General features: G+C 33.4%; 5 protein-coding genes, 1 long non-coding RNA gene, 1 other non-coding gene and 1 pseudogene across 10 annotated transcripts in view; 4 read left to right on the top strand and 4 right to left on the bottom strand.

The window, feature by feature from the left end:
- Positions 1-7,604: 7,604 nt before the first annotated feature.
- LOC129889651 (uncharacterized) lies at positions 7,605-10,187 on the top strand. The gene is made up of 2 exons (XR_008766937.1): positions 7,605-9,496; positions 9,543-10,187. It is a non-coding gene; the product is annotated as an uncharacterized LOC129889651 (long non-coding RNA).
- A 19,664-nt stretch (positions 10,188-29,851) lies between these two features.
- Positions 29,852-37,941, top strand: LOC129889650 (secretory carrier-associated membrane protein 4). Of its 2 annotated transcripts, XM_055965047.1 has the most exons (13): positions 29,852-29,921; positions 30,014-30,113; positions 31,601-31,714; positions 31,797-31,859; positions 32,214-32,247; positions 32,342-32,464; positions 34,398-34,460; positions 34,582-34,675; positions 34,808-34,853; positions 34,942-35,009; positions 35,810-35,858; positions 36,517-36,582; positions 37,614-37,941. In XM_055965047.1, exons 2-13 carry the CDS (start codon positions 30,054-30,056, stop codon positions 37,644-37,646), a joined length of 813 nt encoding a protein of 270 aa, XP_055821022.1. In that variant the 5' UTR covers positions 29,852-29,921; positions 30,014-30,053; the 3' UTR covers positions 37,647-37,941. The 2 variants fall into 2 exon arrangements, with proteins under 2 accessions (XP_055821022.1, XP_055821021.1); XM_055965046.1 differs by having other exon boundaries at positions 29,912-30,113.
- A 1,107-nt stretch (positions 37,942-39,048) lies between these two features.
- On the bottom strand, positions 39,049-40,548 carry LOC129889648 (mitogen-activated protein kinase kinase kinase 20-like). The gene is made up of 2 exons (XM_055965044.1): positions 40,478-40,548; positions 39,049-40,048 (listed from the first exon to the last, which is right to left on the bottom strand). Exons 1-2 carry the CDS (start codon positions 40,482-40,484, stop codon positions 39,165-39,167), a joined length of 891 nt encoding a protein of 296 aa, XP_055821019.1. The 5' UTR covers positions 40,485-40,548; the 3' UTR covers positions 39,049-39,164.
- Positions 40,549-40,560: 12 nt separating this feature from the next.
- On the bottom strand, positions 40,561-47,467 carry LOC129889649 (protein SAMBA). Its single transcript, XM_055965045.1, has 3 exons — positions 47,200-47,467; positions 40,887-40,997; positions 40,561-40,766 (listed from the first exon to the last, which is right to left on the bottom strand). Exons 1-3 carry the CDS (start codon positions 47,363-47,365, stop codon positions 40,702-40,704), a joined length of 342 nt encoding a protein of 113 aa, XP_055821020.1. The 5' UTR covers positions 47,366-47,467; the 3' UTR covers positions 40,561-40,701.
- Positions 47,468-50,486: 3,019 nt separating this feature from the next.
- Positions 50,487-53,378, top strand: LOC129889646 (uncharacterized). 2 transcript variants are annotated; one of them, XM_055965043.1, is made up of 5 exons: positions 50,487-50,711; positions 51,885-51,993; positions 52,194-52,536; positions 52,623-52,789; positions 52,994-53,378. In XM_055965043.1, exons 2-5 carry the CDS (start codon positions 51,892-51,894, stop codon positions 53,282-53,284), a joined length of 903 nt encoding a protein of 300 aa, XP_055821018.1. In that variant the 5' UTR covers positions 50,487-50,711; positions 51,885-51,891; the 3' UTR covers positions 53,285-53,378. The 2 variants fall into 2 exon arrangements, with proteins under 2 accessions (XP_055821018.1, XP_055821017.1); XM_055965042.1 differs by having other exon boundaries at positions 50,489-50,711; positions 51,858-51,993.
- Positions 53,379-54,362: 984 nt separating this feature from the next.
- LOC129890864 (U2 spliceosomal RNA) lies at positions 54,363-54,558 on the bottom strand. Its single transcript, XR_008767059.1, has one exon. It is a non-coding gene; the product is annotated as a U2 spliceosomal RNA (small nuclear RNA).
- A 1,155-nt stretch (positions 54,559-55,713) lies between these two features.
- On the bottom strand, positions 55,714-60,309 carry LOC129889645 (syntaxin-22-like; annotated as a pseudogene). The gene is made up of 7 exons (XR_008766936.1): positions 59,889-60,309; positions 58,513-58,606; positions 58,142-58,281; positions 57,613-57,687; positions 57,006-57,163; positions 56,829-56,929; positions 55,714-56,137 (listed from the first exon to the last, which is right to left on the bottom strand). The product of XR_008766936.1 is annotated as a syntaxin-22-like (transcript).
- A 9,867-nt stretch (positions 60,310-70,176) lies between these two features.
- LOC129889644 (binding partner of ACD11 1-like) overlaps positions 70,177-72,089 on the top strand; it is a 5,411-nt gene continuing 3,498 nt past the window's right edge. The window contains exon 1 of the mRNA XM_055965041.1: positions 70,177-70,476. Coding sequence (XP_055821016.1) covers positions 70,471-70,476 — 6 coding nt within the window. The 5' untranslated portion in view covers positions 70,177-70,470. The remainder of the gene's footprint in view (positions 70,477-72,089) is intronic.

Raw genomic sequence — 72,089 nt, 5'->3', positions numbered from 1 at the left:
AGGGGTAAATTTAAATAACTAATTTAATTAGTGGGCTAAGTTAATAATTTATCTAACACTATATACCAATTATTAAAGGAAAAGGATAGGTTTTATTAATTCTAGTACATAATTATTTTAAAAAGAAAAGAGAGAAAGCAGCTTACGTGCGCCGAAGGAGAGAAAACCAAGAAATTGATGAGTACCAGGTAAATCTCATTCTAAATATGTGTAAATTGAGGGCTAGATTAGATAACCCATATATGAATATTATATGATTGGGTGGAACCTTTCAAGTCTTTCTATACGTAATTAACAATTAGTATAACTTTTAGAATTGTAAAATAAAGCACTGCAAATTGATGCTTGGTTGGAAATTGAGGCCCAGGATTGAGAGCAAATCATTGGCAATAGTGAGAAAGTTATTAACAAATGATAAAATAGTTATTAGGATGGATAGTTAATGGCTTTTGTCTAGTTCAAGTTACTGTCTTGTAACTTGAGGATAATTTGACGTTCTTCTTTTCTTGTTTTGTTATGGGTACTCTATAAAATTAAGTTTTTAGTATATTAAAATAGGTAATTAAATATTAGGTATATTTTATTTTATGAATACCATTAGATTTTTTTAATACTTGAGAAACTGAAACTCTAGGCTTGAGTTTTAGGGAAATTGATTATAGAATTGAGTGAGTTGTTGGGTCTAGGTTAAACATATGAATAATATTGGTGTGTACGGACTAGTTTACTTATAATTATTATATATTTGATAGATTAAAAACAGTCTGAGGCATCGAAGAGAGGGAAATCACCGGTGAATTAGCTTACTTGACTTTGGTTCTTCGGTGGAGGTAGGTTATGGTTTTTATTCTATATCATAGATAGACTCTTAATATTGATTGATATTCATTGAGTAATGTGTGAAGTTTACTACGCATTTAATTGTTGTGGTTTGGATGGTTGATATGTTGTTGTGATTGGTCTGAAATCCCGAGGCCATGAAATCCATAATCTTGAACTTGCCCTATCAAAAATGGTGCCTTGAATAAAGAAGGCTTGATAAAATATTGTTAATGAAGGGGAATGTAATCATGAAGAATGATAAATTAATTTGGATCGGGTGTCACATTCCGACACGGTATATTTGGATCGGATGTCACGTTCCAGCACAGTAAATTTGGATCGGGTGTTACGTTCCGATACGATATATTTGGATCGGGTGTCACGTTCCGACACGATATTATTGGATCGGGTGTCACGTTCCAGCACGGTAATATAAAAAGAGAACAATTTAAAATGACTTAATGCCACCCAATCTCCAATAACTCATTTTCCAAAAGAGTGTGATGTGGAGGCATGAGTCCTCCTGTGTGATCTTGATATTGTTTATTGGTTATGAAATTATTCATTGTGTTGTCACTTGATCTTGATCTTGTTGGTTGCCACATATTAAGTGTTACGGTTGATTTTCCGCTATTACTTATTGCATATTGATTCCTATTTTGAGTCAGCCGATGATACCTACTCAGTACATGTTGTCCTGTACTGACCCCTACTTGTATCTTTCTTTGTTTTATTTGTGGAGTGCAGCGAGTCTTCCATCGGCTTCGACTTGACTTCAGCTCTAGTCAATCTTCAGTTCATAAGATTTCAAGGTGAGCTATCCTTCTAGCTGACGATGAATTCTCTTAGTCACGACATGATGTCCTTAGCTTTCGGGCACAGACTATGTCACTTATTTTATTTTACTGTTTGACATTCTAGACTTAGTATTTTAGAATTATATGTCCTTGATGTGATGACTTTCAGGTTTTGGGGAAAATATATTTATTTGAGCTTCCGCGTTATTGTTTTATTTATTAGTTGGAGTTTGTATCGTTGGTTCTCCCACCTAGGAGGTTAAATGTGGGTGCCACTCATGGCCCATTTTGGGTCGTGACAACAATAAATAAAATAATTATAAAGAAAAATCTGAAAATTTAATGGAATATATTGATGTCATGGATGATGTTAAATGGAGGACAATTTATGTCATGCATTATGTCAAATGTATCTAGATCTTTCCATGGTAGGTAAGATGAGTTCTTTTTAACAGAATACTCTTTTTCAAAGCTGCATTTGAATAAGATAAATTCCTTATTAGGATTTGGTGTCTTCATAAGAATTGTAGATATGGAAGTATAGTTTCATATCGTTCAAGAATCAACCAATTTGGAGCAACCTACAGTGAGATATGAATTTTCTTCTATAAATACTCAATTCCGTTACAGTACTATATCTTGCAAAGATTAATTTATTTGACCTACTTATACTCTGAATCTTAAGATATGTTATTCATGAAAGTTGTAGGTTAGGATGTTGTGGTTACCCAGAAATTTGAATCACCTAATTTGGACCAACCTATGAAAAGTTATGCCCAAAATAAAGAGGCTGTATTATTTTCATCGAGAATTGAAATACCGACATACAACATTTTAGGGGTTGTTACACAATCACTTTCAGGTATCTTATAAATCTAACATATCATGAAAAACTTGGCATGAATCTAATGGATGTCGTTACAACCTATTTATATGGCTCTCTAGACAATGATATTTTTATGAAAATTACCAAAGAATTTAAAGTGCCTGAAATATATAAAAATTCTTGAAAACTTATTCAATAAAACTTCAAAAATCCTTATACGGGTTGAAACAATCAGGAAAAATGTGGTACAATCGTATTAGCGAATATTTCTAAAAGAAAGATTTAAAAATGATTCAATTTGTTCTTGTGTTTTTATGAAGAGGTCTGGATCTAAATTTGTCATAATAGCTGTATATGTTGATGATTTGAATATTATAGGAACTACTGAAGAACTTTCAAATGCAATAAAATGTCTGAAAAAGGAATTTGAATGAAAGACCTCGAAAAGACAAAATTTTATCTTGGTCTACAAATTGAACATTTTGCAAATGTGATATTTGTCTATCAATCAACATATACTGAAAATATTTTTAAAAGAGTTTACATGGATAAAACACATCCGCTTAATACCTCAATGGTTTTGAGATCTCTTGATATTCATTCAGATCCATTTTGACCTCATGAAAATGATGAAGAGCTTGTTGGTGCTGAATTTCCAGTCCTGATGCCATATTACGTCTGTGTACATTCGTTTCAACTTTCATCTCTTTACTTATTTATTTTTTACATTTAATTTTCGTATTATATTTAATTTGTTTACTTTTAATATTTTAATATGGATCCGATTATAAAAATGTTGGCAATAAAGGTAAAAAGTCATTTCTTGATAGCGTTGCTAATGAACTAATTGGAAAAAATAAAGTCGATAGATATTTTAAATCTAAATCTAAAACTAGACAAGTGACTCGATTAAGAATTAATATGGAAGATTTTATGCATGTCAATAAACTTCTTTTGATATTGATAGTAGTATTCAATTAGATGATGAATCTATTGAAATAAAGTTTGGTAATGTTGATGAAGAACAAGAATATGATAATAATAATAATAATAATAATAATAATAATAATAATAATAATAATAATAATAATAATAATAATAATAATAATAATAATAATGATACTTATGATGATAATGAGATAGAGCCACTTACGACTACTAGTTTTGCTACTGAACTCCCCACTTCCGCTTTCAATACATCCTATTAGGGCTAAGCCCAAGCCTGAAATTAAGTTACAATTTAAAATTTAAAAAGTTTGATATGGTTTAAAAAGTTTCAAAATTAAGTAAGTTAGTTATAATTTGAAAATTTTAATTTTAAAGCTTTAAGTTTTAAGAGTTTGAAATTTAAACTTTACGAGTTTAAAATTAAAATTTTTAAAAAGTCGTGACTTGTTAAGTTATATTTTTTAAAAAATATTAAATAAGTTATATGTTTTGAAAAAATTTCAATTATAAACAATCAAGTTTTAATTTAATTTATTTGTCTTGATTTCTTTTTAATATGTTATATATTTAAAGATTACGTTAAAAGTATTATAAATCACAATAATTATCAACTTAAAATATTTTTAAAATATATTAAAAAATGATTGAATATTAAAATTCTATCAGTGTCACATAAACTGGTACAAAAGAACAATTATTATTTGAAATTTGTGTGAAAGTACTATATTTTATAGTAAATCATCCAAACTGTTCAGATGTACTTAAAATAGCTATTAATTCTCTTCAATGGCAATGTCACCAACAATTATACACCCAGTAGTAATCTACGAATGCATGTTATTACAATTTTAAAAACTTAAAATCATATAAAAATTTGGTTGGCTCTCCAAGATTCATATATGTCACATAAATTGAGACAGTGGGAGTGACACATATTATTTAAAAATAATGTAAAAATTATTATAAATCACAATAATTAATAACTTTAAATCTTTCAAAAAAAAATTGATTGACTCGCCAAAATTCATATATGTCGCATTAATTGGTACAAAGGGATGATTATATATCGAGTGTGTGCTAGTATGAGCTCTTATATCTAGTAATATACATAATTTATTTATGAAAATTTAACAATACAAATATTTAAGCTCTGATACCACAAATAAACATAAATTTTATGCACAAATGTTCAATTACATCTCAAGATATTGAATAATGATAATCTCACATCAAAATCACCACAAGAAGTGTATTTAAATGAAAGACATTGTCATAAAACAAAAGCGTTAATCGAAATTAATTTTTATCAGTTTGCTTTTACTTGACTTCACACATCCGTTAGTGATGAAATTGTGTAGAGAATATGTGATAACCCTAATGGATAAAGGGAGCATCAATTTATAAAAGTTGAGATTTAATCATGTACATTCACCAAATAACTAATCTAACAAACGAAATTTGTTCTTCATTAAATATTAATTATCATTTTAACGCTAATGGAACCACACATTTCTACATATAAAATGACGATCAAGGACATTTTTAATATTTTAGATCTATAACTTATTTTTAATTTATATATATATTTATTATTAAATTTGTCAAAATATATGTCTATAAGACTATTTTTCTTTTACAAGTTGTATATTTTTTCTACAATTAGGTCTTTGACACCAATAAAGAGACATAGACCACTTCTCATTCCTCATTCCTCAACTCTCTCATCTCTCATCCTTATATCGATAAATTCTTTTATTTTTTCCTCTCTCGTCTTATGTTATCTTAATTTCGTTTTTCTCATCACATGGATAATCATTTATTTATTCAAAAAAATGAAATTTTTATATGTTTTGTTGACATATATTTTTATTAGAATCCGTGATTCTTTTTCACACTCTCTTTGATTTGCATTTTGGAGCTTTCTGTTGAAAAAAGATAACTCTATTGAAAAAAGTAGATAAAGTGGATTGTTAAAATTATGTGGAGATACTATCACTGATGCTGACTTACTTAAGAAAACTCTTTCCACTTTTCACGCTTCAAATGTGTTGCTACAATAACAATAATGTGAAAATGAATTTAAGAAATATTCTGAATTAATTACATTACTACTTGTGGCCAAGCAAAATAATACTTTGCTAACGAAAAATCATGAAGCTCGTCCCTCTAGGTCTGCTATATTCCTTGAAGTGAATGTTGTAGCAGCACATAATAAGTCTAAATCAAGATAAAATAATTATCGCGGTCACGGCTGTGGATGTGGTCATTGATGTGGGTGAGGATGTGGTAGAGGACGAAACAATTATCATCATCATGATAGAAATAAACATGAGAACAATAAAGTTCTTCAAAATAATCCTTTCAGAGGTAAATTCAATATTTTCCACCGATATGGTATGAAGGGTCATTGGCACTTGAATGTCGTACGTTCAATCATTTTGTGAAACTTTATCTAGCCACTTTCAAAAGAAGAGATAATATTGTAGAGGCACAATTGAATTTTCAGAATGATAACAATGAAGCAACTCCCTCAAATAAATATGAAGATATTGAAGCAAATCTTACTTATAAAGATGATGATTTTTTAAAGGTCTATCAAATATTACTTATTTGGAAGCTGAAGATTTTATGATTATTGACTGAAGAATTGATCATCTAACTGCATAAATATTATAAAAATAGTTATTATTTTTTTATTATGTTTGATATTATGTTGTCCTTTGTAAAAATATTTCTTAAGGCAGTGCAATTTCTTAAAATTTCTTATTATGTTATTTTTTCACATTCTTATAATATATTTTTTTATTTATAAAGAATATGGAAATTCCTTAGTCATCAGTTGGATCCAAAATCAATTATTATGATATGTGTCTTATTGATAATATCACAACACACACTATTTTAAGAGATAAGAAAATATTTGTTTTGTTTATTATGAAAGAAGCTAATGTTAATACAATATCTGATAGCACAAAATTAAATGCACTCTCTAACCTATCAAGAGTTACTAAATCTCATATTACAACGGTTAATGCTCCAATTCGAGTTGATGTCCCAGTAGGATAATTAATTAATGCAAATGAGTCTAAACCACATTTAAAATGTGGTAGACCGATCGATTCCAAAGATAAAAATTCTCGAAAAAGAAAAGGAGCAAACGATCAAGATGGTCATGATATGAAAGAATCTGCTCAATAAGTGCGAGGAGACAAAACAATTGATAAAACCTCGGAACTCTTAAAGAACTTTCAAAGGCCGTAAAATGTCTGAAAAGGAAATTTGAAATGAAAGACTTTGGAAAGACAAAAATTTATCTTGGTCTACAAATTGAATATTTTGCAAATAGAATATTTGTCCATCAATCAACATAAACAGAAAATATTTTAAGGAGATTTTATATGGATAAAGCACACCCACTGAGTACTCCAATGATTGTGAAATCTCTTGATATTAATAAAGGTTCATTTTGACCTCATTAAAATGATGAAAGAGCTTGTTGGTGCTGAAATATCATACCATAGTGCAATTAATAAATAAACATTTTTCAAAATTATTTCTTTATCAAATAAATAAATTTATATTTAGTTTTGTCCAATAAATTATATGTTCTGACATTCATAACTTATAATATATTTTTTTGATATTTATTAATATTATTACTTTTATCTTTATCAGTTTTATTCTTAATTTAAAAAAATGAGTTTCGTACGTTCGAATATTTTTACATATATTTTATATGTGTGCATTTTCTTTATATTAAAAAAAGTTATATATTACTTAACTAAGTTTATTTTACAATTTACTTATTCATATTAATGTGTACATATTTCATATCTATTTTAATATATCTTATATACATGTGTTTATAAAGTTATTACTTAATTAAATTTATTATATATTTTAGTTAACTATATTAATTATACGTCTATTTAGTACGTATTATATACATACGTACGTCATATATGAATATGCATATATTTACATAGTATATACATAAGTAGCTATTTTAATATTAATTAATTTAGATAATATTTTACTTGACAATTAATTGTAATTATTGCTTAATTAAATTTAATGTAGTCTATTTTTAATCTCAATTTCTTCAATCTCAACCGTAGATTGCATTTGATCGAACGACTCCCATTCGTTCTTATCTATTCCACACCCCAAAATCCCTAAACTATCTTATCATTTTTCTTTCTAAAAAAAAAGGGACCTGACTATCTCTCTAACTTTTTTTTTTTTTTCATCTAACTCTCTCTATTCATTTTCTTCTCCAAAGAGAAGAAGACACACACAAGCCACCGCACCTCCACCGCGTCTTCTCTCTTCCTCACTGCGCCACCACCTCTCCTCCTTCTTGCTGAGCAGCACAACGCCACCAGCTGCACGAGCTGCCACCAACAGAAGCAACCACGAGCAGCTCCGATCGGCAGCAACGCCTCCGACGACGAGCAACCAGTTCCACCAAAAATCCCTCCGTCGTCCTCGTCTCCAACACAGCGAGCAACGAGGCTAACAACAGTCAAACGATTCTTCAAGGTTTGATATTTGGGCATATATATTTTGGATCTAATCGTTTCAAAAAAAACCCGGATCTACAAGATCCGTCCCAGGTACGTTCTTGTGATACTCACTTGCTCTATAAGAGTTTATTCAATGTGTTGTTTTCTATTGAAACGAGCTTTTAGATTTGAAATGGGTACTAGTATGATTCAACTATAATTTAGCTTAACTTGTTATTGTTTTCCTGTAAGTTGAGTTGATGCCATGTATGACTTTAACTTCTATATTTTGTCCTCTATCATCATATTAAGATATTTGATGGGTTAACTATGAAGAATTTTATTATGACTTTGTATCTTTGATTATTATTCCGTCACTTCTATTTTTTTATATATTTTATTTCTCTTCCAAATGAGTTTTTCCGATTTGAGATCCACATGCTTCTTTAGTATATGATGGTTTAAAGTTTCATTTTTTTTGTTTATAAATTATTATGGATTGTGCATCGTTGAAAATTATTTGAGTTTAAGCATATGTGTTGATGAATATTTATTTATTTTTTACATGTGTGCAATGGTATGTAGTTTGCTGTTAGTGAATTTGTGTGTGTGTTTGGTGGTTTTACTTTTTGTAAAAATTATTTGGTTTATGTACGTATTGGTGTGCACATGGTTGTCAAGTTGTGTGTTGTATAAAATATTATATGATGTGATTGTGTACTTTTGTTAGAATATTGTTTTTTTTTGTTATTATTATATATTGTGGAAGATGAATAAAGTGGTTGATGTTTGTTGTATTATGGCAGTTAGTTTGTATTTTGTATTGATATGTCTATTTTGATAAGACATGCCATGTGTGTGATGTGTGGGCATTTTTTTTTTCATGATATTAATTGTTCATATTATTATTTGTATGTACTACATTTAATGGTAGTTTTATTTATCAGTATTTTTACATATGTTGTATGATGGTTATATGTTTGTTATATGGAGGATTGTATATTATGAGCGTGTGTATTAATTGCTAACATATAACAACTGTGTCGGCATTTATAAATTTAGTACGATTGATCTTGCTGCTTTATTTGGATTAAAATAGATTGGTACTCCACTATTTAAGGTTTGTTAATTAATTTACCGTATTTAATTTGGGCATAGTTTAATCTTTGACTTTTTGAAACATCTTTTTGAATGAATTTTGTATCAAATCTAAAAAGAAGATTTGGTTTTGATTTGGTGGAGAGAATTTTGAAAATCTTGTTTATCTTTTTGAAATGGAATACACCCGCTTGACTTATTGGTCAAAAGTTGAAATTTTAAATTGGCTAATGGGTTTTGTTGACTTCATGATCTTTTACCCATTGGTATCACTATAAGAGGACACAGACAGAGACAAAGGAAAAAAAAACAAGAGAAAAGGAAGAACACGACCTAATTTCACTTTCTCTTTTAATACCTCATATTCATTAAAATACAAGGAAGTTGTTAACAAAATACTTATTGTTTTGAGTTCTTTCTTTTTCCTTTTTGCTACTTCGACTTGTTTGGATCTCGGATATTGCTACCGCTTTTCGTTGACATAAAACTCATATTAACTGGTTAGTACTCTTTTTTCTATTTTTTATTGTGTTGTCTTTACTTTAGGTTCTTACATATTATATCTTGTCAAAATAAATACATGAAGTATCCAGGTTAGTTCCCACTTTCTTTGATATATTGGTTTATTATTTTAAAATGTGTTCTTGTTCTATTTGTTTGCTTTGTTGTAGCAAAATTATATAATCATGATATACCTCTATATATATATTTGTATATTGGTTATGTTTTCTTTATGATTTAGCAGGGTTTGAACTTCAAAGTTCAAGACACAAGGAGCTGCGAACGAAAGTTTAAGATGTCATTATTTCGTTTACATTTCGTATTATTTATTCATTTACCTTTTATTTTAGTTTGTAATAATCTTGTAAAAACTATCCTTTACATAATAATAAACATTTGGAGACTGTCTAAAGGGGTTTGGGTAGATAGGCCCTTCGGAAATGATGAAAATCGACCCGAGCAGAAAAATGACAAACTTTATATATTTTGTCTTTCGATTAATAAGCCGGCGCTGATCCGAAGATGATAAGAATGTAGATATTTTTATGTCCTTTCGACTTTTAAATATTTTTGTTTGTATATATTTGGGTAGTTTAATATTTTTAAAATTTAATGATTTTTTAGGCATCACTAATCTTATTAGAAGTTTTCACCCAAATTATATTTATGACACATTACTTATTCATACATCTACACTTATTTATTATCTTATTTATTTATTTATTTATTATCTTCTTATCGTGTCTACAAATAAAGTAACCAGTTCTAATACTCGACATTTGTATTAGTTATCACAAATTCAAGTAAGCTTATTCATCCATGTGATTTTAAACATACATCTATATTTCAATACATAAAATTTTCATACGTTCAAGTATATTATTTTTACCATATAAATAAATATATATTATTATTAAATTTTCTCCATTCATATTATAGACATATATATGACATACCTTCTATTTGCACAATTTTCTCAAAATTAAATAAAACTCTTTTGTTTAATATTTTCTAAAGTGAACAAATGAATAAATATCCCTAATCATTTTTCTAAAACTAAGTTTAAGGACTATCTTCAGATAGGCTCTGAGGGATGTCTAATATCTTTCCTTCGGAATAACTTGAACCCCCTTAATTAAGATTTATTGGTTTTGTAGATATTTTTAAATAATTAATTGTTTTCTAATAATTCTAAATTATGGTGATTCATTAAATTAAACTATTTTTGAATAATTGAATTGATTATTTTTACGAATCATCACGGCGTTTCTCCTTATTTGCAAACAATAGTGATTTAACACTTATTATAGTTACGTATCTGAGTCCATCATATAATAAAATTTTATTTTTTATAGTATATATCAAGACACATACTTTTAAATTATTTTAATAATTATTTATTCTTTACTAATATTTCACCAAGCGTTTGTATAAATATTCGGAGATATCTTTCGAAAATAATATTCAGAAGTGTTTTTCTTTTCATATGGTAAAAAAGTTTTGTTTTTTATTCAAAGAACATAATTTTATTATTGCATAAAAGCTACTATTTTTTCTATACATTTACATTATTTTACTCATATTTTATACATATAGTTGACAATAACATACATTTTCTTGATTCATATTTTTTTTATACATATATTTTATATAATTTTAATACATATTCTTTACATATATATGTGTTATACTTGTAAATAATAATTTAATCCCTCCCTCATTGATAAATTAAGTCTAGTCGGGTATCACATTTTGTGAATTTTGAAGGGTGCCTAACACCTTCCCTTTGGAATAATGTAAACCCTTTCCTAGAATCTAAACTGGTTTTTCGCAAATTGAAACGTGAGTCATACAGGTCATGCATCAAATAGGTTTTCCTTATTTTCCTTAATAAATTAGGTGGCGACTCTATACAATAATCAATCCTTTTAGAGTTCATATGTTGTGCTTTATCTAACATCGGTAAAAAATAGGGTATAACAATAGTCATTCATGAAGCAAGTCAAAAATGCATTTGGTTAAGATCAATAGCTTAACACATTCAAGAAACATGTGGTCTTTCTTTGACAAGAGACACTCCAACAATATTGTATGAAAACAATGATGCATGTATAGCTCAATTAAAAGGAGGATACATCAAAAGATACAGAACAAAACATATTTCACCAAAATTCTTTTTTACTCATGATCTTCAAAAGAAAGGTGAAATAGATGTTCGACAAGTTCGTTCAAGTGATGATTTAGCAGATATGTTCACCAAGGCATTGCCAACTTTAACCTTTGACAAATTGAGATACAAGATTGGAATATGTCATCCTCAAGATATTAAATAATGTCTTCATTAGGGGGAATATAATACACATTGCACTTTTTTTTTCTTATCTAGGTTTGTCCCACTGGTTTTTTTTAGTAAGATTTTAACGAGTAAACACTCAAGCCATATTATCAGATTTGTATACTCTTTTTTCTTCATTGGTCTTTTTTCCACTGGATTTTTCCTAATAAGATTTTAACGACGCATAACATCTATTGATGTTCGAGATATTTGTTCTTTCACTAGAATTTTTTTTTGTACATGAACATCCAAGGGGAGTGTTGAAAAAAGTAGATAAAGTGGATGTCCATGGAATCTATTTTTACTGTAGTTAATAATATTTTTACTGTAGTTGCACTGTAGCATACGTTTTTTTTCTTCAGCTTTGCCTATAAAAGGCACTCGTTTTCTACAATGAAAAATAAGCACTCAATTCTTTCAACTCTCTCTCTCTTTCTCTTACCATATCTCCTTCTTATTAATTTGTTAAGTTACTTTATTTTATAACAGACTCTAAATTTTCAAAAAAATTAAAATATTTATGTGTTTTTATTAAAACTAGATTAGTGTGCGTGCTTTGCAAATATATTTTGCGTTAATCAATAAATTATGTGTAAGAAAAAAAAATATAAATATTAGCATTATGGACACGCATTGTAGTACAAAATTGTATTGTAAATTATAACATATAGTATAAGTTATTCGGGTAAAGATATTGTGATTTATTATTGGCTTATTTTGATACTAATAGATTAATATTTATTGTGCAAGTGAATGTTCCACTATCTAATGGGATCCACTAAAATAGCAAATTGCAATTTACTTTTTCCTTTTTTCTCCACTTATCTGTGTCCCCTTATATTTTTTCCCTTTTCCACTACAATAAATAGACCGGTGTTGTGCAACTAAACACACACTGAATTCTGCAATTTCTCTCTCGATCTCTTACTATTTCTCCTTCTTATTAAATTGTTAAGTTAGTTTATTTTATAACACGTTATCAGCACGATCCTCCATCACTTTGAGCTATTTTAAGAAGGTAACAAGAGAGTAAGAATTTTATTTTCTTAAAATGTCTAATATCTCTAAACTTGAATTTGTTGCTCTTGATATATCTGGAAAATACTACTCATCATTTATGGTTCACTTGATAATGAAATTCACATGAAAATCCCATAAGGATTAAAATTGCCTGAAGTAAGTATTAAGTCTAGGGAGATGTACTTAATCAAATTGCAAAGATCATTATATGGTTTGAAATAATCAGGATGTATGTGGTATAATCGTCTTAGTGATTACTTGATAAATGAAGGTTATATAAATGGAGTCATTTGTCCATGTGTTTTTATTAAAAAATGGAATCAGAGTTTGTTATACTCGCCGTTTATGTTGATGACATAAATCTCATTAGAACCTCTGAAGAGGTCCAAAAGGCGATTGAATATCTAAAGAAAGAATTTGAGATGAAAGACCTTGAAAAGACAAAACTTTGTCTGGGTCTTCAAATTGAACATTTAGCAGACAGAGTTTTTGTCCACCAATCTGCCTACACTTAGAAAATCTTAAAACAATTCTACATGGACAAAGCACATCCATTAAGTACTTCAAAGGTTGATCGATCACTTGAAGTGGATAATGATCCATTTTGACCTCCAGAAGAGAATGAAGAACTTTTTGGTCCTGAAGTACCATATCCCACTGCTATTGGTGCACTTATGCATCTTGCTAACGCAACTAGGCCTGATATATCATATTCTGTTAATTTATTGGCAAGGTATAGTTCATCCCAAACGCGAAGACATTGGAACTGTATCAAGCATATTTTGAGATACCTAAAGGATATCATTGATATGGGTATATTTTATACAAACAAAGGTTATGCAGATCTTATTGTTTATGCAGAGGTAGGTTATTTATCAAACCCACAAAAGCTCAATCTCAGACATACTATTTATTTACACATAGAGGAACTATTATATCATGGTGATCTACAAAGCAATCTATTGTTGTTACTTCTTCAAATTATGCTGAAATAATAACAATTCATAAAGCAAGTAGAGACTGTATGTGGTTGAGATTGACGATACAGTTCATCAAAGAAAGATGCGTCCTGAAAAATGATGTCAAAGTACCCACAGTTATATTCGAAGACAATGTCGCGTGCATAGCTCAATTGAAAGGTGACTTCATAAAAGGAGATAGAACGAAACATATTTCACCAAAATTATTCTAGGATAGGATTGTGCGCGCCGGGTCCGAGAGCTGAATCGTCAACCGCAACACTGACCGCCCCAGCATTGTTGCTGCCGATCCTACCTGTGGGAAGGTCTTACTCTACTAGTGGCAATAAAGGCATTGAAGTCAGGAGGCCGACCCCCAAGTTTTTTCTAATTTCCTTATGATTTTCTTTTTCTAAAAACACAAGTACGATTTGGACTTCACACATGATTTTCAGAAGAATGGTGATATTGATGTACAACACGTTTGTTCGAGTTATAATATTACAGATTTATTCACAAAGGCATTACCAATATCAACTTTTGAGAAGCTAAGGTATAAGTTTGGAATGCGTCGTCTTCAAAATATCAAATGAAGTTTTCATCAGGGAGAGTAAAATATGCGTTGTACTATTTTTCCCTTAACCATGATTTTATCCCTCTGGTTTTCCTGTAAGGTTTTTAATGAGGCAGCAATTCAGGCGTATTACTAGATGTGTGTACTCTTTTTCCTTCATTAGACTTTTTTCCACTGGGTTTTTTCCTAGTAAGGTTTTAATGAGGCACAACATCTATGGGTGTTCTGGATAACTATGTATATTATCATGTATGATTTTTTTTATGATGCACATTACACGTGGACATCCAAGGGAGAGTATTGTGCAAGTGGATGTTTCACTTTCTAGTGGGACCCACTAAAATAGCAAATTGCAATTTGCTTTTCCCTTCCCCTTTTTCCTCCACTTATCTGTGTCCCCCTACGTTTTCTTCTTTTTCCACTGCTATAAACAGATCAGTATTGTGCAACTAAACACACATTGAATTATGCAATCTCTCTCTCGATCTCTTACTATTTCTTACTATTTCTCCTTCTTATTAAATTACTAAGTTCGTTTATTTTATAACAATATTAAATATTGTTTATTACAGTCTTATAAAGAAAACTAAGGAATCATAAACCTAAACAAAGAAAAGGCTTAGCCAACAAAAAAATAATTGCATTGATGTTTACATATTTTTTTCAATCTTGATTTCTCCGTAACCCAAGGCCTTAATCAATATGATCTTTTATTCTAGTTATTTTCTTAATTGAATGGTCAATAAGAATAGAAAAACATTCACGTGAAAAATAAAAATATTCTTACAAAGCCATATAAAAGCATTAAAAACAGAAATAACAATTAATTAAATCAAGATAACTACCAAAGACTACAGAACAACAAAACAATAATGAAGATTACGGAACTCAACATAATGTTACGACAGGGAAAAAAGAGAAGAAAACGTGTGAGATTTACGAAAGCATACCTCGAGGATTCCTCTAACGTACGTATGTCTCTCTATATAATATATATACACACACAAAAGAGTTTTGAACCTCAAAGAAAACATGATATTTAGTTGATTTCAAAATCCTAAATATTAGTGAAATAATTAAATTATTTATATTTAAATATTAAAAAAATAGTAAAAAGACGATTTTATCTAAAGTGAGGTTTTTTAATGAAGCGCAAAAAGTTTAAACAATTTTTCTAAAGATTTTCATGCTTTATATAGCAGGTGATCAAAGCGTGTACCTTATTTGATAACAAATATTAAATTTTTTTTTATAAATTTCATCATTAGTTAATCGATAAATTGCTTGTCGATAAAAAAAAATTATATCAAAAACTAATAGTTGTAATTCTCGTACAATTGAATTTCTCACATAAGTTGAGATAAACAATTACTACAACATTAAATTAAATTGAGATACCTGAGTTTCTCAATTTTTGGTTGGGTTACATTGGGATTGGGGCGGGGTTGGGGGACTTATGATAAATAAATAGAAGTCGATGTTATTGCACTTTGCTAATTAGTGATGAGAAAATTCTAATTACCAATTTCATACTGACTCTTCTAAACACTTATTATGTAATTGTTTAATCTAGCTTTTTTTTTTTTTTTTTTTTTTTTTTTTTTGGGGAACAGACCCTACACGAGGCTCCCACCTCTCGTGCACAGTCAGGGGTTGAGCAACACCCCCAAGCCTTAACATAAATAACAAAAGTAAAAATACAAGGAGGGGGACATAAACCTTACCTCCGATCCTATGGTGGTTCATAAGTCAGCTAACCTATTAAGGTCGGCTAACTCATCCCCGAAACAAATAAAAAAAAGGGCTAACTATAACTAGAAAGCAGTAAACCTATGAGAGGACTTCTCCCGGTACAATTCGGCTAATAAAGCATAAATGAGGGAGACTCTCCCCTTCCATGAGAAAACAAGAAAGTAATCTACACTAGTCCTATTCAACTATGCTACGTACCATACATAGCTAAATTGAAAAAAGAACAAGTATATGAACCTTCTGTCTCGCATGGGGTGGGAAAATTCTTTTCATCTTTGCCTTTTTTAGTCTTGTCATAACAGGTAAGTCCCAATGGAAGGTTGCATCCACTTCAGGATTGAGCATATATCAGCTAAGGAGGATGAAGGTAGCGTAAGTATACTGAGTTGTAGCAACCAGCATCCTTGGAGTTGTTGAGGAAGGCCTTGAAAAAGCTTATTGCTTGCTGCAAATTGAAGCTGTAGTAGCTTTGCTTGTGGCTATTGTTATGGAGTAGAACTGCTGCTGCCTTGTACCTGCAAGGGGATCCAAATAATTTGGTATGGTTGCTGCATGTAGTGGAGGATGTTGGAGGGTGCTTGAGAGCTCCTGGTATGTGGATCTGCACATACAGATAGCCAAGGAAGCAAGCAGTGAAGCTTGCTGCAGTCCTGTAACCAGTTTGTTGTTGCCTCTGTAGCTGAATTGGTAATATGCTTGTTGTAGATCCCTCTTTTGGATTTGAGATACCTGCATAGACAACCAACAACAGAGAAATACACAAACAAGCAAATGTGCATCTCCTTGTTTCTTCCTTTGTGATTAGGTTGCTTGTTGGTTTCAGTTACACAAGAAGGGAGGTTGTTTGTTGTGATCAGGTTCAGCTTCTTGGAGTACCTGCACAGCCAAACAAAACCAACAAAACATACAACCAAAGAAGTGTGCAAGCTGCTGTAACCAGTACTATTAGCTTGTATTTGTTCCTTGTCTGCTGCAAGTTGGTGGAGCTGTTGCAGATGTTGATGGAATGCATCTGGTATGCATGGAGAGGTGATTGGAGTAGGTGAGGCCCTTGCATGTGTGGTTTTTGTCTCCCTTTTTCTGAGACTTTGTGTACCTGCACAAACAATTAACCAAAGAGCCACACAAGTATGGGAGCTGTGAGGGTTGTTGCAGTCCTGTAGGCAGCTTCTAGTTGCCTCCAAAGGGGAGTTGATCAGCTCCTTTGAAGGTACCTTATGTGTCAACCAGGATGGGCTTTGAGTACAAGGTTGTCTCCCTCTGTTTGACTCTTTGTGGAACTGTACACAGCTTCTTGTTGCCTCCAAAGAGAGAGTGATAAGCTCCTTTGAAGTGTTCAGCTCATTAAAGTACCTGCACATGTCCACAAAAACAAGACAACATGCTAACAAGAATTGTAGATGGTCCTTCTGAGTTGCAGGGTGAAGTTGTTGAAGTTGTCTAATGCTGCTTCTGGGGCTATTGTTGTGGAAGAAAAAGGACTGAATCATAATGCTGGTGATGCATCCCTGGCTTAAAAGTTTGACTGAAGGTGGCTTGCACTTTGGAAGGATCCAGTGTTGCTGTTTGATGTGCCTGTATACAGCTTCTTCTTTCCTTCTTAGCTGATGTGTTCGACTGCTTGTTGTTGCATGTTTCTGTTCCTGCACATAACAAGTGGACATAGCAAGGGGCTCCAGGAATCTTGAGGTGTAAGAGAGCTGTTGCAGGTGCTTCATCAAGGAATTTGGCATGAGAGTTGTGTTTGTGTGTTGGTGAATTCCTAAGCTGCCAGGTTGTTGTCTCCTCAGTTCAGAATATGAAATGGTGAATAAGTTGGTGGGATTATATGGCGATGAATCAATCCAGCAACCTGCAACAATACAACAAACAACCAAAAGCAAAAAAGAATTTGCACCAGCTATCAAAAAAGAAAGTTCTTCCAGGAGTGCTTTGGAGTCTATCAGAATTTTCAACGACGCTCGACTAACGTCTCCAATTATCCGATTGAGTTGAAACTTCTTGAGATATATCCAAACAGCCCTTTCTTTAGTTCTGCAAGGTTTGGAGATTTTTTTTTCAAGTTGGAAAAAAGGCCCTCCCTTTAGGCTTAAGGCAGCTGAAATTTTCGATGTCGCTCGCCTAACGCCTCCAATTGTCCGTTTGGGCTGAAACTTCTTGGGCCTTGTCAATATATTATTTTGTAAAACCTTACAAAGATTGGAGCCATTTGGACAGGTCCACATGCTGCATCTCACCCTACACATGCTGCCCTGCTGAAGCTTAGATGTTGCAGGGTGGTTGGAAGTTGTATTTGTGCTTTTCTCTATGTATTTGTTGTTAAAGAATGTTGATACATCACTCCAGGGACCTGAAATAATACAACAACCAAAAACAAACAAAACAAGGCTTGCACAAACTAGGAAAAAGGAAGGGACCTCAGTAAGAACTTTGGAGACTATTATCTTTTTCCAAGTCGCTCGACTAACGTCTTCAATTATCCTTTTGACCTGAAACTTCATGATGTTTGCATATATGGCCTTTTCTTTATCCCTGCAAATTTTGAAGGCTTTTTGCCCAAGTTGGAAGTTCCAAAAGGCAAAATGCATTCTCTTTAGACTTAAGGCAGCTGAATTTTTCAATGTTGCTCGCCTAACGCTTCCAGGCTTTGGACAGGTCCACATGGTGCAACTCACCCTGCACATGTTGCCCTGCTGAAGCTTAGATATAGATGTTGTAGTTGTAGTGTTATTGCTGTATCTTCTGAACTCCAAGATGCTGTGAGTGATTGCAACTCCTCTTGTGGATGATGTTTGTATCTGCTGAATTCCCTGCTTTACTTCTAGCATTGTGTTTTTATTTCTACTGAAGCAATAAACAAGGGAGACTATCCCCTTACAATAGGAAATAACTAGGTGGAATAAGAAGAAGTGAAACAAATTACAGGTAAGTAGTCTATTATACATTGGGAATGAGATCAGTCAAGAGGGTAGTTTGATTCTTTTCAGAGTTTTCCTTCTGAAACTTGCCATTCCTAGCTTGTCCATCCTGATGTAACCTTTTGTTTCCTGTGGTAGCTGCTGGATATTGTAGAAGTGTTGTGTATCCTTGAACCTGTGGCTGCATTTTGATAAGGTATCTGCAGGATGGTTTGCTTCTCTGAATATATGTTTACACTGAAAGAATTCCAATTGTTGGACCAGGGATTGTAACTTTGTAACATATCTGTGAATGCTCCAAGGTGGCTTAAGGTCTTGTTTCAGCCACTTAGTCAATAGTTGAGAATCAACTTCCAATATCACTCTATTATGTCCATGTTGAATACACCAAGTGAGGCCAATAGTTGCTGCCTGCACCTCTGCTTGGTTATTAGTACCCATTCCCAATGGAGTTGCAAAGGCATATATTAAGTTACCATTGTGGTCTCTTAGTATTCCCCCTGCTCCAATTTTCCCAGGGTTGTCTAATGCACTCCCATCAGTATTCAATTTCACAATGGAAGATGGAGGTCTGATCCACATAACTTTGGACACTCTCATGTCTTGTTGACACTGTTCTATCATAGGGACCAGTTCCTTCCAGCTCTATGGCCACTTAATGTAGGGGAAAGCATTGTGTATCAGCATGTAAAGGTCTTTGACTATAGAGAATTTAACTCTAATAGTACTAGATTTCTTTCCTCCATACTTACTTGCACATCTATTCTTCCATATATGCCAACATACAAAGATAGGAGTGGCCTGCAACATGAGCTTCTGAGCCTCATTACTGGACTTGGCAGTCCACCACTTCATTAGTATGCTTCTCAGTGAGCAGGACCCTTGCATTATCCCCCATGATCTAGAGAAGTGTTGCCAAATATGCTTGGCAAAATTTCCTGAAGCAAATATGTGATCTACATTGTCCAATCCTGGCCTGTAACAACAAGAACATGCTGCTGGTACTATTCCAAATTGGACAAGTTTATCATTAGTAGGGAGTTTCTGTCTCAGAGCTCTCCATAGTAGAAAAGACACTTTGAATGGAATGTTAGTGTGCCAAGTGCACCTATCAGTCAGGGTCTTGGCTCTTTTCTTTCTAACTAATTCCCATGCTGAATTAGAAGTAAAGTTGCCATGTGAAGTCAACTTCCAGCATGCTTGATCAGCTGTGTTAGGGTGATAGTCTATCTCAGTGTCTAGTATCTGCTGCACCAGCTGAGGTGGGGCATATTTTCTGATTTTCTGCACATTCCACTCCCCATTCTCAATATATTCAGATACTCTAGTATTGTTGAGTCTAGGTAGATGGTTGTTATGGTAAGCTAGGGGGCCAATACCCAACCAATCATCCCACCAGAAACTACTTATACCTGAGTTGATGTGCCAGTGTATATGTGGCTCAATATCAATTTTATTAGCCATCATGTGCTTCCACATAATAGACTGATCTGTGTGCCATTTTTTTATCACAGGATGAGCCCTCTGGCAGTACTTAGCCTTCAGAAATTCTCCCCATAAAGTCTTCTTAGACCTGAAGGTCCACCATTGTTTGTATTGCAAAGCTAAGCACACATCTTGTATTTTCTTCATACCAATACCCCCTTCTTCCACAGGATAGCTGAGGGTCTCCCATGATGCCCAATGATATTTCTTCTTCTCCTTGTCCCACCCCCAGAAAAAGTCAGCTATAAGGCCCCTGATCTGATTCATAGTGGTAGCAGTAGGTCTGATTGCAGACAGCAAGTGGATTGGTAGTGATTGCAGCACTGATTTCACCAATGTTGCTCTGCCTCCATAGCCCAACACTTTAGTCTGCCATCCTCTGATTTTGCTTAAAACTTTGGACACCATACTTGTATAGTAAATGATTCTCTGCCTTCCAATGTAGAGTGGACAGCCCAGGTAAGTAATGGGACCATGTGTCCACTTGAAGCCTGTGATCCTGCTTATCCTATCAATAACATCTGGATTGGTATTAAGAGGAAGCATGAACTGGCTCTTGTCCTTGTTGATTAGCTGGCCTGAAGTTGTTTCATAAACCTTCAAAGTCTTGGTAATAAGAGTCATGGAGAAGTTGTTGGTAGCAGTGAAGATGATTACATCATATGCAAAGCTCAAGTGGTTCACTTGGGGGCCCTTTCTTTCCATGTGAAATCCAGTATATAGGTAGTGTTGGTTAAGATTATTCAGCATCCTGGATAGTACTTCTGCTCCTATAATGAATAAGGCAGGTGACAAGGGGTCTCCTTGCTTGAGACCTCTTGTGGAATGAAAAAATCCATGCCTTACCCCATTGATGATGACTGAATACCAGTTGTTAGACATGATCCTCCACACCATATCAATAATGACTTCTCCAAATCCCATCCTTCTCATGACCATACAAGTGAAGGACTAGGAGACCCTGTCATATGCCTTAGCCATATCCAACTTAATCACTACATTGTCCCCTACATTGGGTTTCTTAATGTTGTGAAAAATTTCCTGTGCCAGCATTATATTTTCTGATATGCTCCTACCTTTAACAAATCCTGACTGATTATCTGAAATGAGCTGAGGTAGAATAGGAGCAAGTCTGAGACAGAGTAGTTTAGATATGATCTTGCTAGTGAAATTGCTGAGGGAGATGGGCCTGTACTCTGACAGTTTGTTGGGGTGCTCAGTTTTAGGAAGTAGAACCAAACATGCATGAGATATGTACCTAGGAATACAGTGTCCATTGAAGAAGTGTTGCACTAGCTTCAGCAGATCATCACTAATGATATCCCAACATGATTGAAAGAACTTGCCACTCATGCCATCTGGCCCTGCAGCTGAAGTAGGACTCATAGAAAATACTACCTCTTTTAGCTCCTCCTTTGTAGGTATGGATTGTAGTAGTTCATTCTGCTGATCAGTAACTATCTTTGGGATGCATTTAATCACATCTTCATTTATATGTTTCTCCTCAGCAGTAAAGAGTTTCTCAAAGTGTGCACAAGCTGCACTTGCAATATTGTCATCACCCTGGATAGAGTTTCCTTGTTCATCACTGATCTGATGGATGAACAGCCTTCTTCTTCTCCCTCTGATGATGGCATGGAAATAATTGGTATTGGCATCTCCATCTTTGAACCATTGCAATTGAGTTTTCTGCTTCAAAATGGACTGCTCTATCTTCAAATACCTGATGTACTGGGCATTTATCTGATTTAGCTTGGCTCTGTTATCCTCAGAATTGTCTTTGATGATATTCTCTTCAGCTTGTATCACCTGTTCCTCAAACTGTTTGACTGAAGCAAATATATCACCATATTGATTTCTAGACCAGTGGCTAAGGGTATTAGAGACTCTTTTCAGTTTTTGTTGGAAAGTCCTCATTGAATTTCCATCCACAGGTCTTTCCCAGCAAGATCTTACAGTATCAATGAAGTTTTCATTCTCAACCCAGCAGTGTAAAAACTTGAAATATTTGATAGTATGACTTTGTCTTTCAGTACATTCCATCAGGAGAGGGCAATGATCAGAACCTGTAGAGGCCAAGTGATTAAGAATGCTCACAGGCATGACCTCCAACCAAGCATCATTGACCATGGCCCTGTCAAGTCTCTTCCATATTCTGGCATCTGCATCTCTCTTGTTGCACCATGTGAATTGTTGTCCATGAAAACCAAGATCAATGAGTCCACAAGCTTCTATGACACTAATGAAATCAAGGCTCTTCTTCATGTTGTAAGGTTGGCCCCCCATCTTCTCTTCAACATGAGTAATTACATTGAAGTCTCCAATGGTGCACCAAGGTTCTTCCATATCAGAGAATTGTAGCATCTTGTCCCATAATTCTCTTCTCATGTATTCTTTGCATTTGGCATATACAAAGGTAATGAGATATTGTTTAGGCCAAGCTGCATGTCTGATCTTACAGGTAAGCTGTTGTTCATCCTGATCCACAAGATTGCACACATAGTCTTTGTTCCAAAATAGCCATATTTTGTTGTTGGGATTAGATATGGCATTATCCATACCTAACTGAATTCTGTAGAAGTGGAGTTGAGATTTGTTGGAGAAAGGTTCCAGCACTGCAATCATAGAGAGCTTGTGATAGTCTTTCAACCTTTGTAGTCTGTCTAAGGCTCCTTGAGTATCAATACTCCTTGCATTCCAACAGAGTGTGTTGATCATCATAACTTGTAGGATTTAGACCTTGTGTTGATGTTGCTTTTGACTACAACATTATCTGATCTGCTGATTAAGCTTTGTTTACTCCTCTTCCTTTCCTGCTTACTTTTGGAAGGTGACTCTTTCTTCTCCTTTTCTTGCTGAGTTTCCTTCTGCAATAAGGCTGCCATATTAGATCTGAATGTCTCTAATTGGTTTTCCTGTTGTTCATCCTCCCATTGGTCAGGGTCTTCCTCATCTTCAGAATGAGTGACCCTATATTCATCAGATAAGTTTTCTGTATTGTCTTCTTTACTAAGCTCCTGCCTCTCATTGGATACATCATAAATTTGTAGAGGTGTGTCATGGTCAGTAACTGTGTACTCCTCTTCAAAACCATCTGATATGGTTTTCTGACTAAGTTTACTCTGTTCTGCAGACTGCATCTGGATTACTGCTTGTTCTGGTATCAGGACATAGTTCTCACTTGTTTGCTCTGATTGTCTCTCCTGGATAAGTTTCTTGTTAATAGCATCCCTTTTCTTCTTGCTTAGAGATAATGTGGCCTTGTTGTTGAGTGTCTGAGAATGTATACTGTTGTTTGTTATACTGATATTAGGAGTTTGATCCTTTCCCATATTTGGTTCAGCAGCCTGTACCTCAGTTTGTTGCCTCTGACCCTTATTGGCCTGAATATTAGCCACCTTACCCTGTATTGTATCATTAGGCTTGTTCCTTCTGATCTCATCTTCTTGTTGGGTATCAATTTGCTGTTCTTGTACCCTGGACCTGCTAGTATTTGGATGAGTGGTTGCATTGGCTTTATAGTCTTTCCTAGGGTCAACCAACAGAGGTTCCCTCCCCCTGGTATCCCCTTCCTGCATGTTAGTAATTTTCTCCTGACTTGCCCCTTCCTCAACCCCACAGACTTCTTCAGCCAGCACAATAAAATTGTTTAACACATTTAAATTATTGGGGGAGCCATGGGGGTGTGGAATTGGTAAGTCAATACCTGTGCTTTTGACATTGTTGCCTTCAATAGTATTCAAGCCAGAACTTGGTTCTTCTCTGGCAGTAATATTTTGATCTTTTTCATTATCTGCAGATCTGCTAGTTCCAACCTGCTGAGTGGGATTATGGGAAGTGGAATGTACTATTTTTTGGAGAAGGGGGGGTTGAGTCTGGACTCTAGATTCAACATTACAAGTTTGGACATTACAACTATTAACTTTGGAGTTATTAGGCATACCTGACTGTTGCTGGTTTCTTTCATCATTGCTGTTGGTGCCATTGTGTTGATGAGGTACTGAACCTTCCCCTTTTGACCTGTATACTTGTGTTTTTTGCTGCTGTGTTTGATGTTGTTGGTGTTGCCCATCTTTCTTGCCTCTTCTCCTTTGGATTTGCCACCCTGTATGCTCTTGATTTCTTTTTTCAGTTTCAGCCTTGTTAGTGTTTTGTTGTTCCTTAATGTGTTGGTCTTCTTGGTGCTGAGTTTCCTTGTGCTGATCAGTAGCAGGTTGCAGAGCCTTTCTCTTATCAGTGATGATCCTGTCTGTGTTCCTGACCTCCTCTTCTTGATCATTCTTTTTCTTATTCTCCTCATCTCTTTTTTTAACAGTACAAACTTGTAAGGTGTGACCCTGATGCTTGCAGTAAGGACAGTAGTCTGGCATTCCCTCATATTGAATGGATTGCCACCTGCCATCTCCATTTTCATCTTCATCAAAGCCCATCCAGATGTGCTGGGGTCTTTGTTTAGTTAGATCAATTTGGATTTTGACTTTGGCCACACTACCCCTAGTTTTTTTGTATGTGGCCAAGTCCAAGAACAAAACCTTGCCAATAGGGGATAGTAAAGGGGTTACTACTTTAAGCCTATAACAATGCCATGGTAGCTCAGGTAATATAGCCCAAATAGGGACCAGAGGGGTTTCTTCTTCTGGCTTGAAGGTGGGAGTCCATAATTGAAGTCTCATCAGCTGCCCATTGATATGCATTTTCCCTTTGGACCATACAGTAGAATGGTCATATTCATTGTCCAAGTCTATGTAGATGTGTCTAGAGTTAAAGTGAGTAAGTTTCACTCCTCCTCTAAGTTCAGTTTGAATGATGAATTCCTTTCTGATGATTTCCATCTTAGGCATGGTGTTGGTGAATTTGCCAATTAGTGTATACCTACAGTCAGTGGCTAGATTCACCATGAAGTCTTCTTTTGTAAACACCACAGCAGGATATCCCTGTTTTGTTGTGATTTTTGGAGGAGTAATATCAATATCATCAGCTTTCATAGCCTCCTGTGCTCTCAACTTGGTAGCTAAAGTGTGGGGGATGACAGGGTTAGGAGGGGCCAGGTTAGGATTTGTGTGGCTAGGCGGCTTGTTTCTAATGTTAGCCCAGGCTTGAGGTATCACATGATTAATAGAATTAGGGTCAGTTAGGTTGGTTCTATTAACTTGGGTTCTAGTGGGATCAATTCTACCAGCCTTGGTTTTCACAGGTTCAAAGTTGTTGGAAACTACCAAAGGTTGGTTATTGGGAATGTATGGAGTATGTTTGGCTTGGTTATGAGACTGCTGTTGGACAGTATCCTGGTGTTCTTGAACTTGGCCCTTGCCTTTTAACTTAGTTATCTCAGCAGCAGCTGTTTGAGTACTAGGTGGTTGATCATTTATATCAACTTTAGCCATGTTCAGCTCACCACAATCTTGAATATTATCCAATTCTATATGCTGCAGCACAAAGTTGTTATGAATAATATCATGATTATTATGAGTAGTCAAGTTAAGAGACTTACCTGTTGCTCCTTGTGCAGACAGTCTGAAATTCTGGAAGCTGTGGTCACTTCCTGTAGCCTTGTCACCTGTAATCGAATTATTTCTCACATGTTCCTGATTATGTTCATCATTTGTAGTTTGAGAGACAAGTCCATGCAGTTGAGCCTTGTCCTGAGGCAGGTTCACTTCCTCATCTGCAGCACAGTGTTCTTCCCTCCTTTGGTCGTCTTGACGACTTTTCGAATTTGAGCTTTTTGGGGAAGTTTCACTATAACCTGGATATTTTGTTGGGATTGTAACACCAATATGAACATTTTGGTCTGTTTGTTGCTGCAATTGATTCAGTAGAACTCCGGCAAGCCCACTTTGACAGTCGTTTTGACGACTTTTCGAATTTGAGCTTTTTGGTTGTAATTCGAGGCATTCAGTATGGCTGGGAGTCCTCTTCACATTGTTGCCTACCTGTTGACATTGATTGTGCCTCCATTGGATCTCCGGAGCTCCGGCGACTCCATGATTGTCAGGGTTGGAAGGTAAATTCGAAGCTCCTGGTGTTGATTCGAAATGGCACTCCGGTCCTGGAAGATGTACCTCGACATACAGATCATTTTGGCATTCAATTTGATCAATTTGGGTTACCGTAGTTCTGGCGACACCATTGTTGTCAGCGGTTGACTGGAAATTCGAAGCTGCTGGTAATGATTCGAACTGAAGCTTGGTGCTTGAGTGGTGCTCCTCATCATGTTGAACAACTTGGCATTGTTTTTGTTCCATTTGGGACGCCGGAGCTCCGGCAAATACCACTCTCTCTTCGCCGGAGATGGTTTTTCCGGTGAACGTTGTTCCTATAGCTGCTTCAGGTGTTTGCGAACAAACCCCATATGGTACAATGGATCGAATCTCGCCGGAGTTGGTTCGAATTTGAGGGCGGACCGACGAAGGTGCTGCGGCTGTTCTTTCAGATTGCGCCTCTTCATTGTGCACACTGATATCAATTTTTTCTTCTGAAATTTGGACTGTATGTTGTCCTGATGAGGATTCATTTCCTCCAATTCCTTTTAGTTGAATCAATCCATGACTTTGAAGATAATTGATTTTTTGAAAAATTTTTATTTCCTCGGTAGTGAGACAAATCGAACCAGCTTCACTTGAAATTGCCGTAGTTTTTTGCAGATTCAGAGTGTCATTAGCTGGCGATGTTTGTTGATCTATATTCGGTGGCCACGGGAGCTTCACCGGCGGCGGTGAAGCCATTTAGAACTGACCGTAGATGAACAGTGTGAGATAGAGAAGTAGGAGATGACCGTTAGAGATGAGAGCTTAAAAAAAAATAAAAAAAAATAATAAAAAAAAATAAAAAAAAATTAATCTAGCTATAATTTACTACTTGTTGCATAGTTAACATATAATTTTTTTCGAATTTTATTGAATGAGAAGTCTCATATCGATGATTAATAAGATGAGTATATGTTTTTTTATTTAATTTTGGACAATTCTTTACTTATGAGTTATCTTTTAAAATGTAAGTTAGCCCATATTAAAACATAATTTACAGTTTAGGGTGAAACTTTCATCAACTTTACTTATGCTATGATCAAAAAATTCTATGACTATATTAATACTCAATGACATAAGTTCTTCATCAATACTCAATAGCCCTAGATCTCTAAAAAAAGATTATTTTTATTGGATCATTTCTTCTTCTTCTTCTTTTTGGCACCTTTCTATCTCAAACACACCAAGAAATAAATAAATTAATACACCAGCTGTTTGGCAAGAAAATTGTTTATATTCATATAATATTCTTTGTTACATAGTAAATTAAAATTTCTAGATCTATTGTTGATAATCTCAAAAATTCTATATCTATAAAAATAATTAATTATTATATCATCAAATTTAAAGATAGTTATTATAAAAAGATAAGTAATTCACTACAAAACTAATTTTGATAAATTGTTCAAGTAATTTAGGTCAAGTAGATAGTTATTTTTTATTAAATTGCATTAAAAAATTAAAGTCCTAAATATTAGAAAAGTAATTAAATGAATATTTCTATATATTAAAAAAATAGTTAAATTACTATTGTGTCTAATATAAACCCTATGCTAAGTATAAGAAATATCACTCATAAAAAAAATACATACATACTACATATTTATTTTATGGTATTTTTAAAGCTTATTAAAACTATAATAACTTTTTAGTCATTTCCCCCCCTACCAATACACATAGGGATCCAAAATATTTATATCCTCTCTTTTATTAATTAAATGGTGAGAGCATTGAGGAAAAGAGAATAAAATAAAATTATATTAATCTGATGAAATTAAATAATTGTTTAAGGAAATAATAATTAGATTTTTTTTTTCTAATTCTTCTTTTCATATATTTTAGGAGTCTATATTAATTCTCTTCTCTTACCATATACATCAGGACACTCAATATTTTAGGATTTTTATTCTAATTAATAGTTAATATCATTAAAATAAAAGAAAAATGGTAAAATGATGATTTTGTCTGCAGCGGACTTTTTTAGTGAAGGAAAACAAGTTCAATCAACATTTTAAGAGTCTTCGTACTTTTTAATATAGTATAGATTTATGAATTTTATGTACTTTTTCATTGATTTTCATTTTGAAGTTTTTTTCAATCTATTTCTAATTTCTAGAAAAAGAATATCTTTATGTATTTGAACATGAGATTCAGTTAGAAGTGGTAAATTTAGATTTACAAATGTAATCTACTAACTCATGCACAACTAAACGCTCACACCTTTTTATTGTGCATCGCCATATTCATCTTCATATGTATATATCATTTCAATCTTGTTTCTATCATATTATTTGACGTGGAGGCCACTTTCACTTTATCCTTTATAAATTCGTTCTTAATCATATTTTTCATAGTATGTCCACACATCCATTTGAGCAACTTCATTTTTGTTACCTTCATCTTTTGAACGTGAAAATTTTTATCCCTCCTACACTCTACCACATATAATAATGTTTGTCTAGACACCACTCTGCACAATACCATAAAGACGAGCCTTCATTTTACTCACCAACTCTAATACAATATACGACATCATCATCAATCACACCATCTCATTAAATTACTGATTCAAAATACTTATAGCTTTTTCTCTTGAGAATGACTAGAACATCAAATTTCAATTTTACCTCGGCCTCATACGTCACTAATCTTGCATTACATGTACTCTATTTTAATCCTTTTTAATTTGTAACCTTTAAACTCTAAGGCTCCTTGTTGACACCCAATTTTAACCATCCACAATGCAAATTAGCTAACTCCTCTCCAAACTTCTAGCCTATTACTATTTTTACTAGCGTTGTTCAAGAAAGCAAACAACAAACAATTAATTTGATGTGATTGCATCATTACTTTTTTATCTTTGCTTATTATATAATAATTTTATTTTATCTTTTACTCTACATTTTATAATACCTCTATCTCATATCCTATTTTTCTTATAAGTTTATTTACCTTTCAAAATACTCCTATCTAACAACCAACCAAACAAGGAACTAAATTGCACTTTAGAATTCTCATCCCCATTATATCCATTTAAGACAAAGGGACCTGCCATTCGGTAGAGGGATAAACTCGTAATTTCACATTATATCCAGATCATCCAGTATACACAACACCCATAGTCCCACTCAAAGCCTCCATCTATGCCAATTAACGTTCGCCACGTAAACAACACACCCACGTGTCATCCTGAGATGGCAAGTACAACCCTCATCTAATAAACACCGAGGGCACCCGAACATAACCCAACCGCTTTACAAGTGGCATTAGCTGGTGATTTTACAACCCCCTGATGGGTAAATATGTAAATTCAATTCTCGATTCGGTGTCCCGCGTCACCAGCAAGCACATGAGAGTAGAACTTCAGTCACCTTTGCTTTGTATATCTGCAAATTACATAATTTTTACTGAATTTTTCACTTTTGATATCTGAAAAATTCTCTGCAGATTCCAAATTTGAACGGTTGAAGAAGAAGAAGGAGAGAATATGAGAGGAAACGATCCGAATCCGTTTGATGAAGAGGAGCCTGAAGTCAATCCTTTTTCAGTAACCGCCTTTCTCTCGATGCGTTTTTTATGCTTTTTTAAAAAAATATATATATTTGATGCTTTCCTTAGATCTAGCTATTGTTACATTTATTCGTTTAGCATTATCATTTTTCAATGTTTTTGTGATTTTTTATCGGATGTTATGTGGTGGTATTTGGAATGAGTTGTTTGATTTGATCTTGATCTGAGTACTCGGATGGCGGAAGTTTGTTAAGGAATTTAGATTTTGCCTAATTTTTTGGGGTACAATGTGGTGTTTAAGATTGGCTTGTCGGTGTGGTAAAGTTATACAGTATTTTAGTGGGATTAATATAAAATCTAGCTGATTTTCTACTTGGGAATTTTAAGATAAATTAGTGGGAATGCCTTATGCACTAACTAAATTTGAAGCTTAATTTGAAAGATTGGCTCGAGCCTCGGGGGATTACTCTTCGTCCCGTTAAATTTTAAAAGGTTGCGATTTGCTTGGAATCGGCCTTTGGTGTGAAGTTACTTGTCCTAATTGATTTATGATGAGGACTGTTAAATGAAAGAATTTTTTTTTAAAGGCTTGTATGTTTTATATTTAGGTATGCAGATGCTATTTTTTCATGCGTTTAAGGGAAAATGGAGGCTACGAAAATGATAACAATAATATCAACCCTGGTTTTCCTAGTTATTGAAAAAATAGAGGGAGTCTAAACATTTAAAATTTATCTTTATTGTTTTCACACACAAAAAAAAGAAGAAAAATAAGCAATGGAAGATCAGTCTGTTTTTGTTCGCCTCCACTTGAAATCAAGAAACCAGTGTTGTGTAATAGACTAATAGTTGGCTATTATGCTGCTGACAAGGGACCTATGATGTGTTTGTGTGTATATATATTGATAAGAAGGTATCTGCGACATGTTTCGAGTTGAGTGAGAAAGCTACCCATTTTTTACCATTGCACGTCTTGAAACACTCTGTAGATGGAAAAATACCAAGTCAGTAAGTGGACATTTGACGAGCTTTAATACCCTAAAGGACTTAAAGCAAGGTTACTTACTTTAACTAGAACATATTTTATAGCCTGTACTGGTGAGTTGCATAAAATGGTTCTCTGTATCAAATGTCACTTGCTGCCCTGCCCTGCCCTGTTGGACCGTGGCCTCCATATCCTTCAGCAGACTCTTTCTTACCTCCTTATTTGGACACACAATCACCCATATATCTCATAGGACCTGGAAATACCTAGAACCATCAAAACTACTCGTCCTTTCATAGAGATTATATGAATTTTCTACTAATCTTTTAAGGTTGTGAGTATTGTTAGTGCCAAAATGTGCATGCTTCAGTTCTCGAATTATTACAGTGTATCTATGTTCAACTGACAATCTCTTTGTCGCAATGTAGAATTTATTGTTACATTAAATCCAATTATGACTTCTTATGCACTATTTACTTTGACTCTGCTCTGAATGTGCAAGATCCTCCTCATTTGTATCATCTGTATTTTTCTTGCAGAAGGGTGGCTCTGCTCCTGCATCTAAATCACGCTTTCCTCAAATGATTGCTAGTACTCTTGGTTTTGGCCAAAAGCATGATGCAACTGTTGACGTCCCATTGGATTCAATGAATGTAATGAAGCTGATTTGCTTTTGTTTGCAAATTCGAAAGAGCATTGTGTGTTCTGAATATGTTCTTCTGAATTGTGTTTTAGGGTCCCAATAAGAAGCAAAAAGAATTAGCAGCTTGGGAAGCAGATCTGCAAAGGAGAGAAAGAGTTGGTTTTTCTTTTTATTTAAAATTGTTGTTTGCTATGTTCATTGCTGCGAATTATACTTTTTTTTGTTGTTGATTTCTGATCATCTATTGCTGCAAGGATGCAAATTTTTTAAAAGTTAAGTTCCTTGTTGTTTGCCTAACTATTTACTATAACCTCCTTAACTCTTGTAGTGTTTTTTTGGTCTATATTTTTCCCCAATTCAGTTTGAGGCTTGTGAATGCTTCCCAAAATGCTACTATTTAGCTGAATGTGTTGTTATGAGTCCCTTGATATGTAGTTTATTCTAGTTCATATTTGCTTCAACTCAGTTTGAGGCTTATGCATGATTCTCATTAAGTGCCGGTTTAACAGGATATTAAACGAAGAGAAGATGCTGTTGCTGGCGGTAAGAAATGACATCAGCTAGTTTCAGATTATTATTAAATCGACTTATTTCTCTTTAGCATGCTGAGGTAATGCGTTTGTATGATTCAATTCAGCTGGTGTGCCAACTGATGATAGGAATTGGCCTCCCTTTTTTCCAATTATTCATCATGATATAGCAAATGAAATACCAGCTCATTCTCAGCGTCTGCAGTATTTGGCTTTTGCGAGCTGGTTAGGTAGCATCTCACTTCTCTGTTATTTTCTCTAAAAAAAGAATGTTTTTATGAATATCAAAAGCAATTGTTCTGCTAAATTTTCTCTAGTTTCCACTTGTCATTAAGTACCTACAAGTTTACCATTTGATTATGATATGAGCAATTTGTACTTTACTACTGCAGATTGTTGGAGTTTTGCATGAAACTTTTCCTAGTCTGTTTACTTTTCTGGGCTCAATATGTGCAGTGTGCATCAGTTTATCTGCTTCTCCTTTTTGTCTGGATTTTGCTTAAAAGATGTAATGCATGTTATATACTACTCAGTCTGTTTCATTTTATGTGAACCTGTTCAGTTGGGCACGGAGATTAAAAAAAGAAAGGAAGACGTGCCAGGTTTTAAACATGCCATTCATAACATTTGTGTGGCTGTAAGGCTATGTGCCAACTTTTGTGTGGCTGTAAAATCTTGTCATTAGGATAAATGGCAAGTTTAAGTTAGATTATCTCCAAATGTAGAAAGGAATCATTTCTTGGAACAGACTAAGGCCTCATTTGTTTGCATTTAATGGAGGTTTGAATCTGAACAGAGGATCCTTTCCCTCTGTTTCTGCCTACTGTCTGTTGAAACAAGAACCAATATAACTAAATGAAACTTTATTCATTCAGGTGTTTGACAGAAATTAAGACCCCTATGTCCCGATGCCGCTCAGACTACTAATAGACGAGAAGTGCAACCCTAAATTCCTCTATTGAACTGATAGCTGAATGTTATTTCTGTAAAATTAAACACATTTAGCAAGTAGCAATAGCTTCATTGCACATAGTTATTAGTTTGGTGGTATCAAATGTCTCTTACTATATTGAGCTAGTATTTTAAGACATAAGTTAATAACCAGTTGCCTCCTTTGTCAAACTACATTTTCTTGTTTCTCCTTGACAAATTGACAATATTTTCATAAATGATTATATCTAATTAATCATGGGGTGGCCAATGTAGTAATCTTCTTTAGCTAATAGAAATACTGATACTGGAGTATTATTCAACCATTGTTGTGAAGGAAACATAAGTTGAGGTGATAGATTTTGGTTTTCTCGGAAGCTAAAAAAAAACCTTAGTACCTGGGTTTTCCGTTAAGGTACATTGAGGTTTCCCTCTATTTTGCAAACCTCATTTTCAGAATCCACGGTGAACATAGTTTATGAGAGAACTAGAATTATGGTTTTCATTAGCTCATTCAAGGAGTAACTTTTGTATAAAGGTTATCCCATCTTTTATTTTTGTGAAATGGATGGCCTATTTTTGTATATGCCAGGCTCCACATTGATGAAATTTTGCTTACTGATTTAAAAAATAGTGTATGAGAGAAACATATGGAATAAACATACTTCTACTTTTGATACTGCTGCCGTTTGTGATCAGGATCAAAAGGCTTTAGCTTTCTGCTTTACATCTTTTTGGGATCCAAGCAGCATAAAATTAGTAGTTGCAAGTTTTGAGTTTGTCTTTTCGAACTTTAACAGTAGTTCTGCTGTGAAGATTCAATTGTCCAATGTTTTGATTGAAATTAAGCAATACTGTTTCTTTACCAGAAGTAACAGAACAACAATTGATATGGAACCTAATAGCAAGTAATTTGGCAACTTCATCCATGTGACTCAACATTTTAGGTTGAGATGTGAGTAAGTTTTATAGGGTGAAGCGAAACTAGTAGATTTTTCTTTTGTTACACAACAGGGTTTATAGCTGTTGTGTAAAATAATAAACTGGGATAGATGATTATCTGCTTTATGGGCTATAATACTTCATTCAACAGTTGCCTTCTCTCTCACAAATGTTACTCTTTCTTTCAAGGGCTATATGAATCTTGTATTTCCTTACTCTTTCTTTCGAGTGTTATATGAATCATCTGCTATTTCATAACCTCTTTGGGTTTGCTCCAAAATCTTTCTACAGGTATTGTTTTTTGTCTGGCGTTCAATGTTCTTGCCGTGACTATCTGTTGGATTAAGGATGGCGGTGAGCTTTGTTCTCTCTTTTCTGCGGCAGCTCATGTGGCATTCCTTTTTATTGGTTTAAAGATCTAAAAGTAAATTCAAGTTCAATTCATCTAACATCATCTAGTTCTTGCCTTCTATAGGTGTTAAAATCTTTTTCCTGGCTGTAATATATGCTTTAACGGGATGTCCCCTTTCGTACGTTTTGTGGTACAGGCCTCTGTATAACGCGATGAGGTATCTAGTGATGTTTCACTGTCATTTCATCCCCCTTTTGCCTTTGTAAAATCCCCCCAGTTTTTTCTTTTCATTTTTGATTTCCACATCACAGACTGACCTTTTTTCATCTGAGCTTGTGCGGATGTGCAGGACTAACAGTGCATTGAAGTTTGGATGGTTTTTCATGTTCTACTTGGTTCGTTCTTCTGACAAAAGTGATGAAGATGCTGTCTATTTTATGCCAGGAGTTGTTTTTGAGTTTGTTTGTTTGTTTTTACGTGCAGTTGCACATTGGATTTTGCATAATTGCTGCTATTGCTCCTCCCATTGTATTTCAAGGAAAATCCTTCACGTAAGTTCTGCTGTAATTTTTAGTGCATTAACCTCACATTCTAGAGTTCAGTATTCTATATAAGCTGCTAGTTCTGACAGGCAGTTTTAGCTTAGTAGAATTTGCTAGTCTATATGGATACGCCTTTTAGGCTAAGTTGTGCGGACTCTTCACTTTCAATGCCGCACCCATGTCGGATTCTCCACAAATGCACTACTTTTGAAGAATCCGACATGGACCCATTGACATTTTTGAAGAGTCCTAGCAACATAGCTTTTAGGTGAAAATATATTTTAAATTCTATATTATCCTAGAAACTGTGCTGGCAGTTGGAGTGGATGCAGTGGCCTTGTTGCCTTCTTCTCCTTGTTTGTGCAAATAATTTGGTTCATAGGGTGATAATAGAAGAGTTGAAGATCCCAAGAACCCATTGGTGTCATGCACCACGAAAAGAACATGCTTTAGTTTTGTGACCAACGGATTACCGCTTCCCTTGTTGGTGCATCAATTTTCCCGCGTTTGTACCATATTGATTATTTTGATAAGGATATTTGTACCATATTGATATGAAAATAGTTAAAAGGAAATTGACCGCTTAAAGGGCTGGTTGTACTCTATAATGTTTAAATTAAATGAGTGAATGATACGAGTCTTGAATGGTAAGAAATGCTCTTCATGAACGTGAATAAGAGCGATGAAATATTGATGCTTGTTAAATGCAGTGATTGTTATCAAGGGTTTTCCACTTTCCCTTGGATTGTCATTGTCTTTTTATATTTTTCTTCACTAATTATTTCTGCTTCCTTTTTACTTCATTCCAGGGGTATCCTTGCAGCAATTGATGTCTTCTCTGACCATGTGTTGGTTGGGGTAAGTTGTTTAGTTATTTGCTCTTATTTTAATGAGAGGAAAAAAATAACAAATTCTTTGACACATTCCTTTGAAACAAAAAATTGAATGCCATTGTTTACTATGTATAATAATCCTAATAGGGTGTACAAGTAATACTGCTATTAGTTGTACATAGGTGAGATTTGCAACCAAACATCGTATTAAAGTTTTATACCAGCATTATTCTACCTAATACATCATACCAAACGACCATACTGCTTGATATTAGATACTTCCCTTCCAAGTATTATTGTTAAAAAGGTAAAGGGGAAATACTCTCAATTTCTCATTATTAGCAGATTGAATCTGATTTAACTTGTGCACTGTCTTTTACTTGAACAATAACTAAAATTTCATGTTATTTTTCTCATTGCGTATTGCAGTTAGTTTGTTAACTGATTTAGCGGATCAAAAAGCTTTATTGCAGTCTCTTACTTGAACAATAACTCAATTCATTTGATATTCTGATTGCGTATTGCACGTAGTTTGTTAACTGATTTACCACAATTAAAGCTTTCTTAGATAATTGAAACTCCCAAGAAAATTTCGTGTTAATGCTTGTATTAGCTTATCAGTTTGTTTGATCTTTTATCTTCTTAATATATATTCTTGTGCTGTCCTTCTCTTCTTTTTGCAGATATTTTATTTGATTGGATTTGGCTTCTTCTGCTTGGAAGTTTTGCTTAGCTTGTGGGTGTTGCAGGTGAGTTTTTTACTGTATTGAGATTCTTCATGTCAGGTTTGTTAATACATTAATTGTATGACAATCAACTGGGGCAATGCTCCACACAGTGTTCTGGTATCTGCTGTTCCACTTTTTAGCTTTTTTAGTTTTGCTCATCTTTGCCTTGTGGCTTGAGCTTCATGTGTATGTGGCCTAAAAGTGAAATCTATCAAGGGAAAGAGAGAAATTGTACTTCAATTCATATTTCAGCTAATGCTTGCTGTGTGAAGGGTAGTCTTTTTGGGGGAGGAGGGAGGACAAGGTATTATCTGGTTTCTCTCATATATCAAGAAAAATGCATCCCCATATCTTTGATGATTTACTGGGTTTTCCTTTTATCAAAAAAGAAGGAAAGATAATTTGCTAGGTTTTCAACCAGATATAGATATCCAGATGTCCAAGTAGTTTTTCTTTTGGAGCTTGTACGTCCTTTGAACAGTAAAGGTACTAACTGAAGAGTCAGTTTTGGAGGTCATTTGGGGTGGGGGTGGGGTTTTTGTATCTTTCGGTAGCCCTATTCAGAAACTAAGGTTGAATGCTATACAACTTGAGGGGAAACCTTAGTTTCCCTATGCTTGATAACAAGCTCCAAAACTGACTGTTTAAATGCTATACAACTTGAGGGGAAAAGAGCTATCTTAGAATTCAAATGGGTACCATTTTGATAGTTGATTCCCGGGGAAGTTAGCGGTCCTAGTACCAATCCTCATATTAAAGATCAGACAATTCCAGCTGAGAGAGAAAATGATATCTTTCCATCTGGCTAAAAAGGCAGAGTTATCCGGTACCTGTGTGGGTAGGAGGTAGCAGGTACCCAGTAGAATAGTCAAGGTGCTCTGCAAGTTGGCCATGCTCATTATTTAAAATGGAAAAGAACAAAACCAAACAATTTGATTCCCTCTTCTTATGGTAGTATGATATGGAGGGGGGAAAAAGAAAAAAATGTTGTATGCTGACCTGACCATCTTTACTTTCATCTTGTGACGTTTTCTTCTGTTCTATCATTGCAGAAAGTGTACATGTATTTCCGAGGGCACAAGTGATGCACGTGTTTGGACTCAAAGACCTCAGTGTCGTAGCAACAAAACAATTCTTTTCCAGAGGAAGCTAAATATATGCCTTCATTATCAATTTGGTTGAGTTATGACTTGCGTGATATAGTTGCATGTTTTCTAGGTTCAATAGTAATCTTTGCTTCATTCAAGCATATTCGTTTTCATTGTCGTTTTTGTATGTAATCACAGTTTGACCTTTGATCATTAGACTGCTACATTATTATACCTATATAGTACCTTCATTGGGATTCATTTTGAATCAAAAACACCCATTTGGTTCGGATTGTTGGATTGAGTCAATCCCATGATATGTGCTGAAGATAGCTGGGGTAGGCATCGCCCCTTGCACAATAACTTGGACTGTCTTCGTAGGGACAATGTTTTGATATGATGTATAACTATTACAACTGAAATAATGAAACCATCTGCAATTAAAATTGATTTTGTTAATTAGGTAGACAAATTTAATTTTGTTAAGCCCCTCGTTAAAGAAATCCCTGTATGTCCTAAGAAAAAGTATCTCTATTGGCGATGAAAAGACATTTTGAAAAAGTTTTTAGTAGATTTATTAGTACTTCAGCTTAGATAAAGATAATTATATTGACAGGATTGATATATTAAGCAATTGGACGTCAAGTTTCGTTTAAGAATTTTGCCAACCAATTTCAAATGTTTTAAGATTTTAGCTTTTCAACACTTTAAAAATTATCTGAAGCCATTTCCACTACCCTCAATCCAACCTTCGCTTTTTTTATCTTTATCCATCTATCAGGATCCAGGAGGGAAGCTAACAATGGCGGATTCAAAATATGAATTTTATGAATTTCTACGACAACCTTAAGTTAGTGCTACAATAATAATTTGGTTCACAATTATATATATTTACCTGATTCTTAGTATACGTGTATATATAAAGAGGATCCGGACAAAAGCGACTGGATTCACGTGAATACAGTGCCTTTAGGAAGCTAATGCAACGGAAATGTTGGTGATATTCAATTATGTACTACTTGTGCCAATTTGGATCAACTGATTACTGGAAATCTAAAGAAATTAATGTTTTTCCTTTTCGTCTCAGCAAGACGTCCGGAAGGCATATTCCAGAATATTGGGCCTTCATATACTATAAGATATGGTGCTTGGACTTTTTAAAAATTGAGTGTGTGTTGGATACTCCAAAATTAATAGCATTTTGGAGAATGGGACACATGTGGCAATAATTTTGTTCTTTTAACTCACACAAGGCATGCCGGATCCTATGAAGCATTAAGGTTACTGCTCGTCCAGTTGAGACTTTTCAGAAACATAACTAAATTTAGTTAATGACAAAATAAAATCTAGTTAACATAATTTAAAAGAAACAGACAACTATTATTATTACTTTTTTGGTACACTCTACAAGCTACTATTACATCTTGTAATGTTTGAAAGCCATTGATTTCATATTCATATTGATAGAAAGAAATACAAAGTAACATCCCATGAGATCTTGCTAAGGTACTACTCCTATAATATAAGTGCTTTTGCAGTGATCTTATTCGCTTCATTGTATCCTCGAAATGGAATTTGGCAACCTAATGGATTAACCCTTGCTGTTCTCCCTTGCATCCGACTACATAATAAAGCTTGCTGAATAAATGGATGCTGGAGTAGTTGTTCTGACGTCCATCTTCTTAGAGGATCCTTTATCAAACATTTTTGTAAAAAATCTTTGGCAATATCAGAAACATTACCCCGAATCATGGGGTATTCATTCATAATCTGCGATTGCAAATCCTTAGTGTTGCGATAAATCCAAACGCGGCTCCCAGTCATCATCTCTGCCACGGTGCACCCCAGTGACCATATATCATAAGCTTTGGAATGAAAACCACTGGTCAAAGATTCTGGGGGCGCGTAAAGTAGTGTCCCTCGATTGCTCAATGTTTTTCCAGTCATGTATGCCATTCTTTCCGCAACTCTCAACGACAATCCAAAGTCAGCCAACTTCAACTTGTGCATCCCACCACGTTCAGCATTATTGAAAACCAAAACATTAGCGGGTTTAATATCACAATGAACCCACCCTATCTTATGAATGTGTTGAATGCCCTTTAAGAGTTGATAGGCATAGATACCTACTTCCAATTCTGACATCTTTCTCATTCCTCTCTTGTAATTGTTGATCAAATCGTGCAGCGATCCACCAGATGCATATTCAAGAAACAGATTGTAAGTTGGAATATTACTATTGTCGATGCTGACGTCTGCTCCAAAAAATTGTACGACGTAAGGACAACCTTTGAGAGTTGTCAAGATTTGTGCTTCTTGTTGGAGTGAAGTTGAATGGCAAATATCACAACATTTAACAGCAGCAACAGAAGCACATAATGAAGAAGGATCGATCTTCACTGCATAGTAGACTTTGCCGTAAGAGCCAGCACCAAGAACGTAAAGCTTCTCCCACTGATCCATAATAACTATTGTCCCTTTCTTCTTAGTACTAATTTGTAATAGAATGATTGTAAATAATAACAAAGGGTAGCAGCTGCTTTTTTTATACTAGAAAATCCTCCAATCCTAACTTGATGTGGAGAAGGTTTCCGTATTGTTTGTTTTTGGTAACTTTTATTTCCAAAAAGACAAAATATGAGCCCAAAATGTCAATAATTTAGCAGAGAGCTTGTGCACCAAGTTACTATTCCATACGTGTGCTGTGCACCCTTGGGATATCTACTTATTTTTGCGAAGATCAACTTTTATATTTTGTGATATAAAATTTATACGATATGTTTAAAAGTAATATAAATATATTTTATAGAAAATCCTCTGATCTTTACCTGACATTGAAAGGGTAGCCGTGTTTTTTTTTGGTAACTTTGTATTTCCAAAAGACTATCCATATCTGAAACGGAGAGGGTAATTTCCAAAATCTAACAAAATCTCAACATGAAATTCAAGCTTCTGGAAAATCATTGAGTAAAAATTAACAGTAAAAAATTAGTAGTACAAATCATTAACATGAAGGCTACATTATATTGCAATCTGCACAAGAAAACATTCCTCATTTTAATGTGGCCGCCAACTTAGAATTCTGCTTCCCAATTTCTACATGTTTGTGAAGACGACCTGTAAATGCATAGCAGTAAGGCATCAGGTACACTATCATCATGTCACCTAAATGGAAAGAAGATGATCATCAAGTTTCCTAAATGAGCGCTAATATCATTTTTGCTCTTCGCGAGCTACCTGGCCTAGAAATCCTGTGAATACAAGACCGAGGTCCATCAAACATCCAGCTATCCTCGTCTAGGGATTTAACCTCTTTGTTCAGTGAAGCCATCAGATCAGATTTGAGAACTGCAAAGAGAACATTAATTCTCTGAATAAAAACTGAAACAAACTATATCATCAGCTAACAACTGAAAATTTCTCAGATAAAGAAAGTCTGTTACAACATTGACCTAGTGTAGTTCATCTTTCCACTGATAAGACGGGAGAAAATACTGCAAAGACTGGCATTGGCTTTCTCAGCTTGATAAAGGAATTGTTTCGAAGCCAAATTCAGTGGCCAAACATTCTGACTAATTGCAAGCAATGTTATTTTATTCAAAAGGGGATGTAAAGAACCATTCATGCTGTTTTGGTTTGTGTTTGCCTAATTACAATTATGTAACCAAGTTTTATAGAGCTAAGAACTTCAATTGGCTTAATCTGTGGTGACACAGCTCTGCTACCTCAAATCTCCCACTTATAACCCAAGTAACTGATGGCCTAAAACAAAGGCAAAAGCTTTTTCCCATCAGATAGAAAGAGTCACACGAACCATTTACGTCCTTTCTCAAGCAGTAAATGGCATGAGAAGATAAAATTGAGGAAATGAGCTCAATGAACTGACAACAGTTTAAAATATTAGGTTCTTGCATCGCAAGTTATTTGATATACCTAAACCTGTTGGGAAAAAGCCATCGACTAATTCTCGTCCCTTCCGAACCGCTTTCAAGTAGAAAATAACAAAGAAATTATTACACCATACAATGCACAATATTTTTCCCCACACACCCCAATTCCTAAAATACTACATCCAAGAGATCTCCAAGAGAAAATTCTCTAAATCTCTACTTTAATATAGAAGGAATTGAATTTTTGGTGGTGTTCTAAACCAAGAAGCTAAGCTCCTTTTATAAGTACAAAAACAAAGAAATACTTCTTCTCCATCCGACGTGGGAGAAGCCATTTTTGACCTTGGTATTTTTTTTCTTCTCCTTTTTCAAACCTACCAACAAATTTCCACCTTTGAAAAGGAAGAAAAAAATACCAATCGTTAGCCCTTTACAGTTGTCCAGCTACACAAAATATAATCAGTTCTCCACCCGACTCAAAAACTGGCCAACAACGCACAGCTGCAACTTTCACATTGTCTGCTACCGACAATCATAATTCTAATATCAAGAATTAGCATATCCCCACCATAAAGAGTACATCCACTCAAATTGAAGAACCAATCCAAGAATTTCCACTTGAAATCACTTCCCAATTTCAAGAATTTCAATTTCGGCTCATGTCGAAAAATTTGCTAATAATAACTTATGGTGCAACCCTCTTGTTGATTTCTTAAGAGTTCATTAGCCATCGACATCCTTTCCACCACACATCTTGCATCACAATCAACCAATGTCCATGTGCAAACTTGTGGACCAGCTACCAATTAAACATCCTCTTCCATGGCAATTTTAAAGGTAGCATTCATGCAATGAGGATTTTCATCTTTCTTACAAAAGAATATCATCCCCTTGGAAACAACATTGGCAGCATTTCCTTTCGAGCTTCTAGCAGAACTAGCCCCATTATTTGGACATTTACTCTTAACATGTCCCGATTGACCACAATCCCAGCAAAAATGAACTTTTTCTTGGAGCTTTTATTTTGCTTTTATTTTCCTTTAACAACAAGAGCTGAATTTTTTTGAGATCTTTCACCTCCATTCTTCTTTTTTCCTCGAAAATTAATTTGCTCATCACTTCCGAGAAAATCACAGTTTCCTTTCCATACATTAAAATGAGTTGTATGTGCTTATAGAAAGATTGAAGAGACCAAATGAGTCGAAGAGTCTTGTCTTCATCATCAATTTTCACTCCAATTGATTCTGATTCAAAAACAATCTCATTCAAGACGCTCAGATGATCAGAAATAGTTGTACCTTAATCCATTTGCAATTTATGAAATTGCTCCTTCAAATATAATCTATTTGAAATACTTTTGGTTAGGTACATTTCTTCAAGTTTCTCCCACAATTCCTTTGTTGTAGACAATTCAATCACATTAGCAAGAACATTTTTAGCTAAACACAAGCGAATCTGACTTGTCACTTTCATGTCTAGCTCTTCCCACTCTTCATCACTAATTTTGAATTTTTCTGAGTCTCCTCTGCTTTCAGATTTTTCTGAACCCTTGTCATCTTTTCCACTAGTTGAATTAACACATCCTTGACTTGCACTTGCCACAAGCCAAAATTAATTCTTCCATTAAATTTCTCAATGTCAAATTTTATCCTCATCTTGCTTATCAGTACTACTAGATAGACAATAGTAATGAAAAAACACCCACTAAATTAGTTCTCAGGAAAGAGAGGTGGATCACAACAGATACACTTAAGTACCAAGTCTTTCCTTAGCCAAAACCTCTTTAGATTGTACTTATTCTACTATTACCAAAAAAACAAGTACCCCAAAGCAACTCCACCGGAATTAGACTCTACTTGCTACTCCACCAGGACGAAACTTCTAATCTAGAATTTCTTTCTAATGTGGAAGATCAGAAAAGGCTGCAACCACAGAGCATACTAAAATTTCAAAAGAATTATTCCACACCAAAAGCTCAATAATTCTAATTCAAAAAAAAATTCTGATGTGGAAGATCAGACAAAACTGCAACCACAGAGCATACTAAAATTTCTAAAGAATTATTCCACACCTAAGGCTCTGATACCACTTGTTGGAAAAGAAAACCCGACTAATACTCGTCCTTTCCGAACCGCCTTCAAGTAGAAAATAACAAAGAAATTTAAAGAGAATAACAACACAAAAATTTAACGTGAAAAACTCCCTAATTGGAGAAAAACCACGGGCCTCTCAAAAAAATATTCACTATATGAAAATTATTACACCATACAATGCACAATATTTTTCCCAACACACCCAAATTCCTAAAATACTACACCCAAAAGATCTCCAAGAGAAAATTCTCTAAATCTCTATTTTAATATAGAAGGAATTGAATTTTTGGTAGTGTTTTAAACCAAGGAGCTAAGCTCCTTTTATAAGTACAAAAACAAAGAAATATTTCTTCTCTATCCGATGTGGGAGAAGCCATTTTTGACCTTGGTATTTTTTTTCTTCTCCTTTTTCAAACCTATCAACAGAACCAACAGCTAAAAGTTATCAAATAACAAATCTGAACATTCCTCATGAAGTACTGATAGATTTAAGATAGTGTAGCATTGCGAAGATAAAAATGAGAAACATAGTATAAGGCACAAAATTAAGCATCTTGCCATGCTAAAATCCTTGATATAATAGTTTTACCAAAATAAAAAAAAAAACTAAATATAATAGATATAACCTTCTGAAATACAGTTCGCATTAGTTTTTTACCTTTATTTACTTTCACATACGAATAAAGAACACTTATTGTCTACTTCATCGTTTATCAAACTTACTTTAGGATGCGGAGGCTGTTCTAGATGCATGACTTTAACCATCTCGTCAAAAATTAAAAAGAATCAAACCAAAAAGTAGGATGATTAACAAATATTTCTTTGCTAGAAAACAACTAGCAGAGATTATAAGTGACGAAAATATGACAATATAAACAATGGTCTCTTGGATGTGTGGTTCATCAATCACTGCACAATGCTTAAAAGGATCATAATGAAACACTCTGTTTCAGTTTTTATTTTTCCCAAGTATTTTTTTGGGCAAGTGGAAACACAGTGAATGCTTTCTTAACATGATGTTGGCACATGCGTTACTTGAGAGTTACCAGGGTATCTTTAGTTAGGTGGTCCTCAACTTCTATTACTTCCATCTTAGGAAAATGGAAATTAAACCAGTAGACAGCTGGCCTCCAAGTTATTCCTTCAGAAAATTTGAAAAACATCAAGGCTTTACCAACATCCATCATTTCGTACGGAAACTAAGAGACGTATTCACTTAATATCTCTGTCTTCTGTCCAGAAAAAATGGAGTCAATGTCACTAAATTTAATGGAGCTTTCAGCATTTTCCACCAATTACAAAGAAAAAGGTGCCAGTATTTGAGTAAATGAAACACATCCACTTGAATTTTCCTTTTTGAAAAATGCAAGACTAACTTAATCCTTTGATATCCAGTCTGACACTCATACTTTTTCTTTTATTTGAAAATGGTAATGTGTCTGACATTCATGCTGCTAGCGATTAACAGACTCACAACTACAATCATCATTCTCACTACCTGATTTCTACAAGAATAAACCAAATCACCATCACACTTCACCTATTTGAAATATTATCCCTATCATTTCCACCCATATAGCCCAGGGTGAGATGCTTGATAATCTATGCAAACATTGTTACTACTTAGTCATTTGATCTGAAATATGGTGCTCCTCTAAGTTCACAAGAAGTCATTCAAAATTAGACTTGTTTCAGACAGAGTGAAATCACTCACTTTCATTATTAACACGTGAATTTACTCAAACTTATTACCAGTGTATATCTAAACCAACAATTTAAAACCATTGAGAAACAAAAGTTATAAGAAATGGCCATCTAACTTGATATGCAATGTTAGCATAAAAATTGGCAATGGTGTCGAGACAAATTTTTGGAATGATAACTGGATTGGAAATGGCCCTCCAAAAGACATTTCCCAGATCTGTTCATTTTAGTGCTACAACCTCAAGCAACTGTGGCAGAGACTTGGGGACAGCAGGGGTGGAATTTTACTTTTAGAAGGCTTCTAAATGACTGGGAGGTTGCTAGAGTGGCTGAACTCTTAAGACTTCGCGAAAGTTTTAAAGGCACTACTGAACAGGAGGGTAGTCTAATCTGGGACAGAAACAGCAGAGGAGTTTCCTCAGTGAAATCAGCTTATGGGGTACTAAACAGGACCGAAACACAACACAATGGGTCTTGGAACTGGAAGCACATCTGGAAGGTGAATATCCAATTCAAAGTGGCCTGCTTTTGCTGGTTAGTGGTAAAGGAGGCAGTCTTGACCCATGACAGATTGGTGAAAAGAAGAACACAACTTTGCTCTAGGTGTTTTATGTGTGAGAGAGATGGAAAAAAACAGCCACTTGTTTTTCCATTGTAGAATTACCAGCAAGCAGTGGCAGCTGTTCATGAGTTTGAAAGGTCTAAACTAGATAATGCCTAGGACAACTGCTGAAATGATAGCATGCTGGAATGACCCAGGCATCTTATTGAGGAAGATGACTTGGTGGAATATGGTTCCTGCATGCATCTGGCGGATAATCTGGAAGGAAAGAAACTCAAGATGCTTTGAAGGGATAGCAAACTCTGAACAGAAGATCATTATGAACTTTATATCATTGTTTCATTTTTGGTGCAAGGAGGCACTAGTAGAAGATGTAAGTCTCAGTTGTTGATATGTTGGGGTCTTTGTAACTAAGAAGTGAAGTTTCTTTTTGGGGTCCTGTAACATTGGTTTACTCATAGAACAGCCTTTGTGCTAAGGATTACTTCAATTGTTAATAAAATCTCTGTTACATTGTTTAAAAGAAAAGTTATAAGAATGATACAATCTGCAGAGAGGATTTTGACTTTCTTTATTAATAACAAGATTTTCACTTGCTTTTTACTACTTATAAACAAAGTAACCAGCATTCATTATCTGCTTTATTAAAACTACCTATATAACAAGAAGATCGATCTATATATACGATACAGTTTCCTTACATAAACTTTTGATAAGGGAATACAACTTTATTATTGCATAATAAAATGTATCCACTGAATCACAATAATAAGTATTCATTTTACTATTAAAGAAAAAAGAATGATCTATAAGGTTTAACCAACTAGTCACATAAAAAAGGTAAGAAAAAACACTTAAAACCAATGAAACTTATTTATTTTCACTGGATATAGAACAATATAGACACCATGATGATACACAAAAGCATAAAAACTTGAAATTGAGCTTTATCAACATTTATCACCAACTAATAGAACGTATAATCAGTGGGTAAAACATATTAACACTCTCAAGACTAGAACTTTGTATACCAGCATAAATCTGCAAGTTTCAATATGCAAGCAAGTTTTGCAACTTGTAGCCTACTGTAAAAACAACTTAAGATAATCAATTACTCGTATGTCAACATCCAGTAAAAATCATGAATCCATGCCTAGCTTGAGGTTAATCAGCTGATTTACAAAATAAATTAGATCTTTTTCCAAGCTAACAGATTTTTACATGAAAACTAATAATAGTATAACTGATAAACTAGAAATGTTAAATAAAAAGAAAAAGTAGATGCGAAAAATTGTACGGACCTTGAAGAGCCTCGTCTTTGCGGTCTTGAATGGAGACGAGATCAGGCGGGAAATTGAAGTCATCAACGGCTATAGACGATGACGGCCCTACATTTCCTCCGATCATCGCCATCGTCGAACTCGATGACCTCGCCGGTGACGACGACAGCGAACTGCCAGTGCTCATTTTCCCTATGCTTTTCCCTCCGTCGCCTGAAACATTCAGAGTTCAGAGTCCCGAAACCCTATAGAGTATAGAATATCAATTAAATTTCCGAGAAATGACAAAACTATAAACATTCTTAAAATATATTCTAAACATAATTATATCCTTAAAATTAGGGGTGGCAATCCAACGGATTGGGTCAAATTTGGATGGATTATAATAGGTTAAGACAATAATTAGATTAAGACCCAACCCAATACCAAATTAATTTGGGTCAAAATGGATTATATAACGGATCAAGATTAAACTCAATCCAATTTTTACTAAGCTTAATTGTTTTATTTATTTTTTAAAATTATTTTAGTACCTAATAAAATTCTTTTTTTTCTTTATTATGGCTATATGTAACATATCAAATTGAAAAAAAAAAATTAAAAATATTTTAACAAAATTTCTCATTAGTCAATTTGAATTACATATCAACCCATTTTTTACGGGTTGAAATTGGCTGAGTTGAAATGGGTTGAGCTAATGAATGAGTAAGTCAATAACCAATCCAAACTTAAACGGGTTGGATTGACTTTGCCACCTAATATCATTTTTAGTAAAAAATATCCTCTAAATATTTAAAAGTTAACAACTTTCATCTTTTTACTAGAATTTAGGCAGAATAGATCATGACCCTTCTAAATTTGTCGACTTTTATTTAGTGTAAACCTAAATTTGTGATGGTTTAATTACCTCCTCAACTTGGTAATTTGATAGTTGCGGCTCCCCTGAATGCTGGCAACTCATGAATGTGTAATACACGCGCTGCCACATGATTTTTTTGGTCATGTGGCTTTTTTTTTAGAATAAAATATATATTTTACCTTTTTAAGTTCATTAATTATTTAATCATCTTTTCAAAGCCAATTTTGTATTAAAAAATTAAAACAATGATATTTTGACTATATTTTTTTTATTTGGCTAAAGATAATGATATTTTAATCAAGACCAAGAAAAAAAGAAATACACAGTTAGAAAGAATAATTGTTGTATCCAAAGAAGAACTAAATAAAATTTCAACAAAATATTTATTTATTTGGCCCAAAAAATAAAAAGCGCACAATTGAAATAAATAAATTTTGCATAAAGAAAATACACATTTTTTTTCTAGAAAATATCTGTTTAAATTTTTAAATTTTGGCTAAACCTTCAATGGATAAAATAAATAAAGTTCCAACTAAATTTTGTAAATTTGGGTCTTGAAAAATAAAAGAAATATATATCAACAAATAATAATTGCATCTGAAAAAGAATTAAAATACATTCAAAATAAAATATGTAATGTATATTAAGAAAAAGTATGGAGAAATTCGATTGAAACAAATAAATCATTATATTAATTATGGGGCATTTAATAGTTGAAAATACCACTTGAAAGCTGGTTTTTTCGATTTTCTACCCTCTCACGCGACTAAAAGAGAGTGCATTCACGCTCTTTGCCACATCAGCATTCAAGGGGGCCGCGATTATCAAATTACCAAGTTGAGGAGGATCATTAAGCCAACATAAAGCTTAGGTGTACACCAAATAAAAGTCGACAAGTTCAGGGGGTTCTGATCTATTCTGCCCTAGAATTTATCATGAAACTAGCAAATCCCACAAAAATTAAGTCATCCCTTCGTATTTAGTATTTTGAGATACGCCAAAAATATTATCGTAAACTTTTTCGGTAATTGAGTTTAGTATTATGCAATTATTATTTTTCCTGTTATTTAATATTAGAAAACTTATCAGTTGAAATATGATCCTCCTCAATTGAATCTGTTAGAAGCGGTGTTTGTTGGAGACTTTCATGTCAAATAATGGAGAATGAAACTTGAATGTGAGAAATACTCAGAATTTTGATCACTTCAATATCATATTGCTCCAAAAAATTATTGATCAAACTATAATTTGACTTTGAAAAAGGTAAAGATAATTAAGCTCCGAAGATAATTAAGCTTCGACTTTTTCTGTTGGTAAATGAAAAGAATAGCAGATTATGTATCATCACACATTCTTAACATTTTTTGTTTCAGCAAGTATTAGTGTTCAATTTTTTTAATATTCTTTTCTCCATTAGCTTTTTATAGTAGGTAATCAAATTATGTAGGATAACTTTTGTCGATAGTCACATGAACTGCATATATTTTTGTAGAATCTCTTAGATTTTTGATAATATCTAACAGAAGAATGAAAATTGTTAATTTTCAAATACTTGAAGGATGTTCTGTGTCAAAAAAAAATATTTTAAAAATACAATTTAAATTTGAGGTATAGTATAAAATGTTTTTGGCCAAAAACTCATTGCATTCAAGATGGTCCTTCGATTATACTTTTCACTAGTTTTAATCATACTTAAAACCATATTTAATAGTAATTGAAATGTGAATAATAAAGACTCAGACTTTTACTAAATGCACATAATTGAAACCTAACTAATTGAAATTAACATTTAGTTGTTGTTTCTCAATTCTCATGGAGTATAAAATTTGGTGTTTGTCAAGGTTTTCTTTTTAAATATTGGAAACGCATATATATGAGTAAAAAGAAGTGAGACTTAATATCAAATTGAAATAACTCTGAGGCAGCGTTTGACCCGAAATAGTTTTTTGAAAAAAATTTAAAAAATATTTAGATGTATTTGTCCATACAATTTATCATTACTTAGCAAATATTTTTGACAAAATCCTCATGTTCCCAAGTTCTATAGGCCCTGTTTGGCTCCAAGTTTTCAAATATTCTTGTCAAGTTATTTTTGAAAAAATTTTTGGTGAAATTGCACCATGCGTTTGGCCCCAAATTTTGGTGAAATTTTAAAAAATATTATTTTGTACCTGTAAGTTCTAAAAATTATTTAAAATACCCATAAGTTTGTGTTATCATTTTATAATGAACATGTTCTGTTAAAAAAAAACTTATAACATAATTGATAACAATCAACAATAACAAAATAGGAACTTGGGGTCAAACGGCCCTAATATAATTTATAAGTTAAATGGTTGTGTACTTGTGTTGGAATGAATAATGATAAGAGCAAAATAAACTTGGAAATATATATATAGTTGATTCATTAGAAATTAAATTTTCAATTGTAAACTTTATATGATTATTGTTTTATTTATTGAACTTCATGAAAATAATATTCTTTTTCATTTTATTTTATTTTATTGAGTGTATGTAAGAAAAGTAAAATAGAAAGAAAAAAAACCGGAAGAACTGGAATAGGATCTGATTTGTTGTCCTCCTTCCTTCACCTGGCCTTGTCCCTACAAAACGCAGATCAGCCGAATTGAAACGACAATAGTGATTGGAATTTCTCAGTAAGAGGCCATATCTGGTAAGTTTTTCATAACATAGAGCTTTTAAATTTTCTGGGTTTCTTTTTTCTTCAAATCGTTAACCCCATTGTTATCTGAATCTCCTCCATTTCTAGTAATTTTTCGCTTCACTTTGACTAATGAAGCTTATGTGGAATGATGGATTTCACCCTAAAAATTGAATCTTTTTCTTATTGTAATGCTACTTCTTCTTTTTTCCCTGAAGGAAAACAATTTCATGTAGACTGTGATGATATTGCCTTTATTTTCTCTATTTATCAGCTTCTGTATTGGCGTGGTTAATATGTTGATGATCCTTGGAAAATAATATTTTTGTTCAACTGAAATCATGGTAAATTTTTTCTTTTATATTGGAGCCAAAATTGAACAAAAAGTTAGGCTTCATATAGAGATGGGGATTGAATTCAAATACTAGGAAACACAATAGATTCAATCTTGTTATGAACCCTAAATAGCTCAATATCGAGCGGAAATGAATTTTGTTGTTACTCTAATTGGATAAAATATAAGACACTATTAAGAAGCAATTACAAAAACAGACATTCAGAGCATGAAAATAATGAAGTGGATTGAGACTATGAGATTATTCAAGTTCAAGTACCAGCATAGGCAAAAACAAATTTCTTCCCATTTGTTAAGCCTTCATGGGCAGAGTTATCCAGTGCTTGTGCAGTTGAGCTGGTGGGATGTAGAAGGTCCCCGTGAAATTAGTCGAGGTTCACAAGCGGGTCCGGACACCACTGTTATGAAGAAAGAGAGAGAGAGAGAGAGATCGCAGATAAGAGGTTTATATGTGCACCCCACATCTTCATTAACTTAACTAACCATCTCGATTATGTAACTAACTTGAATAAGCTAACGAATCTCCCCTCTTATCATGAAACATCTTCTTAGCATACTTTCAGCTGTACTTAAGAGTGGCACCAATTATATATTTGCCTTTGTCCTGCCACAATGATTTTTTGAGTTGCGTCTCATAAAATTCAATCTATATTAGTAATAGGGAAGTTATGTATAGATGTAGGAAGTTCTTTCAATAGTAAATCAACTAATATGGTAATATCTGATTAGTTGTGGTAGTTGTTTGTTGTCAGATGCATAAATGTATAATAATATCTAATATATCTCGTGTGTAATGTGGTCAGTGCCTGATGTCCATCCGACCTTCTCAGATTTACAATGGAACTTCATGATCTTCTGGCACGATGTTTGTCAATGATCATCACAGTGATACTAATTGCTAGGATCAGTTCATGTCTTGATACTGCAGTATTAAGTGAAGTAAGTGATCAAGCTGCTAAATAATCTCAAGATGTGTAATTATTTCTCGATACATGCAGTTCGAGTGTTAGTAATATTTGAATTTACAGAAAAATGTAAATGGATTGGTACTTCCAAGAAAACTTTGGACTCAATTTAGTCATGCAATCATTAACGTCTTTCCATTATTCACCAGATTTACTTTTCCCGATCTTCTTCAGGTCCATGCACCTTATGTTGATAATTATGTGGCAAAATCCTACTTTAACAAACATGACAATTTGGTAGATTCAAAGTTTGAAGATTTCATTGAACATAACATACTGTCCGGTGCATGTATATCACTGCAAGGCAATGTTGAATTTTCACCAAAGCTGTCTGCTTTACATGGAAAGCTGATTGGTGAAGGCTCCCATCGGCGTCTGTCATCAACTCTCAGATTGAGGATGTCATCAGAGTCCATTTCTAGGCCTCCAAAATCTTGTGAGGTGATAATTGTTGAAAGACTGCCTTCCGGAGTCTTTGCGGATCCTTTTGAGCTACAACACCTTGTGCAGCGTGGTGGTAAATTACTTAGTATTAGATTCTATGGGTTTCTAACAATGCTACCCGTCATTTTGAGGCTTGTTTGTATCCACATTTTGTTGCAGTTTTCAGGGATGCTGCTGTATTTGGAGATACAAATTTAGAGTTGCCTTCTTTTCTGTCAAACCGCTCGCTTGTTGAGGTTCATCTGGAAGTGGGTACCAATTTAACTTCACAACAGAAGGATGAAGTGGAAATACACATGGAACTTCCTCTGCATGCACGCTATCAGGTACCTCACATAAATGATTCTCAAAATTATTTAGGAGTCTCTAAAATACGTTTCAGGCATCCAATGTAGTCAGTCATTTTTATTCCCCTGAAGTTCAAGTTGATACTTGTACAAGAAAAGATGTATAAGGATCAGGGAAGCCATGTACATCTGTTCTTAGAAGCTTCTCTACGTTATTGTAACATCCCGACTTCTTATTGGCAGCCACTAGGACATGGATTCTCAAGAGTTGAATTTGCTTCACCTGACTTGTTTTTGCGCTGCAATGTTGAAAGAAAAGAACATGACACGAGCTGTTTGTTTCTGCTAGACAAACAGAATGCTGAATCAGTTGATACTCACCCTGTGTGGGAAGTACCATGTGGAAATAGAGAACACACAGAAGTTGTAGCTGCTTTTACTTTCATCTCAGCTGTTGTATCAGCTCTTCTCATTATTGTTGCCTCAATTAGGTATTCTGATAACACAGCAAGTAATGTCTTAAAACAATCATGAGTAGATGATAAATATAGCAATTTTTTTCTTTCCCCTTTTTGGACTAACCATTGGCAAGAGAACCTCAATTAATGTTAGGTAACCTTTATTAGTTTCGTTGCTTATCTATGTTTTGAAATGCTTTGCTGCTTTTGCCATTACTCATTTCTCAAATAAACTATTATGTGGCCTTTGTTTTTGCTGTTGGTCACTGATTTGAAACCAATTATCTGGAGTGGTGTTGGGGGTTGGAAACTCGCAAATGCTATGTCGTAGCAAGAACCAATATTTATGTTGTCTGCCATTTTGCCCCTGCATTTTTCTATTTGTCTCAATAACCAGTGGCATTTTTATCGCGTCTCACTCTGGATAGTTGTTTCTTTAAATCCATCTTTTTTGGAATTATGGGAATATATTCCCGAAAAGTCCACTGCTTTCTTCTTCTTAACTTCTTTTGATGAAAAGGCATATATCAGAACCTTAGGTCCATGTCCCAAAAGCTTAACTATTAGGGGAGAGCCTAAGGTTAATATAAGCCCCCATGTCAGCTCCCCATTGAACCGATGTGGGACTCCAATCCCATACCTTGCAATAGGATCATAACAAAGTTTGAGTCTGTGTGTGTGTGGTGGGGGTGGTTTGTTTCAGCAGAATCATGTTTGGGTGGTTTGTTTCAACAGAATCATGTTTGTGTCACTATGCTGTTGCTGTTTCCAGGATTTGAACCTAATATGATGTTTGTTTCTAGCTTCTTACATGCTCCAAAAGATTGCTATTTGGCTTGGTGATCTGTTTGACATGGCTTTCTTTAACATCCCTGTATAAGAAAGTGATCTCTCTACCTTAAGACTTCTAACATGGTCGATTCTAGATGGGAAATTAAGATTGACATCTGTTGCTGCTATGGTTTGTGACCTATCCTAGTTGGCATGCGGCATAAAATTAATTTTGTTGTGATTTCAGTAGAGACTATTCAAACAAGCTCTCTTAGTTTCATCTTTATATTGGTGGTTTGAAGGATCATGTATATTATGATACGTACGAACTTTTACGGATTTGGATCATTTTACAAATGATGAAAACAATTGAACTAGACTTGGTGGGGTGCGCCAGGCCCGTGCAGTAGTGCAACGCATGGACGACGCGTAAGAGCCCAGGTAGCAAGCTACCTTGATGGACTCTACCCCTTAAAAAATTGAGTTAATATCGTGTGAACCGATGGTTCACATATCAGATATTAAACTGATAAGAACAGATACTACACTTGATCTTAGCCAAAAGGCCGAGAAAGGTATGCTTTAACAATGAAAAGAAAACCCGTTTATATAACAGCTTTCGGCTGTATACGAATTATCTCATTCCGATGTGGGATATATAAGCTTTATAAAAATAACCCCATTGCCCTTGCTTCATAGATATCAGCTGCTGCCTCACATGGAAATGAATACCTGATGATGCATCTGCTCAGTTATATAAACAACTTGCATAAATATGGAGTAATAGACTATGTTTAGAACAATTAAATGTCTTTAACATTACATTCAAGATGTGCAATTATTTATCAATAAATGCAGTTTGGGTATCAATAATATTCAAATTTACAGAAAACTGTAAACAGATGATGGTTGCCAAGAAAACTTTAAGACTCATTTTAATCATGCAACTAATTTCTTTCCATTATTCACCAGATTTACATTTTCCCCGTCTTCTTCAGGACCATGCACCTTATCTTGATAAACTATATGTTGCAAAATCCTACTTTAGCAAACACGACAATTTGGTAGACCCAAAGTTTGAAGAGTTCATTGAACATGACATGTTATCAAGAGTTGAATTTGCTTCACCTGACTTGTTTCTGTGCTGCCACGATGATGGAAAAAAGCATGACACAAGCTGTTTGTTTCAGCTATGTTTTAAAGTGTTTTGCAGCTTTTGCCATTACTAATTTCTCAGATGAATTTTCACCACCACAAATGGCCTTATTAATGTTGCGTAAATTTCACTGCCACTTATAATGAAGTACATATACAGAATTACAGATTTGAGACTGAAGATAAATATCAAAACAGCTTCCATTTAGATGATCTATGTTTATTTCTTTTGGTGTTTAGTTGGAGATGGTTACCTTCAGTGTCCATGATATGGAAAATATTATCTCCTCTAGACTGAGCAAGTAGATCATAGTCCGAAATAAACTTCACCTGCATCGCCATAAATTGGGACTTAGAACTAAGACCTCAATGATTCTTTTCTCGCTTCCTTGGTCACTAGCCCACAACCCTAGGTTCATAAGTTTTATCTTATAATTACGGACACATCAGGTTGCTTTAGCAGAAAATAGAAGCAGCAAACCTTCCATACAAGATTATACACCAAGCAAGACAAACAAATCAACAAATCCCATTAGTGATAACTTCACACGCACACGCACACAAGCATCAATAAAAGAATTGAATGTCAAATGTCAGCTCATTCAAGAGTATCCACAAAGTGCAAATATAAGAGATTGCTCCTCAAACAAATATAAATTGTTATCGACAGACCCACCATTAAATGGCAGCAATACATCTTGCAAACACAGCACCAGGTTTACAAGTTGAACATAAACCTTTGTTATCCCACCTCCCCAACTACACAACTTTTCTACTATGACTAGAAGAAACAAGGATAGGGACAACAGAGTCACACTCCAGGCTGCCTTTTGAAATGACTCGAATCACAAGAGTCCCTTTTCTGCCGAATCGAAGTAATCAATTTTGTATCTAAACAGAGTTCGGGACCCTTTTCTATATCCCAGTAATCTTCAGCTCAGGCTGCAAGTACTATGATCACAATGAGGAGCACGATTCCGAAAATCACTAGGAGTAAGCAAGTCTGCGGAAAATATTACAAGTTAGGCAGATCATTTACAGAGCATATATTGTTCACTGCAAGGAATGTAAAGTATAAAAAATAAAAGTTGTACTCAGAGGGGGAAGAAAATAAGCAATATGACTGGTTTCTCGCCCAGATTAGATATAAGGGCCATGTGAAAATAGAATGGGTTGTATGATCTAAAAAAGGAACCATCTAAAGTATCCCAAACAAATGATTACTACCACTGTTTGTCCTTTCATGACTTCCCTCTCCCATCACTCCATCAAAGTTAATATGCACAGTGAGAACACTTATCACGACGGCATGTTAAATAAATTTGGACCTTCTATCAACTCTGCCAAACATACTCTAAAATAAATTATAATATGCCCAAATGCAAAGGACTGCTCACCAACTTCTAAATGGTCCTACTATTTTTACACTTTTTCTTATTTCTATTTAAGCAATAATGTGAAGAATACCATAAAAATACAATTAGTGGTAGCTGGTCAGGATCAGAATTATAAACCTATTAAAGCTTTGAATTTGGCCAATAGGCTTATAAGCGATACCAAGCTTGTGGGTGGATTTCGCATAATACAAGTTCAAAAGAACTAAAAGGCCTGGCACTAAACACATAGCATGCTTAAGCATACCAGTCATAGAGTTCTATGATCAGTAAGATGAATGGTCAAATGTGATGAAGTACCAGAGATGAATTCGATCTTTGGGTCTTTGCAGCTTTAGCAAGTTGTGATCTCCCCAGTGCAGTCGCAGCATGTGCATTCTCAACGTTAGAACCAATATCATCTGCAGAAAAAAGAATTGTAAATATCAAAGGACATTCTTGGAAGTTTGAATACTAAAACAAAACAGAGTGACCTACCAATCATAGCTCCTTGCTCGTGAACAAGCACAGCAAGGTCCTTGAAAATTTCATTCACTTCACCAATTTGTTGCTGTATATCTTGTATTCCCTGCTCTCTTTCTTCAATAATTGCTTCATTAAAGGCAATCTCGTTGTCCAAAAGTAAAACCTCCTGTCTGCAGCACAATGGAATATAAGTTACTAAATACAGGAAGAAAGAGGATACATCTTCTGCTGAGGCAACATCGCCACTCTTAGATCACAACATCACAAAAATAGCTCCATCTAATGCATCTGAGCTCAACAAAATATGACTTCAGCATATGACCAACTAAAGGAAGCTTAGATATGTAGCTTCATTAAACCAATGTTCACACCAGCACTACATTCAGTTTTAGACAAAAATCATCGTCCATCAATGGCTATAACTTTCACACAAGTTGAGCAGCGTGACTTCATAGAAGCACACTCTTTGAACAAGGAGAGAGCGAGTGAATTAATCGAATCATCATGGTGTCTATAAACTTATTGCTTAGATGAATTTGATAATTATGATATTAAACAATCTCACAAACAAGCACAAAATATTAGTAAATCTGTACAAGGACATGATCAGCTAACTGACCTTCTTACTTCCACAAGGAGAGCCTGCTGTTCTGGACTCTTTTCCATAGAAACATCTATCTCACTGGCTGTATAACTGTTTACCAAAAGATGGCCAAACCAAAAATGAGAGGTGTCACTGAAATAGAAGGCAAAACATTTCACCTGGGATTATAAACTAAAGAGACAGTGAATTTATTTTTTGATAAAGAAAAAGAGAATGAATTTATCATTCCTGCAGTCTGCAGCAGAAGTTGCTTATATGTATTATTTCTTATAACCATGAAATCCCTGAGAACCTGTGGCGTGAAGTTCGAAACTCAGTGAATAATGTACCCGCCCCTCGACTGTTCTCCACTTAAATACCAGGACCCCTAACGTGCACTTGACCACACATCCCATGTTGCATTGTTACCACTACACAAAGGCCCTCGGAGGCTTTGCTTATATGTATTTCATGAGTTGATAAACTCAGTTTCTAATAAACAATTCATATTTTTATAAAGCTCACAGAAATTTCATATAATAAAATACCATCAGGAAAATCTTGCCTAGAAGGAAGAACTGCTTGAGGAGCAAAAGGTGTATATGCTGTCTCTCTCTCAGCTGCAAGCCTTTGAGCCTTCTGAAACTCCTTCAAGACTGCTTGAAAATCTTTAGCGAGTTTAGCATCTGTTATTTTCTTGCTAGCCTGATAGAAGAAAGCAGGAGTTAATAATTAATAGTGAAAGAGGAAAATTAGAGTGAAGAACAAGAAGAAGTACACATAAGGCTAATCAAACAAAATGATGAGAACTTCATATATATAGAGAGGACAGAAGATAAAGAGCATGTGTATTCTGCAAATATATGTCATAGAAGTCCACATTGACAAAGGCAAACACAGAAGGGAAGAGGAAATAGGTGAGCTCTTAATACTTACACTGACTTCAACACGATGATCTGTTTCGCTGGCTTGCTTAAGTTTTGCAGATGTATCTTTCACCAACTGCCCAATATGTACTCTCGTCTTGTGCCTGTACTTAAGAAAGTTAGCATAATCCCCTAGCGAAACCAAGCTTTTTAATCCAGTGTAAATTGGTAGTATTAATTAGTACAAGATAACAGCAAAGTCATATATTGGCTAATTGAAACACTACACAATCTCATTATTGCAGCACCAAGCTGGAAAACAGAAATTGAACCGGAAAGGTAGTATTGACTATAGAATCTGCTCAAGTGATGGTTAAAACATGACTGCCAGATTCTGATTCAAGATTGTCACATATCACATTTCTCCTCACCTCACCTCACCCAACTTTTTCGTGGTGAACCATCACCTATTCTATTTACTTTTCACATGGGAATGAGTGACGCAGCATTCAACCAAGTCCCGTTCTAGAGGCATTGATAGGCAAACCTCTTTGACTCATCCTATAAGAACTCACTCAACAACTTGAATACTATTTTGTAGATTATTGCACAATAAGCACCGTACGCACACAAAGAGAAGTTTCAATATCAAACATAGTAGGGTGGCAATAGTTTAACAGAATTTGCCGATATAAAAGTCTGAGCGCACCGTACAACTATTTAATCCCTTTTTTTGAAAAGTAAAGCTAGTTCCTTCTGCAAACCAATTCCAGTTTGACTAAGGATTCAAGCAAAACATCTTTTTATCAATCATCAGAACCGTATACCGAACAATATATTCTTCCTAGTCATCCAGGCGAATTAAAGGTGGTCAAAAAAACTGAAAATAGTTTCTAAAATTTTGATTTATAATGTTTCCCGAGCTTACTGAATTTCTCTATCTAAAATCTCAAGCGTTCACAAAAGAAATCATTTGCACATGTTCAATGATATATTAGACATCGCTTTGAGCGCGACCCATCTGCTGAGCCCTGCCTCAAGAGTTTCTTCAAAATGTAGTACATCAAGTTTCAAGTATAATGCTTTCTCTGACTCTGTGTGTGCACGCTAAAACCGATACAGGATGAGTTATGAATTCACGAATTAACAGTTAAAGATGAAATCACCTAACAGAAATACCATAAATAGTATCAGTTGACCCAGTTTATCTCAGCAAATGATAATTGCTACTGTACGACCTCAATCACCACAAAAGTTATAAACTCTGTCTCAAAATTAATCCATCCATTGACAATACAGTAAGTCCACAAAACAAGAACTAGCAAGACATCAAATTTTAACAAGTAATGCATGCAATTCCAATTTTATTACAAATTTGCAGAATTTCACCCAAACATTCTATAAACTTCAATTTATCACAATCAGGTCAGAATTTCGAGAGCTTACAACTTCTCACGCAGCTCGGGTGTATCTTTGGGTGTTCCGAGTGTATTGACCAGCCTTTGAAACGTCGAAACAGCAGTGTTAATCTGGAAAATTCCAGAAGCCACAGCTTGGGTTGGGTCTTGCTTCCCATTCATATACCCTCTACGGGGCCCCAATGGTCGACCCGCTTCAAGATCTTGAAAACTCATCTCTTTCTCTCTTAATATACAATTGGAATCCCCCAAAATTCCCCACAAAACCCAACAATCGGAATTTCTACACAGAAACTAAAATAAAGCACCGATCCAAAATTCAACAGATAATTGAAAACCCTAGAGTTTTGGGGGTTTGGGGGGAATTTGGAAAGAGGGAAGAGAGATGGAACTTTGGGGAAAAGGGAAGAAAGAGAAGAACTGGGCGTGAATTGAGGGGGGATTTGAAGGGATAAAATATTAGATATATTCTTATTAATTAAGAGTTTATACCACATACTTTATTGAGTAAAATATATTTTCATACATATATTTTTTGTTATCAGATATACTAAAATAGAAAAAAAAAAAAGCAAGATAGGAAGGAATATGAACAAAATTTGGTATGTATCTTAGATACATATATGATACATAGGAGAGTGGCGAGCGATCAGAGATATGCGAGGGAGGCGAGCGAGATTTATCATGTATTGCAGATACATGCAGATCTACTGGGATATAATGTATCTAGAATAAATTACGCCTAATTTTGATCCAATTTATTTTGAGATACATGTTTCTGAACGTATTTTAACTTATTCGGACGCACTCAAATCTGATAAGATAGATAATATTGCAAACTATAGTGTATTTAAGTAATTCTAAATTAGTGGGTTTCCATAAAATATTGCCTCTCTTATTATTTTCTCTTAGTCTTTTTTTTTAAAAATGCCATCTTAATATAATTAAAAATAATTTAACTTAAAAATTCTCTTTTTTATTCTTAATTAAAATAATTTTTGATTTCATAAATATTTAAGTATTATTTTTTAAAAACCATAAATTTAAGAAAATATCTAAAATATTATATCAAGTTAAAAAAATGACATATAAAATGAATTGGAAAAAGTAATTATTTATTTTATATTTGAGAGAAAATAAAAAGTGGGAAAGGGACGCAATGATTTGATATGCGTTGGGATTTGTGGTGGGGGTTATGTTTAGCGGGATAGATTTTTGAAAAGAATAATAAAGCAGCGCCATGTGGCCGGCGGGACTGGTGGGTATATTATGTGACAGGTAAACGTTGTTTATAAGACATGCAAGACATTTATGTGATCAAATAAAGCAACGACGCACGATGCAAGCGTTTATTAGACATGACTTAGGAAATTGCGAAGGAAACGTATTAAAGTTGAACGTTCATAGGTAATTGTAGTCTATATTTATTTATAGTTGTAGCGTTGTTTTTTAGTTTCTTTTCTTTTGATTTTTGTTACTATATGATTTCATCTTGTATTTCGATTATTATATTATTTTATTATAATTATTATATTATGATTTATTATTTTTGTTATTATCTATTTTTTGGCTTCTACTTTTTTTATGTTTTGGTTTAAAATATTTTTTCTTTAAATAAAAGATTTATCGAAAATAACTTCTCCACGAAAAATATAAATTTTGAGATTGGTCTCATAATTTAGACATGTGTGGCTCTATTCAAGAACACTTCATCTTTTTACGTTTATTGTCTTTAAACGGCTGGCTTCAATTTCACTGTCAAAATAATAAGTACACAAATATTGTTGAATACAGTGAATGCCATGAGAAGCTAAATTTCTAAGGGGTTGTTTGTGTAGCGCCCCAAAAGGGTACCCTAAACGTGAACGGCACTCGAAGACCATTGTTGATCCTCAAGCTAACCACTTGATCCGTTCACACATTCATTCAATCACATTCTATCAGTAGAAGACTAAACTCATCAAGAAACACGACTCATAAGATAAGACCAAAGGCCAACAAATCTTTCTAATCGATGAAATCAGCAAGACTAGTATGAATGAAACTAGCCAAAAGATAAAACCAATCGACAACATCACAATCTAGTCTATGAAGCCCCTACAATTGTCTAAGTGGTGCCAATGACATGTTCATGGCTACCTCAAATCAAATGAAGAAAAACTAACTCAAAAACTCGAAAGTTAAATGTGGTATCCTCCGGAACCAATCAGCTGAATACAAATAGATCATCAACGATGCGCCTGTTGATGATCTCTAGTACCTGTCTCTGCATCATAAAACGATGCAGGCCCAGATGGACGTTAGTTCATGTAATGTACGAGTATGTAAAATAGCAAAATGAAAGATGTATAAGGTAGAATAACATCAACTTAAGTAACTCAATCAGAATGTCATAAGTCCAAAACAAGAATAAGATTTAGACAGAAACCAATCATATATAATCAAATCCAATCCAATCCATTCCAATCAGAATACTATCAAGACCTATATAAGAGTTTCTTTTATCCGACAACCATCACTTATGAGCTAGTGATAATATAATAAGCCGACGTTGTTGCCACGTCCGTTCAATACCTTGCCAGAGTAAGAATGAATCAACCAATCATGAATCCAAAACTAATCAAGTCCTATCATGTCGGTACAATAAAATTAGGAAACATCCAACTTAACGGTTCAATCCTCTCTTACATTTGGCGACATAGTTATTGGGTTTGAGTTATTACTTACTATTACTCAATTCGATGCTCGACACTTCTCCCAAGACTCAAAGCTCATAAGACAATCAATTCAAATCAAACCAAATTACGAAGTCTCAAATGGACTCTTATCAGTTCATCAATTATATCAAATCAATCATTTCAACCAATCGATTTCTCAATCATTCATTTAAGAGAAGTTTGGACAATCATTTCTGACAACATTTAGGTGAAAATCATTCACTTGGGTTAAATAGGAAAATTAAAGGACTATCAAGTTCATCAACACTATCATCATACTCACATCCCAATCATGATCATGCATTCACAAATTCAAGGCTCTAGACTTGATCCTTAAGCATATACATTTAATATCCATCAATATGCTATTAGGGTTTATGAAACAAGTGGTTCGAATTATTTGTTCAAGAAACTAGTTAGTAGAAAAACATCAATTTCTCAATGATCAGTAAAACATGTTAAATTTAAGAAAAAAATTCTCAAGAAACATAATCACGGGGACTCAATCCTATTCACAATCAATCTATCACAATCACGGGCACTTGAAGAAACAAATTTCATGTTTTAAGTCAGCCTTAAATACCTAGACTCGAAAGACAATCAAGAATTCGAAAACCTTACTTGAAAAACTTGACCTAGTCTTTCTCTTCCTCTTCAATCCTCGCTCTCAATTAGTCTACGTGTTAATGAGAGCTTTTGGCTTTTAGGATACTGATAAGGGACTCAATTTAGTCCCAAAACGTCAGGATTTTGATTTGGGAAGAGTGGGAAAAGATCAATCTACCCTTCATTAAAACCTGAAATTGATCATCTTACGACTTCTAGGAACTTTGACGGATCGTCAATTCCATTTGTGGAACTGGTTAGGAAAAGGTTGTGGTCTACGAGTCGTAAACTACTCAACGAGTCGTAGACACGACTCGTCCTACGACTCGTTCTGCAGGTTTTTAAAACTCTGAGAAATTGAGTCTCTGAAGTTCTTCTACGGGTCATTGCTACGACTCGTAGACATTTTGACGACTCATCACATCACTCGTAGGGACGACTTCTTCTTCTGAAATTTTGACTAAGTGTCAAGGGGTTCTACGAGTCATTTCTATGACTCGTAGAAACCCTTATGAATCGTATGGTCTGTCGTATGGATGGATCTCAAGTGCAGAAATTTCACCAAGTGTAGAACTCTCTATGGGTCGTAGAGGACACTCGTCGTCCACTGATCAATTTATTTTTCTCATGGTTTGCGAATTTAGTCTAGACTAGAATGACACAAGAAGTTACGGTTTGATAGAGTGTATTAAAAAAAATGCATTAGTAATGTGTATTAGTTTTGTTTGGTATAAACTCTATTGTATATTGATGTGTGTATTATTAATACATGAAATTTCATGATATTAGTAATACAAGGGCTTTCAATGTATGCATTAGTATGGTTAAGGACACAATTATTTTTCTACATCTTTTCCACTATATTTATGGAGGTTTTTTTTGTAAGTAATTATATTTTTTAGAAATTATACAATGCAAATTATTTTTAATACATCAAATTAAACAATGCATGAAAAATATTTTTTTTAATAACTAATACAAGCATAATTAATGGAAACATTACTAATACATTATATTTAGTATTATTATTATTATATATCCTATGAAACGATCTAACGATGAACAATAGCAAGAGTCGATCGAAAGACAAAATAGGAAGCTACCATTGCTACAATAGAAGCTCTCTTTTTTGTTTGGAATTGGAATTATTAAAAATTTAAGAAGGTTCGTGATGCTCCTAAAAACTCACTTTCAACTTAGGATGGAAAGCACCTTTGCTATGAATCTCTTATAATCTTATATTCATACTTTATATACTCCCTTATATTGAAACTAGGGAATGAGGCCGTTTGGATTGACTTATAAGTTGTTTTCAGTTTTTTTTGAGTGTTTGGTTGGTCAATTTAAAGTCATTTTGTACTTAAAATAAACCTCAATAAATAGTTGGGTTTATTTGGACGAACTTATTTTAAGCAGTTTATAAGTTGAAAACAACTTATAAGTCAAAAAAAAAATTGGTCTGCATCTATTTATTTTTTTAACTCATAAGCATTTTTCAACTTATAAGCTGCTTAAAAATAAGTCAATCCAAACAGGCTAATATATGACGGCGCTTAATTTTCTTTTTGATTAATTATATTGTTCGACCCTATTATTATCTGTTGATTTAATTGTATCATAAAGATTATTTTGAAATGATAAAACATAATGAAATTTGTCAAATTTAGTATTTATTATATGATGAATAGCGCATTCTTAATGAATTAGTTAGAATACATGCTATATTAATAAATTATTTCATTTCTATTGCACTGAATGAGCAATCGATAGTATGTTTTGATGGTCCTTCGTGCTTTTTATTGGGATACCAATGAGATTGAACATTAAAATTGTAATATCTATCACGAGTACTTTTCGTGAATGTGTACGAATTTTTTTTCAATGTAAAATAATACTAAATTAATAAATAAATTCATCAACAATGTCCTATCGTTCTTTGTCAGATTGATCTATAAAGAGTATATTCTCTAATAAAAAATTATTTCATTTATATTACATTGAAATCAATGAAGGGGAGCCTTGGAGTAACTGGTAAAGTTGCTGTCATGTGACCAGGAGGTCACGGATTCAAGCCTTGGAAACAGCCTCTGGCAGAAATGCAAGGTAAGGCTGCGTACAATAGACCCTTGTGGTCAGGCCCTTCCCCGGACCCTGCGCATAGCGGGAGCCTTAGTGCATCGGGCTGCCTTTTTTTTATTATTATTACATTGAAATCAATACATAAACAACGTCATATTATTCTTTATTAGATTGATCTACTGAAACTCCTCTGTATATTTTTATGAAACTGCTAATATATCTGAAACTGCTAATATGTCTTTTTGTACGGGGGAACTAATACTTCATTTTAGTCATATAGACATCAATGTAATTTTTTTCATAAGTCTTGCTTAAAAAAATACTTCTTTCACACCCTAAACATTGTGCTATTATTAAAATATAATTAAAAAATAACAATAACTTGCTCTTGTTCATAGATTGACCAGAATCATTCCACTAACAAAAAAATTAATACTAAGAGTAATAAATAAGGATCTTATTTTCTGATAACTTTGGAGTTTGGGGTTTTTAATGAAAGGATAATTATATTGAAGTGGGTGAATGATGGGAGGGAAGATGAAAAATGTAAAGTTAAGACTAATTAATCACATTTCACAATTATTGTGGCCTAATAAAAAGAAGAGTTACTCCATTCACAATATGTATTAGCAAATGCTAATTATCTAAATATGAATGTTAATTTTAGTATTACGAGAATTAATGAGGTGGAGAGAAAAAATTAACAAAAATATTTAAAAGTAAAAATCATATATATATAATAGTAAATGAAAAGTTGAAATAGTAAATATTTAGGCTTTTAAATTTTACAATAAAGAATAGAAATAAATGGAGTAGTAAGTTTTAAGGCATTTAAATTTTTACAACTAAGAACAGAAATAAATAGAGGGAGTAGTAATTAACAATTCTTTTTGTATAATAATAAAAATAAATAAATAAATAGAAATATAATGAAAATTGAGAAAAAAGATAAATATATAAGATTCTTTTTCAAAGTGAGATGCTATATCACTTTTCTAATATCTACTTTTATAGGGATATGTAGATTTATTGGCTATCTTATAGTTATTTAGTCATATTCAACTCCACAGTTTTTGGAGACCAATCTAAAATGAACACTCAGAAAATATTTTTTTCAATCTCACTGAATTATATGTTTTAGTTTTTACCCCGACTTGGAAACAGCCTCTGGCAGAAATGCAAGGTAAGGCTGCGTACAACAGACCCTTGTGGTCGGGCCTTTCCCCGGACCCTGCGCATAGCGGGAGCTTAAATGCACCGGGCTGCCCTTTTTATATATCAAGAAAAATCAAATTAAAATACTTTACAAACTCATTATTCTTGGAAATTATACAAAAGCAATGTAATTAAAAGTTATGGTACTTTATGGATATTACAACATAGAGAATAGTATTACTCCCAAAAAGAGTAATTAAGTTAATTAGCTTACGAAAAATAAAAAAATTGTAACATTTAATTTTTTAAAAAATATGGATGGCTAGTAATTTCATAGTTTCATAATTTTGGCTTGCAAATTTGCACAGAACACTTAAAGTCTTCTAAACTTGAAATGCAATGATGCTGAGGCATTCGAAATTGGTGATCCGACTTTCATTCAAATTCTTGTAAATTTATGATAATTTATTTATAAACACCAACATCGAGAACAATATATGTAAAATTTTATAATATAACCTTGTTTTTGAGAGGTACATATTATGTATTTGGAGAAATAACTAATTGAAAATACTAAAATGAGCAACAAAAAATGTATCTATCTATATATTTGTAAATCTTTTAAAATTTTACTTTATCAAATTAGTTCACCATCGAAATGTATCTTCCACCGCCATAAACTTCTTTCTTCACTTTGATGAACTTATACCAAACTAATTTCAACATTTTTTTTTGACAAATTTTCAATATTGTCATCAAACTTCCTTCTTCATCTTAATGAAACTTGTATTTGACTATTATGACACTAAAAGAAATTCTGAAAAATATATGTTTGATTTTATCAAAGTGATGCCATATTGCCATGTCACCTTTAATTTTCTCTATATGTCTTTTCTTTGGTCCATGAAAAAAGTAAAAAGAAAGAAAAAGATATGAACTAATAAAAAAGAAGGAGAAAGCAAAAATGACCATCTAACAATTCTCTAGGTGATTGTTATTTATAGATTAGTTAAGTCATATAATTAGGTAAAAGTAAGTTGAGAGTAGAGAATGCAAAGACGGTTCACACATTATATATATATATATTTGGGACCAAAAGCGGTTAGCGGGGACCATTGAATGAAATTTTTTTGTAACTCATGACATATAATTAAACTAATAAGTATAAACAATTTAATATTATTCTTAAACAAATTAATTAATGAAAAATTAAAGAAAAAATTCAAAATAATTCAAAAATAAATAAATGCAAATGGAGACCATAAAGAATGCCACATCACCATGTCTATGTTTCTCGTTTATATTATATATAGATTTATAATAATTTTATAGAGAGAAAGAGAGAAAATTCCATAGCAATGGTGCAACACTTCAATATTTTAAAAAAATTGGCCAAATATAATATAAAATTGTAAATTTAATCCTCTTATATGATCAAATTCATTATACAAACGAATATTTTGTAATGGTTTTCATTTTATGAGGTGCTAGGAGTTTAAGTCCATGTATATATGAGAGATGTATCTTAACTATAACATATTTTAAAAAGATTTTAATGATAAAAATATTTAATTTAAAAATTTTAGATAAAAATATTTTTGTCTAATTTTAAATTATGAAAAAGATCATCCTAAAATGATTAACAAATGAATATTTGAACGGACACAAATTAAGTAGATATCTTAATTATTTTTTGCACTACGAACTCCTTCATTATTTTAAAATTGCCGAAACATATTATTTTATAAAAAAAATATATGCAAAGTTATCCGAAAATAGTAGATAAAATAAATCTTTTGCATCCCGTTAAGTGGAAGTCGTAGACGCAAAAAATAAAAGGATTTGTTTAAATAGCATACATCCTCTATCTCACCCTAAGATTATCGATTCTAGGCAACAAAGGATAAAAAAAGAAGGTGGGAATCATTTCTAAGAATGTGTTATTAAGTAAAATGGTACCTTCAGGCAAAATTCTTTTTAACTATAATGACCGCTTGTGTATGTAATAGGAGAAAAATGTTTGATATATCCTTCAATTTTGTCATTTAAAGTTGATATATTATTCAATATAAAAGTGATTCATATATGCTTTTACTGTTACACAAATGACTTATATATACCCTTTTCTTTTAACAGAAGTGAAAAAAAAAATTATTTTTTAAAAGTTTTTTATTATAAAAATAATACATATAGGGGTATATTTGATTTTTGTCACACGTAATTTTTTTTTTGGATTCAACGGCTAATTTGAATTTATTATTTTAATGGTCAAATTTATTTTTTTCACTACTTTTATTGTAAAATTTATTATACATGCCCCAATTTTTTTATAGATACAAAAATTAAATTACGATATAACAACAAAAAAATTAGTTTTAAATTACAATATAGCTGCAAAAAAATAGTTTTAAAGTTTTTTCTTATTTTTTCTCTTTTTTCCATTCACACTTTTTTTTATTTCTCTTATATTTACACCAAAGAATGAAACAATAAAAATAAATTAAGAATTAGAAACTCAAATAATGATAATTAAAGAAGTCAAAAAATAATTCATATGTGAAAAAGATTATATATACCCATAAACTTTGTTAATTTTTTTTACATGTATGTGTGTGTAAATATATATATATATATATATATATATATATATATATTTTTTTTTTTTTTACTTTCTCAAAACAAATGTATAACCCCATACATGGTTTTTAAAAAAAAATTAAAAATTATTTTTTTCATTTCCTTAAAATGAAAAGGATATATATTAGCTATTTTTATAACGATGAGATATATGTGAACAACTTTTATAACTGTGAGGGTATATATGAGCCATTTAAGTAGACATAAGCCTATAAATGGTCATTCTTCTGATAAACAATGACTAGATAAAAATTCTCGTTAAGGAGTTGATAAATTGACTTTTTTGAGTTAGAATATTGACTAAGGCTCTGTTTGGCCCCAAGTTACCAAATATTATTGGTAAGTTATTTTTGAGAGAAATTTTGGTGAAATTGCACCATGCGTTTGACCCTAATTTTTTTCAAATTTTGGTGAATTTTCAAAAAATATTATTTTTACTCGTAAGTTCTAAAAATTATTTAAAATACTCATAGATTTGTGTTATCATTTTATAATGAACACGTTCCATTAAAAAAAGCTTATAACGTAATTGATAACTATCAACAACAACAAAATAACATTATAGGCAAGAGTAATACATTAATCGAATTAAAAATAAATTATTATTTTTTCCAAATTTTGTTACTCAAACTATTCTTTTCCAGAGGAGGTAATACCAAACTATTTTTTTATAAAATCTTGATTGATCATATTAATGGAGTAAATTGGTAGATAAATATTTCGTTGAAATTAATAAATAATTGATGTTTTTATAAAAATATAAAAGTTTGGGGTTATTTTAAAATTTAAAAACTTCTCAAATTTCCAAGTTCTACTTTTTTTTTTTTAGAATTTGAGAACTTGGAGATTTTGCCAAAAATATTTATCAAATAATAACAAATTAAATAAATAAACACAAATTTTTAAATATTTTTTAAATTTTTTTCAAACACTACCTAATAGTCGTGGGCTCAGGGCAACAATTTTGAAAAGGTCATCTCTCTATATTTACGTGTCGGCCTGTAATGACAAAACTAACACTTCTTTTTAGTTCATCTAAACAAATGTCATTTTATTATAATTAAAAATAATCTAATTTTAATTATTTTTTTTATTTTTAAAGAAATAATTTTCAACCTCACATAATATTTCTGAATGATTTTAGATTACGAATTTCAAATTTTTTTCTTTGTACATGTATTAAATCAAATGATATCAGAAATAACATCGAAGGATTCAGTTGTGGCGTCAATTTTGAATAAAGGTCATCACCGTCAACGCCGTTAATTCTCGCCGGCTCTCCATTTTCTAAACTCCGTCAACCCTCAAATTCTTCCCCATCTCCGAAATCCTCATAAATCCTCTCTTCTCTCTACTGCAGTGCATATCATTCTCTTCAACATCTGATTTTTTCCGATCTCTCATCGAACTGCTGCAATGTTGGTGAGTAGAAGCTACATTTTGAGCATTCCAGTTCCGATTTTTTTTTCCAAGTCTTTAACTGAATTTATAGCTGTCTATTCATCTGATTTGATAGTTTTGGATGTGGCTTCTATTGATTGCCTTTGTTGAAGTTCAGCTGCGATTTTGTTTTGTCTTCTTAAATCTTCGAGCTCTGAGATTGAGATGTTTTGAACTATCTAATTACTTCAATTATAAGCTACATTTTGAGCATTCCAGTTGTGATTTTGTTTTTCAAGTTTTGAGCCGAATTTTCTTCTGTATATTCATCTGATTTGATAGTTTTGGATGTTGCTTCTATTGATCCCTTTTGTCGAAGTTCAGCTACGATTATTTTTGAGCTCCAGATTGAGATATTTTGAAGTATCTAATTACTTCAATTACAAGCTAATTTAGCTGTTTTAGGTATCTTTGATATATTTATGCTATTCGTAAATTGTTATTGATTTGCTTGAATGGTCAAAGTTGAAGCGATCAAAAGGAGTATAAGCGACATTGTTGGCAATTTTGCTGTAGTAGATATGAAAGTATAAGATTTGCGTTTTTGAAAAATTCAGTTGTTAAATAATTTTTCTGGTCAAATGTTAGTCTTATGCCTTATTCATCTGAACAAATTTTGTGTACCATCGGAGTTCTGGCTTATATGCGACATATTCTGCATTTGATTAATATAGAAACCATATCATTAGTTGACTAAGTATGAATCTCAAACTAGTTGGAGTGGACTAGATCCTTTACATTCAGTCAACTCTATTCGGGGCTGTATCATTCATGTACTTGTATATAATTTGTTTTTGACGTCCAGCCAGCTTAAGAATAATTGTAATTTGATGAATCCTCTATTTTGTGGATCATGCAAATCAAACGATTCTTGCACAAACGATTTGAACTTATACAAAAACAAATTGTTTGGGTTATGAATATAGTGACGTGCATTGGATAATTTGACTAATATCCTAAGGCCATATCACTTCTTTTTAAAAAAACCCATTTATACGAGGAATATTATATTCTTATATAGATATTTGTGTTGGGAGGGGGAGGCTGAATGGGATAAGATTGGCCATTCTCAGATTTGAGTTATAGTATAATACTACCTTTACAACTTCACTGCTAGTTTACTAGATTTCGGTGTCAATCATGCGAAATATTGTGTCTAACGAGATCAAAGAAGTTAGACCAACTTCTTCATACGCAATGCTAAGTCACGAGTGGATGCACAACATCTTTTAGGCCAAGGGCATCTTCATGCATGAGATATCAAATAAAAGTTGATTTGATAATCCAATTGCTTTCAACACATTCTTGTAAAATGACTTGTTCAGAAAACATTGCTTTTACTCTTGGTGTGAAAGAGTATTAAAATAACAACTCCGTTTCAGTCCCAAACAAGTTGGGGTTGTCTAATTTAAAATGAAGATATGAAAGAGTATAAACTATCACTAAATTACATTTCTAACAGTGTAAGCAGCAAAAATGGACAAATACATGTTGAATAGGACCAGTGGATTTGGGCGAGTATGTTAATTAGTTTACAAAAAGGGATCAAAATAAACAGGTGTAATTTATCATTGAATCAGAATCAATCAGCCTAA

The sequence above is a fragment of the Solanum dulcamara genome, chromosome 5 (genome assembly GCF_947179165.1).
Source record: "Solanum dulcamara chromosome 5, daSolDulc1.2, whole genome shotgun sequence".
NCBI classification, from domain to species: domain Eukaryota; kingdom Viridiplantae; phylum Streptophyta; class Magnoliopsida; order Solanales; family Solanaceae; genus Solanum; species Solanum dulcamara.
The sequence above is the reverse complement of the archived record's forward strand: the minus strand, read 5'-3'. Positions and strand labels throughout refer to the sequence as shown.

What these genes read in the sequence shown, in the direction of transcription:
- LOC129889650 (XM_055965047.1), top strand. Translation starts at nt 30,054, where the DNA reads ATGAGAGGAAACGATCCGAATCCGTTTGATGAAGAGGAGCCTGAAGTC. An exon ending in ATCTGCAAAGGAGAGAAAGA is followed by an intron (nt 31,860 to 32,213) that starts GTTGGTTTTTCT and finishes CCGGTTTAACAG; the next exon opens with GATATTAAACGAAGAGAAGA. An exon ending in TTTCAAGGAAAATCCTTCAC is followed by an intron (nt 35,010 to 35,809) that starts GTAAGTTCTGCT and finishes ACTTCATTCCAG; the next exon opens with GGGTATCCTTGCAGCAATTG.
- LOC129889649 (XM_055965045.1), bottom strand. Translation starts at nt 47,365, where the DNA reads ATGAGCACTGGCAGTTCGCTGTCGTCGTCACCGGCGAGGTCATCGAGT. An exon ending in CAAAGACGAGGCTCTTCAAG is followed by an intron (nt 40,998 to 47,199) that starts GTCCGTACAATT and finishes TTCTCTTTGCAG; the next exon opens with TTCTCAAATCTGATCTGATG. An exon ending in TCACAGGATTTCTAGGCCAG is followed by an intron (nt 40,767 to 40,886) that starts GTAGCTCGCGAA and finishes ATGCATTTACAG; the next exon opens with GTCGTCTTCACAAACATGTA.
- LOC129889646 (XM_055965043.1), top strand. Translation starts at nt 51,892, where the DNA reads ATGGAACTTCATGATCTTCTGGCACGATGTTTGTCAATGATCATCACA. An exon ending in ACACCTTGTGCAGCGTGGTG is followed by an intron (nt 52,537 to 52,622) that starts GTAAATTACTTA and finishes ATTTTGTTGCAG; the next exon opens with TTTTCAGGGATGCTGCTGTA. An exon ending in CTCTGCATGCACGCTATCAG is followed by an intron (nt 52,790 to 52,993) that starts GTACCTCACATA and finishes TCTTATTGGCAG; the next exon opens with CCACTAGGACATGGATTCTC.